At 38.5% G+C, this 72089-nt stretch overlaps 1 protein-coding gene and 1 non-coding gene across 2 annotated transcripts; one reads left to right on the top strand and one right to left on the bottom strand.

Annotated features, from left to right (window-relative positions):
• Nucleotides 1-29327: 29327 nt before the first annotated feature.
• LOC128126088 (uncharacterized) lies at nt 29328-30657 on the bottom strand. The gene is made up of 2 exons (XM_052763822.1): nt 29763-30657; nt 29328-29455 (listed from the first exon to the last, which is right to left on the bottom strand). The coding sequence occupies exons 1-2, from the start codon at nt 30655-30657 to the stop codon at nt 29328-29330; spliced, it is 1023 nt and encodes a 340-aa protein (XP_052619782.1).
• Nucleotides 30658-31541: 884 nt separating this feature from the next.
• Nucleotides 31542-31648, top strand: LOC111879731 (small nucleolar RNA R71). Its single transcript, XR_002846225.1, has one exon. It is a non-coding gene; the product is annotated as a small nucleolar RNA R71 (small nucleolar RNA).
• Nucleotides 31649-72089: the final 40441 nt, after the last annotated feature.

Genomic DNA, 72089 nt, shown 5'->3' on the forward strand with positions numbered 1-72089 from the left:
TACTCTTACATTTGACAAGTGTTTTAAACCTTCTTTAAGACATGTCACTCAAATGAAAATCTTGGAGTATGACTCTAAGACTTGTATTGGAATGAAGTATGACTCATCTTCTTGATTTAACCACTTCAACAATTCAAGATCCCTCTTCTTAGTCATAAGAATGCACTAAGATTTCCTTAGAGAACTAATTGTGCTATGGTTTCTTAATCATTAAGATGATCACAAAACAGATACTAAAGTACTCTCCCATCTTTTCAGATTTGAGAAACTTTTATCCTTCTGCCTAACTTGATTCTTCTTATTCGCTCTGCCTTACATTGGAACCTTTTCCAATGTCTCAGAGTTACACTTAAGCATGTAAGTATAATCATATTTACTGACCTTTAGTAAACTATGACGAATAATCTTATCGATCTTTTGTGGTGGACTTAATCAGTGCACAAGACTGTGTACTCGATCCTTTAGTCCTTCACTTGACTCACACATCCATGTGAACAAGTAATTAGTCATAATTTTCCAAAACTTGAAAGTTCTCATTCATCATGCTATACAACTTGCATGATTCCAAGTTCCGGTCCAATTGAAACTTGGGTGATGAGAATCTTTCCTTATTTGGTAAATTTAGACATTACCACAAATGAAAGAATCAATTTCATATTTCCACTCTTGCTATTAATGGAATCATATAAGCAACAATTTTTCCTCAAATGCCATTGTAAGGATATTTTAAAATAAATAAAATCAAAAATTTTCCTTTTATTTTAAAACTTTACGGAAAAACTTATCCTTACAATCCATATGAAAACTTGTTGTTATCTATTCCTAAGCAATATCTCATAACTCCTAAGAAGTTGCTCAAGAATCCGATCTTCAAACTATGCGATAGAAATCCATCTACGCGATCAGATTCAGCATATTCTTTCTTTAAGTTTCTTCACCTTTCTTTGATTCTTAAACATCACCATGTGACCCAGTCACATCATGTATCAAGAATCTCAGAATAGAAACTTAGCAGAGTTAGATAGTGGACTTTACCTGAAGTAGAGTCAAACTTATTGACTTTAACATCCTTAGGTAAATTTGGCAGCTTCGTAACCAATGCCCCTTCCTTTGGCAATATAAACATATGGGCCCTTTGATAATGGTACACGGGACTATCACAGACTTAGCTTTTCTCTTTACCATTTGGTCAACCGAGTTGACTATGGCCGATCCCTTTCCATTGGGAAGAGAATGCTTTACTGGATATCCAATGTCATCATTGTCAATGTCCATAAAGTTTTAGGAAGTTGATCTTAGCAAATAGATAAGATCATTAAGGGTCTTGTCATTGTCTGTTTCATAGGTGTTCTAAAAGAACTCACTATGTGACTTAGAAAGTAGTTGAACCACCAACTTTCTCAAGACTTTGACACCCAACTCTCCCGGCTTGTCAATATGTGACTACATCTCCAAGATGTGACCACACCTAGACCTTGCCTTGCCAATAGGGCTTGAGTGACCTTAAACTTTTCAAGAACTTGTGGGTTGGGGAGAATAATTGGAGGAGGTGAAAGAAGTATGATTTCCAAAGGACATCTACTTCATTTAGGAAACCTTGTTTCAAGAGATTTGGGAAGATCATAGGTGTCTATTACAGACATCTTTTGGGAGATATTCAAGATAGTTGATTTAAAGTCCTTAATATGACACCCAATATGAAATATTAAGGCTAGGACCCAACAAACTATTTTATAACTTAGAAGAGGTATGCCGTAATCCAAGCTATAAAATATTTGAAGGTAGGTGAATGACGATTCACCAATTTCCACCAAGATAAACGAAATGTATTATTAGGTTTTAATTGGTTTTGAAACTCCTAGATCTTTGAGATTCATTGAACTTTTCAAAGGCATGTTTCAATCTGGAGTGTGCCCTTCAGGTTTTGTGACTGGGATGCCGAGGATCACAAAACAAGGTGTGAAGTAACCATGCAAATCACTTGGTACCCTTAATAGATTACCCCTCAATCGATGTGCCGGTTAACCACACACGCTCCATCGATACTATGATAAATATTAAGTCACCCTTTACCTACCTTGTTAAGTCCAAGTTAGTGTGCCGGTTAACCACACACGCTCCACTAACGACTTAGACAAAGTGTAAAGTGTAATTTCATGGGTTAGCACCTTATTCACATTTTTCCTAAGTAACTAAGATTGGGTATTATTAAGAGTTTAGTTACTTAGTATTATCATTAATACTTTTAATGAAGGGAGAATTCTAGTCCTGTCAAACCCGTTCGGCTAACGACCCTCCACCAGTCAAGCAAGCGGTGGGTGAGAGTGGACACCCATTAAGTTGCCATTTTATAGGCAACAACCTTATACCCACCTTATAGACCGGCTTCGTGAATGAGGCGTACTAGCGGTAAGACTGACTTTACTCTTATACATATATATATTATTAACTTATAATATTATAAAGTATAAGGGTTGAATTTTAACTTTTAAAATTCTAAGGGCTAACTTGGAATTAAAGTATTCATAAGTGAAAACTTTACAAATTCCAAAACTTGAGGGCAAGTTTTGAAACTATTCAAAACTAATTAATTCCATAACTTATGTGTTTAAAGTAGTTTTTAATCCAAAAACTCTTCAAGTTCCATAACTTGAGGACAAGTTCTGGAAGACTTTAAACTAATAAAAGAATTAACTTTTCTTTATTTTATAACTTATGGAATTAATTAAGGTTACACCTTTTTTTATTTTATTTTATTTTATTAAATGAAGAGACTCTTGGTCCTCCATAACTTGAGGACAAGTTATGGAGTCATAAAACCATTTAATTAGAACTAGACTCTTCATTTTTGTAACCTTTGCCAATTTTTATGAGTTTTATGATTCTTAAATGTGACTTTTCATATAACTTGAGGACAAGTTACAAAAACACATTTTAGAATCAATTCTTAGATTAATTTGGATTAAAACCAACTATCACATAATTTTATTCATTAATCTAAATTTACTCATAAAACAAGGTAACACAAAAAACTTTTGGTGATCCATAACTTATTCTTAAGTTATGGAATCCTTTAAAACATTAACACCAAATTTTGTAACTCCAAAAAACTTTGAATCAATTTTTTTTAAAACCTTTTCATATCCATAACTTATGGAGGTTTCAAAAAATAAAACTCTTTAGATCAAACTTTTAAAACTAATAAAATAATCATATTATTTTATGTTTTATTAAATTTTGACCTAATTCAACTCATGAAGCAAATTATTCAAATTTTACAAATAATTAGTTTTTCACAAGAACAAGTAATTATCTTAAAATTTGACGAACTTCATGCTTTTTTTTCTTTTTTTTTTTTCCACTTTGAAAATAAAATATTTGCATCAATATAACAGAAAACAACCCGTGGCTCTGATACCACTGTTGGGTTTTGAGCATTCTAACACTTCCTAAGTGTACATGCAACCCTAAATACCTTGGATCTATGTTTTCTCTATTATACATGCAAATAAGAACTTCCAAGGTATTATCCTAATCTAACATACAAAACAATAACTATAGCAAGATAGAATACATACCTCTTTGGTGTAGAATGTCTTCATGAAGCTTGAGTGCCTAGTGCCCCAAGTGTGACACCTCAAATGGAATCACAATCATCAAAACACTTAGAATAACTTGAGAGAATTCTACACTCTTCAAAATCGGCTAGCCCTTTCTTCACTATCTCTAGTGGCCGATTTTTCCTCAATAATAAGATGCTTATATAGTTACACAATTAGGGTAAACTCTTAATTGTCATGGCTTTCCATTTCCTTGGATCCATGGGTACAAATACACCATGGAGCATCCATGGACCATCCTATGGGTTTTATCCCAACTTGATTATCCATGGAGCATTAGCCCACTATACAAGTATGGATGATTTACACAATCAACCCATATATTTAATTAGTCTTCTTTTGATCACTTAATTAATCCTAGATTAATTCTTGATCAATACTAATTAAATAATCTTATTATTCTTATTATTAATATACTAGAACTTATAATATATTAATAACCATAAGTGTCTTATTCCTCTCATTATAGTCTATCCAAGTGCATGATGGTATGCAACCCAAATGGACCATGCCGGGTCGGGTCAAGTCTTACCAAATATAGTTATGGACTTAGACATTAATCCAACAGTAAGACCCAAGTCTTGGCCGTGAACTCCCGTTCTCCTTCCAAAAATGGATGCTAAGGCCTTAAATCAATCCCTTATAATTCTAATGAATGTCTAGGACCAATTTGGGGGTTTAAAACCTTCATTTGGTTAAGTTTGGGGGAGTTTACGGTCCTAGCTTATGCTTGGGCCGTAAACTCCATTTTGTCCCTCAAAATGTATTGTTAAATGGTCCTAAGCACTTCCTAAAATCATAACTAAATTCTAGCATGCCTTAGATGACTTTTTGGGGCATTTTAACATGGAAATTGGGTGTTTACGGCCTAAGCATAAGCTTGGGCCGTAAACCCTCTTTTAGGCTCTAAAAATTTAGGTTTTGATGTCCAAACTCATCCAGGTATATCCCTTAGTTAGTATACAAGCTTAAAGGAAGGAAAAATGGGACTTTGGTCATGATTTGGGGTGTTTACGGCCTAAGGGGCTTCTTAGGCCGTAAACTCCTTACTTTCCCCTAATTCATATGATTCTTGTGTTCTAAATACAATCGAGTCTAGAGAGAGAAAGTAGTGAGAGAGTGTATGAATGGGGTGGTAAAAGTGTGCAAAGTGATGTTCACTTCCTTTATATATGCCTCGGGTATTGCACCCGGTACACGACTACCCGATGCTAAAGTTTAACGGGGTTAAAACTTTTTTTACCCGGGTGAAGTGGTTCAAAAGTAATAGAACTATATTTTGTTAAACGGGATTAACATTTAACTAGTTATATTTACTTATCCCAATTAGTAATGACATGGAATATAAATAAATGGATATTTATTTATTGACGACTCCAAATATTACAGAACTTTTCATAAAGCGACGAATTCCGTTAGTGAAAACGGGATTACGTAACAGAAATAAATTTGGGTTGTCACATCATCCCCCCGTTAGGGGAATTTCGTCCCGAAATTCAGAATTCAAACAGATAAGTATTACAATACTACTAAGCGAAGAGATGGGTATATATGAGTTTCATTTGATCCTCGCGCTCCCAAGTGAATTCTGGTCCCCGCTTGGCGTTCCACCGAACCTTCACAATTGGGATGCGGCTTTGTTTCGTACATTTTACTTCCCGATCCATAATTTCCGCAGGCTCTTCCACGAAGTTGAGACTCTCATTGACCTCGATCTCGTCAAGCGGAATGACTAGAGTCTCGTCGGACAGGCATTTCTTCAAGTTTGAGATGTGGAAGATAGGATGTATGTTGCTTAGCTCGTGGGGTAAGTTGAGTTTGTAGGCTACAGGGCCGATTCTAGCGAGAATCTCAAAAGGCCCTAGGTACCTTGGGTTCAGCTTTCCACGCTTTCCGAAGCGTATCGTGCCTTTCCAGGGCGAGACCTTCAAAAGGACTCGGTCTCCCAGCTGGAATTCCAAGGGTTTTCTACGTTTGTCAGCGTAGCTTTTCTGTCGATCCCTAGCGGCTTTTAATCGTTCACGAATATGTACAATCTTCTCGGTCATTTCTCGAATGATCTCCGGACCAGTGGGAGCGTTGTCAGGAACTCGTCCTTTAGCTAACTGAGTGTCACCCACCTCAGCCCAGCACAGAGGGGATCTGCACTTCCGGCCGTAGAGTGCTTCGAATGGAGCTGCCTTGATGCTCGTATGATAACTATTGTTGTAGGAAAACTCCACAAGAGGTAAGTGTGTATCCCACGATTTACCGAAGTCGATCACACAATATATATATATATATATATATATATATATATATATATATATATATATATATATATATATATATATATCAGTGTTATAAAAATCCCAATTCGGTTCACGATTAATCTTCGATTAGTCTCTAGGCGCTGCCTGACCGACTAAATGATGCCTAACGCTTAATCCATGCCTACATAATGAATGAAGCAATAGAAAACGATGCAATTTTACACTTTAAAAAAGTTCTATCTCAATAGAAACTATTATTTGAGAAATGATTAGTGTTCTATTAATCATATTAACCTAGTTTATTATGATATTAGTGGTATTTAAGGACTTTGATATGATAATAGTCATATTTAAATTTTCAAAAATCAACAAATTAGCAATTTATGGTCTCCGATTAATCCATTGATTAATCCCCGCCTAGCCGATTACTCTATTAACCCAGTTGACCGACTAGCTAACGTCAAACGTTTTTTAAAACCATGATATATATATATATATATATATATATATATATATAGAGAGAGAGAGAGAGAGAGAGAGATAGAGAGAGAGAGAGAGAGATGGGAGGAGGAGCTACAACCCACACAAGTCATACAGTGCGGAGTAATTACATTTTCAGTCTTAACATTCTCAAGTGTTTCCTTTTTCAACACTACAATTCAAAGCAAATCAAGTTTTGTTTGATTAGAAATGACTTCACTAATAGATTGGTTTTTTTCTAAATAGTAGATCACACTTTTTTTTTATCACTTTTGGTGATAATTTTGAATATTACCCAAATGTTTCCACAATGCTTTTTTTCCCTCCAAGTGTCAAAGCCTTTGGTTGCAAATGCATCTCTTCCACATTGTTCCCTTACCATGTCTCCAAAGAAGTAGCAACACAACAATATATCTTCTTGTTTTTAATGATATAATCTAACCATCGAAATTCATCAAACCATTCCACAAAAAAAATGACTTAGCTTCTTACCAAATAACTTTGATTCAAATTATGACCCTTTGGTTGACAAGGTCCTTTAATTAAATATGCGCTCCTTATCTTATCCTTTGATTAGATTGATAAAATGTAATTTTTGGCCTATCCCCCAGGTCTGAACGAAGATCATTCAAATCAAAAGTTTGTGGCACTTGTGGTCTTTGAGTAGGTTCATTAACTTGTGGTATGTAAGACCCAGTTCTGGTATGAATTCATGATATACATCGTTAGAGTTTAATATAGACATTGGGAATTTTTCCGTCCCATGGCGTGGTGGGTAGGTTACCACGATGTTGTATTGCCACGTGTATGCAACGCGATGCTTATTTAATTGTTGTGGTGTGACACTGCAAGGGGCATAAAACCCTAAGTTTCGGGCCTTGAGCCCTATTTAAAGGATGTGATGGCTAGGGTTTCCTTAACCCTCACCATCCATCATCCTCAAAGCCCATGCACCAAACCTTAACCTCCCTCATGGCGTTTTAAGTTCATATTTACTTATTTTATGCACCTTGAATATAACATCTTGTTCTTCCATGTATTTACCCTTTATCCCTTTAGTAATTGATTATCATGCAAAGTGGCTTTCTATGGCATTTTTGTAATTTTGGGTGGAACTTGTGTACGCTAGGCGTACACCTTGGTACGTTGGGCGTACGTTGAGCATATGCTGGTATGTATGGTGAATGCAGTTTGGACGAAACCCTAATATTTAGAGTTTATGCACTATATAAGCACCACTATAGCCCCAAAACCCTTCCTCTTATCAACCTCCATCCTAAAAATCGACCCTCCTTGAAAACCCCCATATATTTTGAGCATTTTGAGATTTTAAGTGAGTTGTTGGCTTTCTTGGCTGTGAAGGAAGATCATCAAGGAAGTGGATTTGATCTCACAAATTTGGATCCAACATCTCTCTTCATTGTGCACCATTTGGAGGTATAAAGCTCCAAACTTGGACCATTGTTTGGTCTTATTGTGTTGCGTCATTGGGCTCGTTCCTTAGCCCAGTTTTGTTATCTGGTTTGGGTCTGTCCAACCATGATTATTTTATTAGGGTTTAGTATTTAAGGTGCATGCATGCATCCTTAGTAGATATCGCTTCAATTATTATTCTGATAATTGTACTACAAACCCTAGCTTCGCCTCTACAGTGGAAGTTCTTCATCGAGCTCTGCTGAGGCGTGACTACTTTGAATCATTAAGCATTACTTGATTCTATATCATATTTATTGTGTTTGTTTAGTTTTTCTATTTAACCTGTTGAAGATCTAATCGATCTAAAAGCTTTTCAACTCAACAATTGGTATCAGAGCAGGAGACTGTGTAATTCATACACATCTCTTCTGTTGAAGAAGATCTTAGGGTTGTTCCGCTTTGATTGATATTGTTAGAACCGTCATTTGCTGTTGACGTTGTTCTTTAATTTTTCAATCTTACCCTAATGTTATTTACAATGCTGATCTTAAGCAGGTTTTTGAACAAAAATCGTCATGTCAATGGATGATTCTCAGTCAAACCCAATCAATATCTCCAATAGTATAGGATCGATGACAAGGATTCCAATGTTGTACACTCAAGATTATGAGGTCTGGACGCATCCCTTTGAAGACTACATGATTGGTTCAGAAGACAATGGATACTTGATCTGGTAGGCGATAACAATTGGTCCATTCGCTCATTCAAGCACTTCAAGAATTGTCAAAACTCAAAAGGAGTACTATCAACTCATTAATGATGTGAAAGACATACCCAAAGATGAGAAAGAGAAGTTTCAGTGCAACATCAAAGCCTTAAGGATGATTAGGTTTTCATTACAAGCAGACACGTTTCGATTGGCGAGTTCATGAACAACAGTGAAGGAGATATGGGACAGGTTGAAGGAACTATATTCCACAAATGAAGATCTTGAGCATTCCATCAAAACTTTATTGCTCTCAGAATCTGGTGACTTCAAGCAGAAGCCTGAAGAGAAACTTATTCAAGCTTTCGATTGCTTTAATCATCTCCTTAGTAAGATGATAAAGCATGGGACAGAAAGGAAATTCATTGAACAAAGGTCACATTTATGAATGGCCTTAGAACCGAATGGATGGTTGTGGTGTCCACAGTGAAGGCACACGAACAATTCAATGATTACTCCCTTGCAAAGCTAGTGGGAATATTAAAGTCACATGAGAGTGCAGTGTCTAAAGAAACGAACGTGGTTTCTAGCATGGGGTCATTAGCTCTAATCTCCAAAGGAAAGAATGTTGCTAAAGAAGAAGAAGATTTAGATCTTTCAGAGTATGATCTAACAAGTGAAGATTTTGCTTTGACGGTGTTTAATCCCAAGAAGTTCATCAAAAGAAGATTCCCAACCAGCAATAACCAAAACTGGCAGGGTAGCTACAGTGCTGAGAAGGTAAAGGAGGAACCGAAGAGTGTTACTCTGTTTGAAGAACCAAAGAAGGAAACAAAACTTGGTGGTGAATTAGGCTTTAACTGTCACTATTGTGGAGGCAAAAATCACTTTTCCAAAGATTTCATGTTGAGAAACAAGTCTGAAAAGAATGACGACGATGATGAGGAAGCGAACCTCTTACGTCGATTGGAGGAAATCAAGAAAAAGAAAGTTAGATCTCATAACACAATGAATGCTTTAATTGTGCAGGGAAATACTATTGATGATGAATTTGGCGGTGTTGAAGTTTGGTCGACTGATTCTGAAGATGAAGAAGTGAGGAAGCCCACTCATGGCAGGGCTTTGTTGGTGAAAGAAGAATACATTGTTGGAAAGTGTCTGATGGTGACTTCTGAGGTGTCACAAATGAGAGGTTATACCACTGATGGCGGACGAGACGAAACGAAAGAGCGAGAAGACAAGTGTTTTGCAGCGAAACCTATCAGTGTGCAGATCAATGAGTGTGATGAGTTGATCAAGAAGGAACAATCTATTCTTGTTTCTTTAAATATCCCCATCACAAACTATGAAAAAGAACTAATTGGATTAAAATCTAAATTTTCTAGTTTAAGTGATAGTTTAACTCAAACACGCGTCAAAAACTCTAACCTAACTGATCAAATCAGCAGGTTATCATCGAAGAGTGAGGAGAGGCGTATGTGGATAGAGAAAAAGGAGAAGGAGTTGATTAGGTCTAGGGATGAGACAATTTATTTGCAAAGAGATAATTTAAAGCTTTTGAAACAACGGAATGTTTTTGGTTTGATTGCTAAATGATTATATTCCAACATTACTCAATTGCATCGTAATTGTGATATAGGAAAGAAGATACATCGTATGATTTTACCCATTCTTGAGTTCAAGGAGGATGAAATTGATGTTGATGCATATAACTGTGAAAACGTTATTTCTCCTGATGACATCTCTCCCTCTTACAAAATTGGTATTGACAAAATAGAGTCCTTCATAAAGTCAAAAGACCATAAGGACATGCTCAAAAATTTGTTGGATGAGAATGACAAATTAAAAATCAAAACCAAAACTGTACAAAATTTTGACTCTTTGAATGCCAAGTTGAATTCAGAAAACAAAATTGATATTGAAGACACTTCGGAATTCAATGAGGATGATTATATGAGTGTGATATCTGTAGAAGATGAGGTGAATTGTTCTGAATTTGTCATAAGCGAACCCGAAACCAATAAAAATCTTATTTCTGAAAACTCTGTTGAGTTCGCTCGCTCATCAAAAGACAAGACTAAAGTTCTCAAAGCAAAAGCTATTGTATATCAAAAGGTTCAAACAACTCCAAATCAAGTTTACTGTGACAACTCGAAATTTCTAGCTTACATACTTCATTTTTATTAAAGTTAGCCTTGTTTTGCTATTTTATAATGAAGTTTTGGGGTCTAAAAGAGTGCTTAAAGCTTAGTATAATTGAGATATGTGTCGGAGGATGGGTTAGATAGGGTGTAGCATTGGAAAAACAGGCCAAACACACCAAACCAGGTGTGTACGGCCGCACACTAGAGTGTGCGGCCAGCCAGCCGCACACAGGCCAACCACACACACCTCCAGCCGCACTCACCCTCCTATATATACTATCCTTGGTCATTTTGATCATTTCTTACACTTCTACAAACCAAGGACCCAAAAATCCTCTCAAGTATCATCCGGAAAGGTAACATCTTTCACCAACAACACCAAGAACACCATGTTTTCTGGTAGCACATGCCTTCTAGCAGCACACCTGGCCGCACACATGGCCGCACACACGTGCTGGCAGCACACCTAGCCGCACACACACATATAGTGTGTATTTTTGCCATACACTCTCTTGTATAGCCTTATAACCCTTGATACAATCATATATGGTTGTAACACTTCAATATAAGTGGTTACTAGTCCCTAAGGAGGTCCCAGTTCATTATTTAGTTGTTCATAACACTAATTATATTCATATATGTGCCAATATATGCTAAACAGGATTCGCGTGTGTACTCAAGTCACCACTTGGCACTTAGCAATTGATCCAACATTGTCATCAGAACCACTCACTACAGGTGAGTTCATACCCCTAAATTAACCTTTGAAATGTTTTTAAATGCTCTTATGGGGGGGGGGGGGGGAATACATGTTGAACAATTATAGTTATTATATCAATCACATGTGATTAATGACTACCAAGCAAATGGTTTTGTTACTTTCCAAACTATTTATCAAACTGTTTTACCTCAAACTGTCTTACAAACTCCTTTAATTGTCAAATACTTTTACTTAAACTATTTTAAACTTATATTCTGTGTATCTGTATAAATATAGTTATATAAGTAGGATTGAAAGGACTTAGGACTGTTAGTCTACCCTGCTTCCTGTTCTTGTTTGATTATGGTCTTACGGTATCAAGGTTAGTTGTCCGAAGGTCGTTTGAATCCTAGTTATATATTATGTATATGTATATAGATATAAAAGGTTATTTCTTTCATTCAATTCCATGCCCTTGGGTAGCAAGGGTATACAAACATGTTCATACTTAACTAGTAAGCTACCATAGGGGTAGTTTAGGAAGATGCTATTAGTAGAACAATGAAACATACAATGAGTCAGTTCATACATGACTCAATACATACTATGATGAGAATCAAACATGAAACAGAGTGATGAGAAACAAATAATAAACACTATGATGAGAAACAAACATACAGGCTAGACAGAGAAAGAATACACAATACAGCTAGCACACAAATCACATTTCATATACATTAATCACATTTATGTGAGCCTTTAAGCAGGGCATGGCACTACCTGCCATGACTGTTTTTGTATCAAAATCTCCTTCATTAGAGAGCGTATTGAGTTTGTGTATAGATCTATATTGGATTGACTATCCCACACCTTGCTGCTCGCTACAGTGGGACTTGCAAGTCTACGGGTGCCAAACGTCATTTTTACGACATCTTACATTGTCGTTTTCAGCTAAGTTGGTAGCAAGATACAGGCCGCTCACATGTTACCTTAAAATTTACATTTGGTTTTAGGTAGTTAGTACAGCATTAGTTATTAATTACTACATTACAGTACTATAACATTTTCCCTTTACTATTTACTTTGTGATAATCACACAATAAACAATAATGCAAAAACTATATTTTTGGTTAATGATAGTCGGATTTGGGAAAATACACACTTTTACAAGAGACACACACACAAATACTAGATGCCTTGGTCGAAGGCTACTTTTAGTAGAAAACATAGGGTTTTCTAGGAGAGTTCAATCAAATACAAAACTTTTACAAACATACACAATACATCTTACAAAACACCTTGCCAATGCTTTCATACAAACACAGACACTAATATACTTATGATCTCACCAGCTCTAAAGCTGATACTCACTTTCAAAATAACTTGTATTCTCAGGTTGCCAGTAGACAGGTACAAGTGCCAAGATTTTGAGAAGAAGGAGCTAGTTCAAGACTCCTCTTTTATTGTGATTTATATAATTTTTGGTGTCTATATAACTTGACAGAACACACTTGTATGAAATTATACTATTAATGCAATGGATGATGTTGTTGCTTGTTTACTACTTTGCATTGTTGTGATACTGTATATGACGTCCTCCACCCCAGAATGTTTCCGCCGTTCATCGGTTTTGGGGGTGTGACAGATTGGTATCTGAGCATTGTTTATAGTGAATCGAGTGTATCAAAATTTTCACCATAAAAATAAAATATGAAACAACACTAATAAAAAGAACCTTTCTTGTTGATGTTTCTCTTACAATTCCCTGTTATGTAAAAGGCTCACAAGGACCCAAGAAACTTTGGGTTCCTAAATCTGCTTAATTTCTGTAGGTTATGCGTGACGAGCAGTTTGATGATGAATGGTACATAGATAGTGGTTGCTCGCGTCACATGACAAGAAGAAAGGAGGAGCTGAGGGAATTTCGGTCCCTTCAAGATGGTGGATGTGTCAAGTATTGGTAATAATTCTTTTGGCACAATCAAAGGGTATGACATGATTACCAATGGTGATTTCTCAATACGAAAAGTGGCGTACATTGAAGGTGTACAACACAACTTCATCAGTGTTTCTCAACTAGTGGTTGGTACTGGGTAAAGGTTTCGTTCGATGACGATGGCTTAGAGATTATCGAAAAGAAGACGAACAATATTTTGCTGAAATCGAAGCGAAAAGGAGAGATGTACCCTTTAAATCTCAATCCCATACGAGGAAAACCAGCAGTTTGCTTGCTAACAAAGGCTCATTCGGACGAAAGCTGGCTTTGGCACTGAAGATTCTTCCATCTCAATTTTAAGGACATCAACAAACTGGTGCTTGGGGATCACGTTCGAGGTCTTCCTGTTTTGATGTTCATTTAAGAACACATTGTGCCACATGTGAAATGGGAAAGCAAAGTCGGCAGAGTCATCCCTCTCGAATCAACACAAAAGTTATTGAACCACTCGAATTACTGCACATTGATTTATGTGGTCCTTCTTCAATCAAAAGCATCGGCGGTAACAAGTACATACTTGTCATTGTAGATGACTTCTCTCGGTTTACTTGGGTGTTCTTTTTAAACCAGAAATCAGTGGCCACTCCCAAACTTAAACTCCTTATCAAACAAATAGAAGTTCAACTATGAAAGGTAGTTCGCAACATAAGAAGCGACAACGGGTTGGAGTTCAAGAATAAAGACTTTGAAGATTTTATTCCAGAGAAGGGAACAACTCACAACTTCTCGGCTTGATATACTCCACAACAGAATGGGATTGTCGAACGGCGAAACCGATCTCTATGTGAAGCCGCCCGGACCTCTATACTTCTGGGCTGACGCCATTGTTGCTGCATGTTTTACCCAAAACATATCTTATCTCAACAAATGTTTCTCAATCACTCCCTATGAGATCTTAAAAAACCAAAATCCCAATGTAAAGTTTTTCCACATGTTCGGTTCAAGATGCTTTATCTTTAATTCAAAGGACCACCAAAACAAGTTTGATGTCAAAACAAACGAAGGAATCTTTCTGGGTTATTCCTTAACCTCCAAAGTGTATAGAGTTCTCAACAAGCGTTCAAAGAAAATAGAGGAGACCCATTATGTTACCTTCAATGATAACTACGTTAAGAAACTAAAGACAACCAAAGGCTCTATGGAGGAAATATTTCCTATTTCTGGTCAAGTTATGGTACCCATTTCAAATCTCTTTGAGCAGTACGTGCTATTATTCAATGAACCAGAAAATGCCATTCACTCTGAATCTGAAGCTGCAGACAACAAGGTAGGTCACCTGAAGAAGATAATAGATGACGCTGCAAAGAAAATGACAGATGAACAACCACAAGCAACCGAACATTCTAACTCAAGCGAACCTCCCAGAGACAGTTCTTATGTTCAGGGGGAGGGTTCGTCTCCTCCAAATAACCAAGATTCATCATTCCAGGGGGAGAGTCTGTCATCATCAACACCAACCGAAAGCCAAGTCTAGGGAAAGTATTTTGAGCCTGAAGCGTAGGAAGTATCATCGTTCGAGGGGGAGAATGCAAATTCAATCGATGATGATATTCAATCAGAACTCGAATAAGAAGTGGATGCTGAACTGGATCCCTCTTATGATCCTAATTACCCACCACTCACCAAATGGACCAAAGATCATCCTCAAACACAAATTATTGGTAAACCATTAGAAAAATTTCTCACACGCTCCTCAATTGAAAGCGAAACAATCTGCACTATTCTCTAAAGTGGAATTTTTCATGTTTAATTCGTTCGTCTCCAAGGTTGAACCGAAGACGATCAACACTACACTCGACCATTCTGATTGAGTACAGGCCATGCAAGAAGAACTCAATGAGTTCGAGCGAAACAAGGTGTGGAGACTGATTCCAACTCCAAAGGATGCTTTTGTCGTTGGATTTAAGTGGGTTTTCAGGAACAAGATGGACAAGGAAGGAAACGTAATTCGCAACAAGGAAAGATTGGTTGTGAAAGGTTATTGTCAAGAAGAAGGCATTGATTATGAAGAGACCTTCGCTCCCTTAGCTAGGCTGGAGTCAGTTCGTATTTTTCTTGCCTATGTTGCACACAAGAACTTTGAAGTATACCAAATGGATGTGAAGTGTGCCTTCTTAAATGGAGAACTAGAAAAGACAGTGTATGTAGAGCAACCATAGGGTTTCGTGAACGAGAAGTATCCATGTCACTGCTACATTCTGGACAAGGCAGTCTATGGTCTCAAGCAAGCACCAAGGGCATGGTATGAAACTCTGACTAGATTTCTTAAAATGTCCAAGTTTAAACAAGGTTCGGTTGACCCAACCTTCTTTCGAAAGAAAGAGGGTGACCACCTTATGATAGTTCAAATTTACGTCGATGACATCATCTTCGGCTCCACAAATCCTAGCCTAACAGTTGAATTTAGGAAGTTGATGGAGACTAAATTTGAAATGAGCTTAATGGGTCCGATTAACTTTTTCCTTGGCTTGAATATGAGACAGGGTCCTGAAGCTATTTTTATCAATCAAGAGGCTTACATGAAGACCTTGCTGGCCAAGTTTGGAATGTTGGGAGATTCAAAAGTGAAGGTTCCTATGGCATTTGGCACAAAGTTAACACCTTCTATGGAAAAACTGGCTGTTGACATGACCCTCTATTGTCAAATGATAGGGTCGCTAATGTATCTAATAACAAGTCGATCGAACATAATGTTTTCTGTTTGCTATTGTGCTAGGTTTCAAGCTAATTCATGTGAACCACACCTACTAGCTGTGAAGAATATCTTTCGGTACCAGAAGTGAACTTCTTCACTCGGTGTATGGTACCCAGCCAAGTCAGGGTTCTTTGTCCAAGCATTCTCAGATGCTAATCTTGGAGGATGTGGACTAGACCGAAAAAGTACCACAGGAGGATGCCAATTTTTGGGTAACATACTTGTTAGCTAGCAGTCAAAGAAACAAACCTGTGTCTCACTCTCAACTGCCGAAGCAGAATACATAGCTCCAGTATCATGCACATCTCAAGTCATATGGATACAAAGTCAACTTCGAGACTATGGCCTGGACATGAAGAAAATACCACTATATTGTGACTCAGGGAGCTCAATTAGGATTTGTCATAACCCAGTTCAACACTCAAATACGAAACACATAGCACTAAGGTATCACTTCATCAAAGATCATGTAGAAGACGGTAATGTGGAAATTCATTTTGTTAGGACCACTGATCAATTGGTAGATATCTTTACTAAAACCTTGCCTGAAACTAGTTTTAATAAAGTCCTACAAGGCTTAGGAATGATGGAAACTGAATCTGTACCAAATTCACTTTCGCCTCAATAAAAGTTGGAAGCGAAATAGAGCGAACGCTCAGTCCATTTCGGGTTCGGTTCTTTTAGGAACCGAAATTAACCGAACGGTTGGTCCATTTCGGGTTCGGTCTTATTGGACTCGGTTCACTTCTCTATTTTCAAGTGACGGTTTTATTTTTATAGTATGTATATATTCTTTTCTTATAATTTATTTTATGCTTTTCCTTTGTTTTCATAAAATCCAATTTTTTTTTGTTTTTATTTCTTTTTCAGAAAAACTTTTAAAATCCAAAAATATTTTTCATTTCTGTTTTTATTTCTTTTCAGAAAACGCAAACCATAACTCCAAAATATTTTTCCTTTATTTTAAATTATTCAGTTTTTATCTTATCAATATTTAAGGAACATTCTAAATGATGGAGTTGGGACAGGTATAATTCTTTATCTTTATATTAGCTAAGTGTCCCTAGAAGCATGTTGTTGTATGTTGACCCAAGCCTCTAAAGATTTTGAGTGAAGCCTTAATGACTTGATTTACACCAATCATGTCTTCCCAATTAGGTTGACAAATTCACTCTCATCGTGAGCTACCTAACTCTACTCTAACATGAGTTAAGAGTTTTTCTGCTTGGTCCTATTTTATAGCAGAGGTACATTCATTCTTTAACTCACTTAATCTTATTCTCCATTAATCATTCATTTCATAATTGTAACCCTTGAGACTCTCGGCACTACCACTGAGGTTTATGGTTACACAACTTATGTGTTTATGATCTTTTTCGTGTCACTACGTATTGAGTGAAACCCAAAATTCAATACCTATAATGCATTGACGGTGAACAAATAAATGTTCTAGCTTTCACCTTGAATTAATGAAACCACTTTTGTGGATGTATCCTGAAATCTCCTTTTATTTTTGAGAGATCCTTATGAAAATGTCTTTCACCAAGATTTTTCTTCCCAAAGGATCCATATTTTTTTTTGAGATTTCCAATTAATAAATATCAACAAGTCATTGAACAAGTTACTAACCTACTTGTTTAACAGGCCACACCGGTCTCACAAGTACTTCATTCTATTTTGGTCTTATGTCAAGTATCAGAGTCTATAATTGAAGCGAAAGCCACCCTTAATATCCTTATATATAAAAGATGCCTTTCAATACTTCTCAACAAGTACTTGATCGTAATTCAACGGGAATCCACACAAGCACTTTGAAGTCTCCCTTGACTTTGAAGGAAGAGATTCATGCCTGGGATCCACTGCTTTATGTCTTAAATGACATCACCAAATCCCACAAATAGTTTTATTTATTTCTTTATCATTGACATTGTCTTACACGAAAATCTTGTATTTTCCAAAAAGTCTTGGTTGGTTACTCACAAGCTATTCATAAAAATATAGCTTCAGTTCCTAATGATATAATGCAGTTATTTTCAAACAAAGGGATGCGTAAATATAACAACTTTGGTACTTATGGCGATAAAGATTCCATTAAAGGTTCAAATGGTGAGTCAGTAGGAAGTCTAAACGATTGGAGATTTGGAAAGAAGATATGTAAGGAATTAAAGGCACGTGCTTCTGAACCGTTACCCACTCTTGTGTCATCTGCTGCTTTGTCGGGGTTGCTAGTTGTCAAATCACGCCTTATTCGGCGATGTTTCCCAAATTGGTGGAATCATTACTCTGGATTTCTCTCTCCATAAAATTGTATATAAGGGTTTTGCTAAATGGGATTTTACTCTTTACACTTCTTCAACTCTCTCAAGAAAAAAGATGATCACTGTTCATCTTCTTCTTCTTGAAGCTCCTCCAATGGCAGAATCTTCCTCTGTTGAAGAAACCACTGGATGCTCCACTCTTCTCGCAATCATGGCCAACTAGAACCTGTTGATCGATCTTTCACCGTTCCTCTACGATACCTACATGTATCAAGTGGTGGAATGTCTAAAATATTCCCCACTCGTCAAGGCTCTCTCAACGGTGTAAGTCGTACCAATGGCATGCCTCTCCCAACTTTATTCCACTGCTACGTACGACAAAGGTGCAGAGAATATTTACTTCGACATTCTTAACCAAAAAGCTTCGATCTCCAAGAGTCGATTTTGCTCGTTGTTAGGGCTTCCTTATGACAAATCCATGGGAAACACTGATTCCATCTCCACCGGTCAGCTTTTCTCTATGTTCTACAACATGGGGTACATTGAAACTCTAACTACTGTGACCAAGTTCAAAAAATCATGCCTTCCTCCTCAATGGAATGACCTCTTCACCCTTCTTTTCAAAGGGCTTTCTGAACGCAGTGCTGGATTTGATGGTGCTAGCAAGTCTTTCATGACTCTGCTTTATGGATTGTACACTGGTATCAATCTCGATTATGGTATGGTTCTATGGCTTCAACTTGTCCAAATTTTGTCATCTGCTTCTCGCCACACAGAGGTTTCTTGTGCCTGCTTTTGGACCCTTATCACTCAATGGATTATGGAGCGTTATCATGTTCCTATCATGGCAAACTCACTTCTCTCCTCTATTTCTACCTTTCATACCACTAACATCATTGTCACTCATCCGTTGAAGTTTCACTTTCTTGGCTCAATTCCTAAGGCATTGTATGCTTGTGTGTCCCATGCGAGCAAGATTATTCAGGATTACAAGAAGCTCCCCTCTTCTGGTCCAAGGGAACTTTCTCCTAAAATGATTAAATCTCTTGAGGAAGCAGACAAACCTGCTAAGCGAGGCAAGAAGAAAGAAGAGAAAAAGGGGGATAAAGGAGGTCTCGTATCAAAGGTTCAGACTCCAAGGAAGCGAAAGTCTGAGAAGGCAGCACCTTCCCATCCCAAGCAGAAGAAGACCAAGAAACCTGCTCGAAAGCTTAATCTTCAATCATCAAGCGACTCAAACTCCGCATACATTCCTACTGGTCATAAACAACCCATTCCTAGTGAATCTGAGAGCGAAAGCTCAGATGATAAAGGTTCGGATCTTGGCTCTTGGTGATACCATTCCTGTCATCACATCACAACCTTCCTCTACCACCCATTCCTACACCAATTTCTCTGAAGCTACAACTACAACCACCACTGGAGTTCAAGCCAACGTATCTGATACAGGGGTTTGTTCTTCACCACCCGAAACCCCTGTTACCACCAAACCTCTATCACCTACCCAATCAACAGAAACCAATACCGTTCTTGGGGGTGAGGACTTGGAGTTTGATTCTACTTACTTCAGTCCTTATTGTGTCCAAAGCGATGATGGTGAAGACGCTCCTCTTACCAAGTGACAGCTCAAGGTTGTCACTGATAGGCTTGATCAATTACTTTCTTCTTCTACTGTTGGTACTTATTCAGAAGCTGCTCTCAAAGCTTTGTTTTCTTCCCTAGTCAACGAACATTATTCCTCAATCTCCAATACTGCAAAGGCTATTGAAGCCTCTACCTCCCAATGCCAGAAGGCTTCGCTTGTTGTTGAAGCCTCAACAAAAGACTACAAGGATGCGATCGCAAAAGTCGAAAAACTAATATCAGAGGCTCAAATATTTTTGGATTCTTTGCAAGCAGCTGCTTAGAAAAACACACAAACAGTGAACGCATTTGTTGACACTCTCACACGTTCACTGGAGGCAGAGATGACACAACTTGAAGTTGCTCAAAAAGCTATTGAAGCTGCTAACGTAGAGCTTCATACTAAAGTTGATACTCGCTTAACTCAGCTTGAGGCTGAGCATTCAATCGAAAAAAAATAACGGATGAGCTGGACAAGCGAACTTCCCAGCTCAAAATTCAGAATTTAAAGCTCCGGACCGCAACTAAAGAGCTTGAAGATTTAAAGTCTGAATGAGAGGTGATTCAAAGCTTTGTGGGTGATGTCCATTCAATCTTGTTGCATCTCGTGGACGCCCATGACTCCATTTTGACTATCTCCATTCGACGTCACTTAGCTGAGAAGCTACGTCCTGCTTTGGATATTTTAAGTAGGATTGAGGGTTTTCCAGAGACTGGTGTTCTTCCGAAACAAGGGAGAGAAAAGATTCCTCAAGGCAAGGCTGACAAGGCTCAACCTCAACCCCCTCCTGAACTAAAATCTATTGTTGGACCAAAGGATAATGTAGCTTCGGTCGGTAAGAGGGAAAAGAAAAAGAGAAAGATTGGTGAAGACGATGAAGATGAAGATGAAGATGATGATATTGAAGACATCATGAAAGGGAGTCCTTCTAAACCTAATCATAAATTCAAGACTTTTGATCAATAGATTCGGGAGAAGATAAATCTTTTGGAGAAAGAGATGAAAGAAAAGGAATTCTTAGAGAAAAAGAGGTCCATGGTTCCAGAATGGACCATTGAATCGCTCCAGAGGGAAGTCATTGATGAACCGAGTACTCACTGGCTTGAACCAGTTATATCGTTCGATCTTGAGAACTCAAAGGATGCTCAACTTGATATGACAATCAATCAAAAGACACTTATCTTTCGTTGATTTGCCTCAACGGCTGTCCTTCCCTCTCCAGACCCGAAGGTAGATCGAGATTTATTGGAGTTTTATCTAGAGTTTGCTCAGCCACAATACTTGACATGGAGCATAAAGAAGATTACAACGGTCAAGGTATTGAACCCTCTTCGGCTGGGAAATTTGTTAATGTTAAAGTTCAAAGTCGCCCGAGGCTCGGATAGCTCGGTCCATACTATTTCCCTGGCTGATCTACCGAACTTGAACCCGCACGACTGGATACTCCTCAACAATATTTTTTATCCAATCCTCAGTAGTATCAGCCGATCATTGACCATGTCAAGCAAAGGCTTGTTTGTTACATTCATGAAGTTGCAAAGATAGATCAAGAAATCGCATCTGGCATTCACAAGCAAACTACTATGAAACCAATTGGAAGAACTGGCAATGTGAATGCAATGATCAAGGGCAAGATCGATCCTAAGTTTCATACTAGATGTTCATTAGGGGTGAAGGTCAAAAGTGCCTGTTTGCTCTTATTGACAAGCACCTGTTCTCTACTGCTTGCTTGGAACACATTTTGGAGATCATACATAGATGTAATCAGAACAGTGAAGCTGATAAGAAGTTGTTCACGGATATGCTATGTTGGTACATTCAGTTTTGGCAGACACTTCTTGCGATTATCCCTTGGCTGTTCAAGGTTGTGAAGCTGATCAACGTCACTCAACCGAAGTAGTCTCTCGCCTTATTTGACGCAAAGGGGAAGATTGGTGGGTCTTATTGTGTTGCGTCACTGGGCTCTGTCCTTAGCCCAATTTTGTTATCCAGTTTGGGCCTATCCAACCGTGATTATTTTATTAGGGTTTAGTATTTAAGGTGCATGCATGCATCCTTAGTAGATATCGCTTCAATTATTATTCTGATAATTGTACTACAAACCCTAGCTCGCCTCTACGGTGGAAGTTCTTCATCGAGCTCTGCTGAGGCGTGACTACTTTTAATCATTAAGCATTATTTGATTCTATATCGTGTTTATTGTGTTTTTTTGCTTTTGTTGTTTAACCCATTGAAGATCTAACCGATCTAAGAGTTTTTCAACTCAATACTCATGTTTTTCTAGATCTTGGTTAAGCTTAGAATTTCTTCTATTTTATCCCAAAACCTGGGTCTTTGTGAGTATGAGGTACTCCAAAGCCTTTAATCTATCATTTTAGACATATAGGGTATTTTAAGTCATAAAAAATGAGGTTGATGGTGTTGGCTAAAAAGGAGGGAGAGAGGAGAGCCTTGAAGCTTGGATCTTGGTTTGGCCCAATGCAAGACTTATGGTCTAGAAAAGTATGGGTGTAACGACCTAAAAACTAAGAATAATAATTTCTATATATAAATTAATAAACCATATGTTAGATTAGATTTCCATGCTCGTAACTATTATTGGTATGTACCCGACTCGAGAGTAGCATGGTCCATTTGGGTAGCATAACACCAGAACAATTTGTTAGGATGGAATCTTGAGAAAAGGTTATATATGATTTATTAATATATTATAAGTTCTAATATATTAATATGAAATCATATGTTTTAATTAGTATTGATCACGAATTAATTTGGAATTAATTTAGTGATCAAAAGAGACTAATTAAATCTATGAGTACTAATTATGGTAATTAGTTATATTTATATGTGTTGGGCTTATGATCCATGTTGGACTAAGTTTATGTATGGACACATAAAGAGTTTGGCCACATGAACAATGGATCATAAAACACATGGGTATGGATTTGGTTTATATCCATGACTCTTGGAATCCTACATATAAATGCATACTCCATTGCCTAAAAAATGCCACTTGTGATACTTCTAGTTCTTGGAGTTCATGAGGGTGTTTTTTTGGTGCATGGAAATTTTCTCTCAAGGGTCACCTTTATCCTAGGTGAGTTGTGATTCCATTTGAGGGGCAACACTTAGGGCACTAAGTTCTTAATGGCCAAAGTCTTCCTAGCAACATCAACAACATCAAGAGGTATGTCTAAAACTTGTCTTATTATACCTATGCTATATGTATGCTAGTTTTAGGCTTAAAGCTTTGGAAACCATATGCATGTATAATTAGAGAAAACATAGATCCAAAGCTTTTAGGGTTGTATGTGAACCATAGAATGGTGTAGTATACAAAACCCATCAGTGGTATCAGAGCCATGGGTTTTTTTCAAATTATACTTGATGCTACTTGCTGAAAAAAGCTGAAAAAATCGATTTTTCTGTTGTCTGGACAGGGGACTCGATGAGTCCATGTTTAAACTCATCCAACTCGTCGAGTTGGTTCTTGCACTCTGCGAGTTGGAGCCCCGGACAACATATATTCAAGTTTTTTGGCCTGTTATGGATTAGGATCATTACCACAACATGTTTTTGTTCATAAAATTTGATTTTGATGCTATGGTAATGATCATCTTCATCCAAATAAAGGATAATTGTCAAAGTTTCAAGATTTGTATTAGTTTATGTGATTAGCTAATTTCTTGAAAATTATTGATGTGAATTATCTTTACTTATGAGTTTGATCTAGATCATTGAAAAAATATTTGGTTTTTGTGTTAATAGGAATAATTGATCTTAATGGTTTTTATGACTCTATAACTTGTCCTCAAGTTATGGAAAGTGATGAGTTTTTCTTTTAAAAGTTCATTAAGTTCATAGGTTAAGGAAAATATAAAAGGTCTTCCTTTTAAATGTCATCATAAAATCGTTTTTATGTCTTCCATAACTTGTCCTCAAGTTATGGAACTTGAAAAGTTTTCCATAAAAACCATATTAACTCATAAGTTATGGAAACCAAAAGTTTTTCAATTGTTCAAAACTTTCCCTCAAGTTTTGGAATTTGTAAAGTTCCCCCCCCCCCCCCCCAATGAATACTTTAATTCCAAGTTAAACCCTTAGAATTTTAATAGTTTAAAATTCAACCCTTATACTATTATAATATTATATGTTTAATATATATATATATATATATATATATATATATATATATATATATATATATATGTATGTATAAGTGTAAGTCAGTCTTACCGTTAGTACGCCTCATTCACGAAGCCGGTCTATAAGGTGGTATAAGGTTAATGCCTATAAAATGGCAGTTTAATGGGTGTCCACTCTCACCCACCGCTTCCTCGACTGATTGAGGGTCGTTAGCCGAACGGATAGGACAGGACATTAATTCTCCCTTCATTAAAAGTATAATGATAAATATAAAGTAACTAAACTTTATTAAATTCCCAATCTTAGTTGCTTTAGGAAAATATGAATTTGATGCTAACCCACAAAATCACACTTTGCACCTTGTTAAGTCGTTAGTGAATAGTGTGTGGTTAATCGACACACTAATCTGGGACTGAAAATGTGTGGAAAAGGGTAGCTTGATGTTAATCATAGATCAATAGAGTGTGTGCGGTTAACCGGCACATTGATTACGTGGTTGTAACATTAAGTGTACCAAGTTAATTTGCATGGTTATTCACTCCTTGTTTGTGATCCTCGACATCCCAGTCACAAACTTGAAGGGCACAATCGAGACTTAAACATGCCATTGAATTGTTCAATGAATCTCAAAAGATCTAGGAGTTTCAATTCATTTAAAACCTAATGTTAAATTTCGTTTTTCATGGTGGAAATTGGTAAACCGTCATTTACCTAGCATCAAATATTTTGTAGCTTGGATTACGACATCCCTCTTCCAAGTTATAAAATATTGTGTTGGGTCCTATCCTTAATATTTCATATTGGGTGTTATATTAAGGACTTAAATCAACTAAACTTGAATTTCTCCCTCATAGATGTCTAGTTATGACAATTATGGTCTTCCTTATCCTTTTGGATAAAGCTTTCCTAATGAAGATGATATCCCAAATGGCAATCAAGGTGAAAGATTAATCCCTTTGTTGTGCATCAATGGGACTGGAAATCATACTTTACTTCCTCCACCTCCTCCAATTATTCTCCCTAACCCACAAGTTCTTGAAAAGTTCAAGGTCACTCAATCCCTATTGGCAAGCAGGGTCTATATGTACTCACATCTTGGAGATGAAGTCTCATATTGACAAGATGGGAGAGTTGGGTATCGAAGTCTCAATGAAGTTGACTGTTGACTGGGTTCTTCAATCACATTCCAAGTCATATAGTGAGTTCATTAAGGACTACTATGTGACAAACCACGACATGACCCTTATGATCTTACCTATTTGCTTGTTGTTGCTGAATCAACGATGATTTGGAGCACTGGTAAAGTGAATTTGATTAGAAGATCTACTTCCCAAACTTTCATGGACATTGACAATGGATACATTGGAAGTCCAGAAAAGTCTTCTCTTCCCAATGGAAATGGATCGGCCATAGTCAACCTGGTTGACCAAATGGCAAATAGAAATGCTAAGTCTGAGATAGTCCCATGTACCATTACCAAAGAGTCCATATGTTTCTATTTCTAAAGGAAGGGGCATTGGTTTTGAAGCTGCCTTATTTACCTGAAAGTTCACTAGGATGGTAAAAGTCAAAAAATTTGACTATGCTTCAGGTAAAGTCCACTATCTAACTGTATTAAGTTCCTATTTGGAGATTCTTATTACATGATGTGACTAGGTTGCATTTTCATGTTTTTTAGAATTGAAAAAGGAGAGGAAGCTGAGAAGAAGAGTATGTTGAATCTGATCACGAAGATGGATTTCGATCGCATAATTCGAAGATCGGAATTTTGAGCTGCTGCTTAAGAGTTAGGATAGATTGCTTAGGAATTGATAACAACATTGTTTTCATATGTGTTTCCATTGTAAGGATAAGTTTTTCCTCAATTTTAAAATAAAAGGAAAATTTTGATTTTATTTATTTTAAGTATCCTTACAATGGCATTTGTGAAAAATTGTTGTTTATATGATTCCACTGATAGCAATATTGGAAAATGGATTTGATTCTTTCGTTTGTGGTAGTGTCATAATTTACCAAATAAGGAAAGATTCTCATCACCAAAGTTTCAGTTGGATAGGAACTTGGAATCTTGCAACTTGTATCATATGATGAATGAGAATTTTCATCTTTGGGCAATTAAGACTAATTCCTTGTTCACATGTATATGTGAGTCAAGTGAAGGACTAGGAGATCGGGTACACTTGGTTGTGCATTGATCAGGTCCACAAAATAGAACGATAAGGTTGTTCGTCATGATTTCCTAAAGTTTAGTAAAGATGGTTGTGCTTACAATTTTAAGTCTAATTCTGAAACATTGGAAAAGTTTCAATGCATGGCAGGAGGAATGAGAAGAATCAAATTAGGCAGAAAGATAAAAGTTTATCCAATATGAAAAGATGGGTGAGTACTTCAGTATCATGTGTTATGATTATCTTAATGATTAGGAAAAACCATATCACAATTTATCCTCTAAGGACATCTTAGTGCAATTGTTCGACTAAGAAGAGGAATCGTGAATTGTTGAAATGGTTAAATCAAAAGATGAATCATACTTCGTTCCAAAATTGAGTCTTAGAGTAACACTCCAAGATCGAGCCTTGAGTGACATAACGTTAAGAAGGTTTAAAATACTTATGAAATATAGAGTAAAATGTTTTCTACTCTTGTGCATTTGAAATTGGTGAGTTGTGATGTTTTGGATAAAATAAAGACAACTAAGGCCAATTATGTGAAGTGTTTGTCTTGATAAGAATTCGCACTAACTCTTGAATATTTGCTTTATCAAGGAATGGTTCTTGAAAAGAGAATCTTATATGTCAAGAGGTCAGTGGGAGTCTTAAAGATCTTGAAAAGTTTCAAGAACTAATCAAGGGTATTGTTTATCACTAGCACACGACCTGAGGTTTGTATCCTATCGTGTTGACATATTCTTATTTTTTTGCCCATTCCAGTTAAAGTTGGCTATACATGTGAGTTCTATGAGGTCTCAGTTGTTTTCATAACTACTTGGAAGCAATGGTAGGCCCTTGTGCTGCCAGGTGACAAGAAGTTAAGATTGAACAAGTTCAGTCCATATGAGTTTGGATTTGTCACTTACCTCTTCTGATGGTTATGTTTTTGACAAATTCACATAGATTGGAACACATACACCATATAATCTAAGTGTCAAAGGTTTCTCTTCGATTCATGAAAATGATGGTGAGTAAACGCTTTCACTAAGTATATTTTAAATAGTTAGCAATTGTGATATTTGCATTCTCAAATTCGATTATGATTATGACATCCCTCTTCATAATTCGGATTGTGAGAAGGGGTAAAAGTTCTAAACATTATGATTACGACATCCCTCTTCATAATTGTTTAGACACACATGTGAGCTATCTAAGGAAAGGTGTATGATTTTGATAAAGTATTATCAAAGAATCTCATGTCAGAAATCTGTGCCTCGGTCACTAATAAAGGCTTTCGGGACTCCAAATCGTGAGAATAGTTTCTTTAAAAACCGTAGTACCACCCGTCCGTCATTTGTTGGTAATGCTTGTGCTTCCGCCCACTTAGATACGTAATCCACCGCCACTAGTATGTACTTGTTTCCTTTAGACATGGAAAATGGTCCCATGAAGTCAATTCCCCACACATCGAACACCTCGCATACTTGGATACTATGTTGTGGCATTTCATTTCAAGATGAAATGTTTCCCACCCTTTGACAAGCATCACATTCTTTAACAAATTGGGTTGTATCTTTAAAATTTGTTGGCCAATAAAACCCAATGTCAAAGATCTTCTTCGCCGTGTAGTGTGCTCCATGATGTCCACCCGTGGGCCCGCTATGACAATGCTCTAGTATTTTCCGGATTTCCTTCCCGAATACGCATCTTCTTATGATTCCATCCGCACAACTTTGGAAGAGGTATGGCTCATCCCAAAAGTAATATTTTATTTCAGCAAAAAATTTCTTCTTTTGTTGGCTGCTAAAGTCTTTCGGGATGTATTTTGTAGCTAAATAATTAGCTATGTCCGCGAACCATGGCTCTTCTCCCATTGTCACCATGATGTACTCGTCCGGGAAGTCGTCTCCAACTTTATCTTCTTGCAATTGCGGGTTCTCAATCCTTGACAAGTGGTCGGCTGCCACATTCTCCATTCCCTTCTTGTCTCGTATCTCTATGTCAAATTCTTGAAGAAGTAGCACCCATCGTATTAGTCTTGGCTTGGCATCCTGTTTGGAAAACAAATACTTGATAGCCAAGTGGTCAGTAAAAACAGTAGTTTTAGATAAAACCAAATAAGGACGGAATTTGTCAAAGGCATACACCACAGCTAGTAATTCTTTTTCAGTGGTGGTGTAATTTTCTTGGGCTGGGTTTAGAGTCTTGCTAGCATAATATATGGGTTGAAAGTGCTTATCATCCCTTTGACCAAGGACAGCTCCTAATGCATAGTCACTAGCATCACACATAATCTCAAAAGGTAAGTTCCAATTTGGTGCAATGATGATCGGGGCATTAGTTAGTTTTTCCTTTAAAAATTCAAATGCCTCTAAGCACTCTTTAGTGAAATTAAATGGTGCATCTTTTAGTAGTAGTTGTGTTATAGGTCTAGTTATTTTGGAAAAATCTTTTATGAAACGCCGGTAAAAACCTGCGTGTCCTAGAAAACTCCTAATGCCCTTCACATTGGTTGGTGGGGTAATTTGGCAATAGTGTCTATCTTTGCCCTATCCACTTCAATTCCCATTTTGGAAATCTTGTGGCCCAACACTATACCCTCCTTGACCATAAAATGACATTTCTCCCAATTGAGCACCAAGTCGGTTTTTTCACACCTAGCAAGCATTAAGTCAAGATTAGTGAGACAATCATGGAAAGATGATCCAAAAACGGAAAAATCGTCCATAAAAACTTCCATGAATTTTTCCACCATATCGTGCAATATAGCTGTCATGCACCTTTGAAAAGTCGCGGGTGCATTGCATAACCCAAAAGGCATGCGTCTATAAGCAAAAGTCCCACTTGGGCAAGTGAATGTGGTCTTTTCTTGGTCCATTGGGTCTATGGGTATTTGAAAATACCCCGAAAATCCATCTAGAAAACAATAATAGCTATGGCCCGATAATCTTTCTAGAATTTGATCAATAAAAGGTAAGGGAAAATGGTCTTTACGAGTGGCATCGTTTAGCTTTCGATAATCGATGCACACTCCCCAACCGGTTACCGTTCGTGTCGGAATTGGCTCGTTCTTTTCATTGGTTATGACCGTCATCCCTCCTTTCTTGGGCACCACTTGGACCGGACTCACCCATGGACTGTCAGAAATGGAATATATAATTCCCGCATCTAAGAGCTTGACCACTTCCTTCTTGACTACTTCTTGCATATTCGGGTTCAGTCTTCTTTGGTGCTGTACAACCGGCTTTGCTCCTTCTTCCATGTTGATCTTGTGGGAGCAATAGGATGGACTTATTCCCTTTATGTCAGTGATGCTCCATGCTATGGCACATTTCCGCTTCTTCAATACTTGCACGAGTTCTTCTTTTTCAGAATTGGTCAGGTCAGAGGCTATAATTACTGGCTTTTGGTTGCCTTCTTCGAGAAAAGCATACTCTAAATGATCTGGTAAAGTTTTAAGCTCCGTTTTTTGGCTCTGACTGTTGGACTCGCCGAGTGCAAGTAGGGTACTCGGCGAGTTTGTGGATGTATACACGACTTCTGCCTTTTCTTCAGAGGTACTCGGCGAGTAGAACTGTTTGTGCTCTTTACCAATTCTTCGTAGTCGGCTTCTTCCAGCAGTCTTTCAATTTCCATCAAGTCTTTTTCTGGATCAAATTCTTCATCCTCAGCTATGAACTTGATGGAATCTTTAGTTATGCCTTCCTCCAGCAATTCATCTAACATATCGATTGAGAATGTTGTGTCGTCACTGTGCCTTGAATACTTCATGGCTTGGTCCACTCCGAATGTGACTGAGTCTTCTCCTACCCGCAAGGTGAGCTTTGAGTTCCTCATGTCTACTATAGCACTTGCCGTGTTGAGGAAAGGTCTTCCAAGGATAATTGGCACTTGTGGATCCGCCTCCATGTCTAGAATAATAAAATCAGCGGGAAAGACGAATTTGTCCACCATAACTAGTATGTCTTCGCATATGCCTCTTGGGAAGGTGACTGTTTTGTTGGCCAAGTGTATTGCCATGCGAATTGGCCTTGGTTCCGGGAGATCCAGCTTCTTAAAGAATGAATATGGCATTAGATTCACACTTGCTCCCGAATCGGCTAAGGCATGAATGATGGTCAAGTTGCCAAATTGGCAAGGTAAAGTCAAGCTCCCCGGGTCACCTTTCTTCTTTGGTAGCTTATTTAGCATAGCAGCTGAGCAGTTTTCATTGAGTACTACCTTCTTCACTTCTTCCATCTTCTTTCTATTGGTGAGAAGTTCCTTGAGGAATGTTGCATACTTGGGCATTTGCATGACGGCTTCAATGAAGGGTATATTGATTTGAAGAGTCTTGATGTGATCTAGAAACTTCTGATACTCTTCTTCCTGCTTCTCCTTCTTAGCTCGGGTTGGGTATGGCAAGGGAGGCTGGTAAAGTTTTTCAGGAATCTGTGCAGTGGGATTTTGTGATGTACTCGCCGAGTCCATACGTGGTACTCGGCGAGTAGGACTGTCAGAGCGTGTTTCTTGGTTTTCTGCTTGCTTTTCTGCCTCCTCCTTCTGTGATTTCTTGGATGGCTCAGTCTGAATAGGTGCCAGGGGGTGATTATCTTCCCACTTCTTGTTGTGACAATGTTTATTTGCGCGCCTCGTGGGTTATTTTCAGTTTTGCTAGGAAGTTCGCCCGGTGACCTTTGGTTGATTTGTTGAGCAAGTTGCCCAAGCTGTGTCTCTATATTGTGAATAGATGCTTGCTGGTTCCTTAGCATGGTCCTTGTTTCTTGAATTGCAGCATCATGGTCACTATGACTTTTTCTGAAGCAGCTACAAATTTTGTGAGCATTTCTTCCAAGCTTGGCTTCCTTTCTTGCACCGGTTCCTCCTTTTGGTAGAACCCTCTCCCTTTTTGCCTAAACCTTTCCTCCTTGGCTTTCTTGTACTCTTCATAAGGGAGCCAATCTTTCTTTTGTTTGCGCCAGTCTTCATCATATCGGTCTCCACTTGAGTAACACACTTGCGCCTTCTTGTTGCCATTTTCATCTAAATCACAGTCTCTAGTAAGGTGAGGCCCATTGCAGTTTTCACAACCCACCCGAATAGCATGTATTGTTTGATCCATCTTATCCATCCTCCTATCCATTGTTTTTAGCATAGCCATGACTGCGGATAAGTCTTCAGTAGTTGCATAAGCGGCTCCCCTAGTGACATCATGCCTAGGGTTGTGGTATTCTCTAGAGTGTTTAGAGAATTTTTCAATCAATTCTTTAATCACCGGGGGTGGCTTCTTTGTGAGCGGGCCTTACGAGTCTAGTAGCTGCCTGGTTGTGACATTGAATCCATCATAGAAGATGGAAACTTCTTGCTGGCTGTTTAGGTCATGGTGTGGGCAGTTTCTTAGTAAGCTCATGTACCTCTCCCATGCTTCATATAGCGATTCTCCAGCTTGTTGTTCAAAGTTAGCAATGGCCTTCTTCAACTTGGCTATCTTGGAAGGTGGGCAAAAGTGATCAATGAATTCTTCTTTCATCTTGGACCAAGTGGTGACTGATCCGGGGGGAAGTGACTTGAGCCAGTCTTTTGCAGCACCTTTGAATGTCGCCAGAAGCATACGAAGTAGTTGAGTCTCGCGGGGCACATTTGGAACATTGAAGTAATCAGCTACATCATTGACTTCATCCAAATGTTTGTAGGCATCTTCATGGTCTTTTCCATAAAAAGGTATTTCCTTAAGTAAAGATAGGATATGACCCTTTAGCTCGAAGGTAGCAGTTGCAGGAATTGCGGGTTGCACAAGTCCCGGGCCAGTGTCGTCTCGCATCCTCTTCTTCCATTCTCCCATGGGGATTTCATCAATGTTAGCCATTATGACAACTAACTCTTCCTCGGACTCGGTTTCGTGCTCGTATGTCAGGTCCTCTTCTTCCTCGGTCTCATACTCGATATCCTCCTTAGCCGGTTCGTCGATTACTAAGGAAGCGCTGGATGCTCCTGGTTTGCTGCTCTTCTTTTTCCCAATAACAGTCTTCAAATTGGACAAGGGTGACTTCTTTGGTGTACTTGAACTCTCCACGTCCTTTCCCTTGTTTCTTTTCAATGCGGTTTCGGGATCTTCAAATGGGGGTACCAGTGGGGTGTTTGATCCTCTGGTCATGAAAGTCCTGAATTAAACAGAATAAAAGCGTAAAAAGAACAAAAAAAATCGTACTAAAAATAATCAAAAATTTACTGCTGATTACGCTTGTACTCGCCGAGTAGATGCGACTGCACTCGGCGAGTAACAGTGTGTTTTTGAAAAATTATAACTAAATATTAAAAACTAAAATAGTTGCTAAGACCTAATTACTGACTACTAAACTGTAATAAAGTAACTTTATGCAAGTAAACTTACACAAAGGATCGAAAAAATTAGGTATTAGATTAATTATTTAGTACCGTTCCCCGGCAACGGCGCCAAAAACTTGATGTGTGTAAAATGCACTTGTTTTATTCCCTACTTTTGTTAATATATTTAGCACACAAAGGCAGTGAACCTGTCTTTTAGTGGTATAGTTTAGTAAGTAAGGTGTCGAACTCAGGGAACGGAAAATTAAACTAACAACTAATTTTAACTAAAACAACTAATGAAAGTAAAAGGTTTTTCTTCTAGTTTTGCAAGTCTAGAAACTTAGGCAACACTTAATTAACTAAATGACTAAAACAAACAACTAATTCACCAAATTTGATAAAGATGTTTCTATTTAGGTTCAACCAATTCACTCCTATGGTTATTTGTGTTTATGATAGATTAATTGTTATTGGCTACCAATTAAAGTGGTTAGGTTAATGTTCATTACTCCTGGCCCTTAAACAATTAATTAATTTAAGCGGTGATCAAATGTTTAAACTAATTAATTCCCTAGATTAATTATTTTGATTAAATAAGATTTGTAGTGGTGAATTAATTTAGTAAATCAATTAACCTCTTGTTGATGGTTTCTCAAACAAGCTCACACATTAATCTAATTATTGTCTTATTAATCTTAGTTTCATAATCATTATTCCTAAGCATATGAATTGGTGTTCACATAGACATATGAGGTTAACAACTAAGAGATGTTCATGCAGCTTAATTGTCTTCCAATTAACAGAAAATAATCATGATTCATGCATAAGGGTCTTTAACAAACTTAATTTAATAGATCACCAATAAACAATTAATCAAACTAAGAATTAAACCATAGGAGTTCCTTGGTATTCCCCAAACATAAACAAAAACGAAATTAGTTCATAGTTGCAGTAAAATCACACATAAAAACAATTTCAACTAGATTAGACATCATCAAATCCTAAAGCTTAAGTGGAATGATTAACCTAGTTGCTTCAATTCTTCAAAAGGTTGGAGATTAGAATTCCTCAGCGTTTTCCAGTGCTCTCAATCGCAGAAGGATCTTCCAAAATCGCCAAAAGTGTGTTCCCCTCGGATAAAGGTTCGATTTTTATAGATATCTCAAAATAGGGGGTACTCAGCGAGTATATATGTCCTACTCGCCGAGTAGGTGTATAGTTATCCGTCTTGGATCAGGAATCGTAGCTATCTTCTGGAACATTCACGTGTACTCGCCGAGTAAAGCCGTCTACTCGCCGAGTAAATGATCTTTTATCCCTTATTTTCATTCTTTGGTCTTCAAATGCTTTCCTGTGCTCCCTTTTACTTCCAAGCATGTCTTCTGGACTAAAAACAAAATTCAAAACATTTTAAGTACCTTTTGTCCACATTGTTCACATAATAAATTAAAAATGATAAAAAAATATGTGCTAAATAATTAACTAATTATGCTCATATCAATGACTAAGCCCATAACTATTATTAGTATGTACTCGACTCGAGCGTAGCATGGTCCATTTGGGTTGCATAACACCAGGACAATTTGTTAGGATGGACTCTTGAGAAAAGGTTATATATGACTTATTAATATAGTATAAGTTCTAATATATTAATATGAAATCATATGTTTCAATTAGTATTGATCAAGAATTAATTTGGAATTAATTTAGTGATAAAAAAAGACTAATCAAATCTATGGGGACTAATTATGTTAATTAGTTATATTTATACGTGTTGGGCTTATGATCCATGTTGGACTAAGTTTATGTATGGATACATAAACAGTTGGGCCACATGAACCATGGATCATAAAACACATGGGTATGGATTTGTGTTACACCCGTGACTCTTGGAATCCAACATATAAATGTTGGGTTTTGAGCATTCTAACACTCCTAAGTGTACATGCAACCCTAAATACCTTGGATCTATGTTTTCTCTATTATACATGCAAATAAGAACTTCCAAGGTATTATCCTAATCTAGCATACAAAACAATGGCTATAGCAAGATAGAATACATACCTCTTTGGAGAAGAAAGTCTTCATGAAGCTAGAGTGCCTAGTGCCCCAAGTGTGACACCTCAAATGGAATCACAATCATCAAAACACATGGAATGACTTGAGAGAAAACCCACACTTCATGAAATCGGCTAGCCCTTCTAGTACACCCACTAGTGCCGATTTTGGTGAATAATATGATGCTTATATAGTGTTACAATTAGGGCAAACCCTAATTGTCATGACTTTCCATTTCCTTGGATCCATGGGTACAAATACACCATGGAGCATCCATGGACCATCCTATGGGTTTTAGCCCAACTTGATTATCCATGGAGCATTAGCCCACTATACAAGTATGGATGATTTACACAATCAACCCATATATTTAATTAGTCTTCTTTTGAACACTTAATTAATCCTAGATTAATTCTTGATCAATACTAATTAAATAATCTTATCATTCTTATTATTAATATACTAGAACTTATAATATATTAATAACCATAAGTGTCTTATTTCTCTCATCCAAGTGCATGATGGTATGCAACCCAAATGGACCATGCCGGGTCGGGTCAAGTCTTACCAATTATAGTTATGGACTTAGACATTAATCCAACAGTCTCCCACTTGGATAAGTCTAAAACTATTATTGCGTATGACTTCAGGAACCAACCGGCAATCGTAGCTCTCAAAAGCTTCTGTCGAACTCTGACCTTGTCGATGAACTCGTCCATTAGATAAGGGATCATATATTCCTCCATTCTAGATATCATATGGACTGAGACATGGATTATAATCATTCTCTCTGTCCATTTGTTGTTTCCCGATTTCCGATTTATGACAACTGACTAATTGAACAAATCAAATCAGTCCTGGCCCGGCCGAGCACTTCCATTTGTCATCATCAAATCATCGAGGGGCCCACAGATATCGCTTTTATCCCGAAGGTAAAAGGAACGGATAAACTTCGACTCATATGGCTTGTTCTACTACTTGTTGAATCATACACAAAGGCACGTTTTATAGCACAGAGTTACCAAATGCGGTTTCGTGCAATCAATGTACTATCAACTCATAGTAACAACTCATATCTCTAGGTTTAAAGAATATAAGATATTATCGTCTCATGATCACTCGTGATAAAATCCATGAAGTGATTCCAATGAGCGCGGGTTGAATCCAATACTCAGAACTTATGAGCACTCATGATTGCTGTAGCCTTGTCCAACACCTTAGACCTCTACAACCCATCATGACAGTCTTAATTCATATCTACTTCCAACATATGACCGACTGTGGATAGTTTGAATAACTTAGTCATTCCGAAAGAATAACCCAGTTTATTCGGGAAGTCAAAACATGCAAAGTGAAACACAATAATAATAGAATCCAATATGGTATCAACCCTTTGAACATAAATAAAACACCTTTTATTTATCACCATATGATTACACATTATTCATTGTATACTGTTTCAGCTATCAACTTTATTCTTGAATTTAAAACAATAGTTGTCCCATGCTCCAAGCATGTACACTATGTTTTCTTAAACACTAGTCATGCCACACACCAAGTATGCATACTATGTTTGTCTATGATCTTTACTTTGTGAACTAGATCAATTGAACATAACTTCAATGATTCTCTTTTCACACTCCCAAATCCTTACTGCAAATGCAAGAATTCCAAATTCATGCCATTTACTGAAATCTGTTAGATTCTAAACTTATATGCATTGATCCTCTTGTAATGATTATGCACAAAGTCAGAAAGACTTGCCAAAAATCATTACAGAGTATTCCAAAGGAGATCAACTCCTTGGAAACATCCTTCTTGCATTAAGTTTCCTAATCTTAAACAGATTGAAAATTCTAACTTTGAAACATTTCCAGATTCCATTTTGACTATCACTTCTGAACAAGAGTTGCCTCCTTACAGACTATGTCAATATGGTCCTTCCAGAATTATCATTATACTTCCAATTGTCCTTGAGCAACCAATCTTTGGTAAACCTTAGATTGTCCTCGACAATTGTTTAATCCTTTTAGTCATATCCAGTTCTAAACCTTTTCCCTTCTTAATGCCCCAGGCATTTGGAAAATTTTAGAACGGATGATTATAGCACATGTAATCGATCCTATATTAATCGATCCTATATCCGAAGCATATGGGACACGATTCATGATGTCTCACATAAAGACTAAACCAGTCTTTTGCTATAATATTTCCATTTCAATTTGCCAAGTTCTCATAATTCAGATTATGAAAAGGGATGCCGTAATCATAATCGAATTTTAGAACGCAAATAATGGACCCGTATACAGAATTTCCTTATGTTGAGCCATTCCAACATGAAATTCATATATATCCTTGACTAAATGATTAAAACCTCACGATCTAAGCTTATAGATTTGAGATGAAGTATAATTTCCTCTCCCTTAATTATAGCAAAACAACTCTTTCCCAATTGAAACTTTTGTTTTCTATAATTAACATTGCTAACTTGCAATACTTATCATAATTATCATGCTCCCACTAACATGATGATTATTAGCATAACACTTATGCTCCCACTAGCTTTGACATGTACTCAGAAATCAGCTGGACTTCTAGAAATCAATACTTCATTGACTTTCTTACCAAAGTTCAGATTTCTGATGCTAGATTGTTTTGATAAAACTTTATCAAAATCATACACCTTCCCTTAGATAGCACACTTGTGTGTCTAAACAATTATGAAGAGGTATGCCGTAATCATAATGGTTAGACCTTTTTGCCACTTCTCACAAGTCCAGGTTAGTGTGCCGGTTAACCACACGCGCTCCACTAACGACTTTGAGAATGCAAATATCACAATTGCTATCTAGATAAAATCTACTTAGTGAAAGTGTTTCCTCACCATCATTTTCATGAATCGGAGAGAAACCTTATGACTCTTAGATTTATATGGTGTATGAGTTCCTACCCATATGAATTTGTCAAACCATAATCACAAGACAAAGATAATGACAAATCCAAAACCATATGGATTGAACTCAATCTTAACTTCTTGCCACCTGGCAGCTCAAGGGCCTGCCATTGCTTCCAAGTTGTTGTGCAACAAATTGAGAACTCTAAGAACTCATATGCAAAACCAACTTTAACTGGAATGGGCACAGACTATGTCAACACGATAGGTTATAAACCTCAAGTCGTGTGCTAGTGAAGAACTTCAGGTTTTACTCTTGATTATTTCTTGAGACTTTCAAGACCTTTAAGACTCCCACTGTCCTCTTGACCTATAAGACTCCCTTGTCAAATATCCAAGAGATAGTGCGGATTCTAATCAAGACAAACACTTCACACAATTGGCCTAAGTTGGTCTTTGTTTTATCCAAAACATCACAACTTACCAATTTCAAATGTACAAGAGTAGAAAAACTTTTACTCTTACATTTGACAAGTGTTTTAAACCTTCTTTTGAGACATGTCACTCAAGTTACAATCTTGGAGTATGACTCTAAGACTTGTATTGGAACGAAGTATGACTCATCTTCTTGATTTAACCATTTCAACAATTCAAGATCCCTCTTCTTAGTCATAAGAATGCACTAAGATTTCCTTAGAGAATTAATTGTGATATGGTTTCTTAATCATTAAGATGATCACAAAACTGATACTAAAGTACTCTCCCATCTTTTCAGATTTGAGAAACTTTTATCCTTCTGCCTAATTTGATTCTTCTTATCGATCTTTTGTGGTGGACTTAATCAGTGCACAAGAATGTGTACTCGATCCCTTAGTCCTTTACTTGACTCACACTTCCATGTGAACAAGTAATTAGTCTTAATTTTTCCAAAACTTGAAAGTTCTCATTCATCATGCTATACAACTTGCATGATTCCAAGTTCCGGTCTACTTGAAACTTGAGTGATGAGAATCTTTCCTTATTTGGTAAATTTAGACATTACCGCAAATGAAAGAATCAATTTCATGTTTCCACTCTTGCTGTTAATGGAATCTTATAAGCAACAATTTTCTTTCCAAATGCCATTGTAAGGATATTTTAAAATAAATAAAATAAAAAATTTTCTTTTTATTTTAAAACTTTGCGGAAAAACTTATCCTTACAATCCATATGAAAACTTGTTGTTATCTATTCCTAAGCAATATCTCATAACTCCTGAGAAGTAGCTCATGAATCCGATTTTTCAAGCTACGCGATAGAAATCCATCTACGCGATCAGATTCAGCATATTCTTTCTTTAAGTTTCTTCACTTTTCTTTGATTCTTAAACATCACCATGTGACCCAGTCACATCATGTATCAAGAATCTCAGAATAGAAACTTAACAGAGTTAGATAGTGGATTTTACCTGAAGTAGAGTCAAACTTATTGACTTTAACATCCTTAGGTAAATTTGGCAGCTTCGCAACCAATGCCCTTTCTTTGGCAATACAAACATATGGACCCTTTGATAATGGTACACAGGACTATCACAGACTTAGCTTTTCTCTTTACCATTTGGTCAACCGAGTTGACTATGGCCAATCCCTTTCCATTGGGAAGAGAATGCTTTACTGGATAACCAATGTCATCATTATCAATGTCCATAAAGTTTTAGGAAGTTGATCTTAGCAAATAGATAAGATCATTAAGGGTCTTGTCATAGTCTGTTTCATAGGTGTCCCAAAGGAACTCACTATGTGACTTAGAAAGTGATTGAACCACCAACTTTCTCAAGACTTTGACACCCAACTCTCCCGGCTTGTCAATATGTGACTACATCTCCAAGATGTGTTCACACCTAGACCTTGCCTTGCCAATAGGGCTTGAGTGACCTTAAACTTTTCAAGAACTTGTGGGTTAGGGAGAATAATTGGAGGAGGAGAAAGAAGTATGATATCCATCGGACATCATCTTCATTAGGAAACCTTGTTTCAAGAGATTTGGGAAGATCATAAGTGTCTAAACCAGACATCTTTTGGGAGATATTCAAGATAGTTGATCTTAAGTCCTTAATATGACACCCAATATGAAATATTAAGGCTAGGACCCAACAAACTATTTTATAACTTAGAAGAGGTATGCCGTAATCCAAGCTATAAAATATTTGAAGGTAGGTGAATGACGATTCACCAATTTCCACCAAGATAAACGAAATGTATTATTAGGTTTTAATTGGTTTTGAAACTCCTAGATCTTTGAGATTCATTGAACTGTTCAATGGCATGTTTCAATCTCGAGTGTGCCCTTCAGGTTTTGTGACTGGGATGCCGAGGATCACAAAACAAGGTGTGAAGTAACCATGCAAATCACTTGGTACCCTTAATAAATTACCCCTCAATCGATGTGCCGGTTAACCACACACGCTCCATCGATATTATGATAAATATTAAGTCACCCTTTACCTACCTTGTTAAGTCCAAGTTAGTGTGCCGGTTAACCACACACGCTCCACTAACGACTTAGACAAAGTGTAAAGTGTAATTTCATGGATTAGCACCTTATTCACATTTTTCCTAAGTAACTAAGATTGGGTATTATTAAGAGTTTAGTTACTTAGTATTTTTCATTAATACTTTTAATGAAGGGAGAATTCTAGTCCTGTCAAACCCGTTCGGCTAACGACCCTCCACCAGTCAAGCAAGCGGTGGGTGAGAGTGGACACCCATTAAGTTGCCATTTTATAGGCAACAACCTTATACCCACCTTATAGACCGGCTTCGTGAATGAGGCGTACTAGCGGTAAGACTGACTTTACTCTTATACATATATATATTATTAACTTATAATATTATAAAGTATAAGGGTTGAATTTTAACTTTTAAAATTCTAAGGGCTAACTTGGAATTAAAGTATTCATACTTGAAAACTTTTCAAATTCCAAAACTTGAGGGCAAGTTTTGAAACTATTCAAAACTAATTAATTCCATAACTTATGTGTTTAAAGTAGTTTTAATCCAAAAACTCTTCAAGTTCCATAACTTGAGGACAAGTTATGGAAGACTTTAAACTAATAAAAGAACTAACTTTTTCTTTATTTTATAACTTATGGATTTAATTATGGTTACATATTTTTCTTTAATGAAGTGACTCTTGAACTTTCATAACTTGGGGACAAGTTATGGAGTCATAAAAAATTTATTCAATGACACAAGACTCTTCATTTTGTAACCATTGCCAACTTTTATGAATTTTATGAGTCTTTAATGTGACTCTTCATGTAACTTGAGGACAAGTTACACAAACACATTTTATACTCAACTCTTAGATTAAAATGGATTGAAAACAACTATTTCACTCAACATTTCTATTAATCTAAGCAATTCATAAGAACAAGATAATTCAAATCAAACTTTTTCATGTAATTAGTCTAAACCTTAAACTAATACAAAACATGAATCTATTGACAATTATCTTTGAAAATGGATTAGCATGAACATTACCACATCAAAAACAAGTTTATAAGATCAAAACAACATAGGGTAATGTTCCTAGTCCATTTCTAGCCAAAAAACTCGAAAATATGCTGTCTGGGGGTCCAACTCGTCGAGTGCATGAACAAACTCGGCGAGTTGGATCGAATTCATCACTTTTTAGGCATGGACTCGCCGAGTCTCCTGATGGACTCGCCGAGTCTGATGGCCAGACAGCACCAGATTCGTTTTTTCAGCTTCTATTGCAGGTATAACAAGAAAACAAGCCTAGGCTCTGATACCACTGTTGGGTTTTGAGCATTCTAACACTCCTAAGTGTACATGCAACCCTAAATACCTTGGATCTATGTTTTCTCTATTATACATGCAAATAAGAACTTCCAAGGTATTATCCTAATCTAGCATACAAAACAATGGCTATAGCAAGATAGAATACATACCTCTTTGGAGAAGAAAGTCTTCATGAAGCTAGAGTGCCTAGTGCCCCAAGTGTGACACCTCAAATGGAATCACAATCATCAAAACACATGGAATGACTTGAGAGAAAACCCACACTTCATGAAATCGGCTAGCCCTTCTAGTACACCCACTAGTGCCGATTTTGGTGAATAATATGATGCTTATATAGTGTTACAATTAGGGCAAACCCTAATTGTCATGACTTTCCATTTCCTTGGATCCATGGGTACAAATACACCATGGAGCATCCATGGACCATCCTATGGGTTTTAGCCCAACTTGATTATCCATGGAGCATTAGCCCACTATACAAGTATGGATGATTTACACAATCAACCCATATATTTAATTAGTCTTCTTTTGATCACTTAATTAATCCTAGATTAATTCTTGATCAATACTAATTAAATAATCTTATCATTCTTATTATTAATATACTAGAACTTATAATATATTAATAACCATAAGTGTCTTATTTCTCTCATCCAAGTGCATGATGGTATGCAACCCAAATGGACCATGCCGGGTCGGGTCAAGTCTTACCAATTAAAGTTATGGACTTAGACATTAATCCAGCAATAAATACATACTCCATAGCCTCAAAAACGCCACTTGTGATACTTCTAGTTCTTGGAGTTCATGGGGGTGTTTTTTAGGTGCATGGAAATTCTCTCTCAAGGGACACCTTCGTCCTAGGTGAGTTTTGATTCCATTTGAGGTGCAACACTTGGGGCCCTAAGTTCTTCATGGCCAAAGTCTTCCTAGCAACATCAACAACATCAAGGGGTATATTATAAATATGTTATTTTTATGCTAGTTTTAGGCTTAAAGATTTGGAAATCATATGCATGTATAATTAGAGAAAACATAGATCCAAAGCTTTTAGGTTGTATGTGCACCATAGGATGTTGTAGTATACAAAACCCATCACCATTATCCAAAACAACATCATAGAAACCATGGTTAATCAAAGTGAATCAATAAACATCCAAGTACATTAGAGTCATATAAAACGCAAAACAATGTGGTGTGTGCACTTCAATCATCCCAAGCCCTTCCCCTTCGAACCAAAGGTACTTGAAACATAAACTGAAAACTGTAAGCACAATGCTTAAAGAGTTCCCCAAAATACCACATATCATACATAATGAGCCTTTCCCGTCATCAGTCCCGGCCAGACATCGAGCCTTGCTCGGAATAGATATGTCAGTCATCAGGCCCCGCCTGGTATACATACAACATATAAACATATGCATAAAAATCACAAAGATAAATAATATAATCATCAGGCCCTGCCCGGTAAACATATAAACACATAACACATGCATGAGTCACGCAGACAACTAGCATCCTAAACATAATAAACCATGGGCCGAAATTGGTGCCTTTGAGCCGCTAAACACAGTGAGGAAACTCACCTCTAGTTGTTGAATGTCTCAGATAAAAGCTTGGACTGCTAATCCGTAAAATCCCCACGCTAACATTATCAAATAATACCAAATTAATAGTTGGTCCACAACCAATAATTGGAATCCTAGTCTGATATCCAACACTCGGGGTAAAAGTCCATTTTACACTTTCCTCACTTGGCCCAAAATCTGAGGCCTAATCTAATAGCCCCAAAATTCCTAATATGGCCTAAATTCTTAAATGGGCCTAAACTTATCATGGGCCTAAATCCTTAAATGGGCCTAAACTTATCATGGGCCTAAATCCAAGAAGGACCAAAGTCTAGAAATGGCCCAAAGTCAGAACACTAATGGCCTAATAAGGCCCAAAACCCATAAAATCCAATATATGGCCCAAACCGTGATAGTCAACCGAATTCAACGGCGGGTGAGTATGCCCTACATACTCAGGCTTATGCCCTGCATACTCACTAAGTGTGCAAGACTGGGGATGGGCAGCGTACACATACATACGTGCCCATTAAGAGATTTTCCCATTAAGTTCTTCATACTTGCAACTAAAAGCCCAAACTTCAGATCCAAGTCTTCTTAAACTTCTTAATCCAGAAAGTCATGAACTTGGAGCCTTTGCATGGCTCAAAAGGACCCAAACCTCACTTTTAACATTCTACTTTCACAATAATGACCTAAACATATGCATGGTAGATCTACAACCATCAAGATGCTAACTTTATGGACTAATGACCTCAAAAACATCAAGAGAAGCAACCTCTAACTTCTGGAGTGTAAGGAATCCACTAGATCTCATCATATGACCAAAATGGGACCAAAACTTCATGAAGACTAGATCTAAGCAAACAAGTAGCAAGTTCAAATATTTATACCTCAATGAAGCTGAAAACGATGAGAGAAAAATAGATCTACAAATCTCTTTTGGACAAAGCTCCTTCTTCCAAGATCTTCTTCTTCAAATCCCACTAACACACACTAGAAACACACACAAGAAGGTCAAATCTCTTCAAGAAGGGCTAAGGTTTCGAAAAGTGACTCAAAGGGATTTGGAGGCTGAGAAATGAGAGGTTCAAGGTTCATAATGTTGTTTAAATAGGTTCAAAACCCTAAAATTTAGGGTTTGTCCCCTACATGTGTATGTCGTGCGTTCTCTAAGCTTTCTGAAATTGGCAAAACTGCCCCTAGAGACCAAAACTACCAAACATTTACATACCACGTTTCAAAAATGAAATTACCTTGAATCGAGTGTTACAATTCACCCCACTTGAATCAGAATTCATCTTCGAAGTCCGCTTCCAAAAATAATTCTAGCTAATGCTCCCTCATCTCGTCCTCGGGCTCCCATTTCCATTATGAGCCCTTGTGGTGTTGTCACTGCACCTTCACCAACTCAACAACCTTTTTCCTCAAGGTTTTTGTCTTCCGGTCAAGGATTGCCACCGGTCTCTCGAAATAATTCAGGCAATCATCCACCTAAATATCCTCTAATGGAACCACTACAGAATCATCAACCAAACATTTATGCACCCTAGATACGTGAAACATGCTATGGATCTGACTAAGCTCCTTAGGAAGGTCCAAGTGATAAGCAACCCGGCCCAACCACACAAAACCCTGAAAGGATCAATGTACCTGGGTGCCAACTTTCCCCTCTTCCTGAATCGGATGACACCTTTCCAAGGCGACACCTTCAGGAGGACCGTATCCCCAACCTGAAACTCTTTGTCTAATCGGCGTTTGTCAGCATAACTCTATTGAGTTATGAGCATTACATCAATCCTATGGTGCACATGCAACCCTAATGCCTTGGATCTAGGTCTTTCTCAAGTTATCATACAATATTATTTATCCAAAGCATGAACCTGATGGGTTTTGGTCCTAAGAACATCCTATGTGCTCATACAAACCCTAATGCTTGGATCTAGGTTTCTCTATTGTACATGCAAGTTATCCAAGACTATAAACCCTAATTTTGGCATACAAGTAATCATATTAACATCAGAATGCGTTTAAGATATTACCTTGATTGTTATGTAGCAATAACAATCCAATTCCTCCTTGTATTGACTTTAGAAAGCTTAGAGTCACAAATGTCACTCCTCTAATGGTTCACAAACACCATAAGCAAGAGGATGAAGAGGAGAGAGGATGAAGGCTGCCCAAAAACGTGTGAAACCCTAGAAGAAGTCTTAGCCACGTTTTTAGGTCATAAGGGATCTATATATAGGAGGCTATTAGGGTTGTCTTAACAAGGAAACCCTAATTTGGATGCTTAAGCCCTAAGCAACCCATGGATCCCTTTCCTTAAGGCCTTGGACGATTTCTTCTTGGGTTTCCCCATAGAATTCGTCCACCCCTTAATACAAGGCAATCCATGGCCCAAATTACAATTATCTTATAATTACAATTCCAGTCCCTTAAGTTTAATTAATCTCTTTTAGTCACAAAACTAATTACCAATTAATTATTGACTAATATTAATTAAACAATATGATTTCTCCTTTAATATATTATTCCCATAATATATTAATAAATCATATTTAATCCTTTCTCTCCATAATTCATCCTATCAAGTTGCTTTGGTGAAGGCAACCCAAAAGGACCATGCACCATCGGGTCAAGTACATACCAAAATAGTTATGGACTTAGACACTAATCCAACATAACCCTATTCTAGCATGCTATATTTCGAAATTTATATCTAATACAAAGTTAGAATATTACCTTTCAATTACTACTTGCGTGATCTTTGCCTTTCAAGAGCTTAGTACCAAAAATGTGATACCTTTAATAGATCACAAACACCAAAAGCAAGTTGGAAGAATATGAGAGAGAGGCTAGGGATCACAAAATTGGTTGGTTGTCCTTCTTAGGATTCAGTGGCTGAAATTAGGAGTCCCATAGGGTCTTTATATAGCTGAGTTGTTAGGGTTTCAGTCAAAACCCTAATATGATTGCTTAGGCCTTAAACAGTCCAGTAGATCCTTCCAGAAGGCCCCATCTGGACGAATTCTTCTATGGGCTTCTATAGAATTCGTCCACCTCCTTCTTTTAGGAGTCCATAGCCGATCTTGCAGTTATCTTATAATTACAATATAAGTCCCCTTTAATTTAATTAATCTATTTTGATCAATAAATTAATTCCAAATTAATTCTTAATCAATATTAATTAAATAATATGATTTCTCCATTAATATATTGTTCATATAATATATTAATAAATCAAAATTAACCTTTTTTCTCATAACTCATCCAGTCAAGTTGTTATGGTGAACGCAACCCAAAAGGACCATGCTACTATCGGGTCAAGTACATACCAATTATAGTTATCGGCTTAGACACCTAATCCAACAAACTCTTCTACCGACTCTGTGATGTCAGAAGTCTACTCCGAACCTGCTAAATCAACACGGTAGTCTTAAGTACCACTTCGATACTCCCCATGAATCGTTAACCAACCTCACCCCAGCATATCGGGGTCCTACATTTCCTCCCATAGAGAATCTCAAAAGGAGGTTGATCGATGTTGGAGTGATCAATGTTGTTATACGAAAACTCCGCCAAAGGGAGATACGCATCCCAACTCCTACCAAAATCCAATACAGATGCTCACAGCATATCCTCCAAGGTCTGGATAGTCCGCTCACTCTGTGCATCATTTTGTGGGTGGAAAGTCGTGCTGAAGTGTAGATGAGTACTCAACTCCTCGTGAAACCTCTTCCAAAACCTGGAAGTAAAATGAACATCCCTATCTGAAACTACTGAAACCCGAACACCATGACGTGCCACAAACTCCCTGATGTATATGTCGGCCAACTTCTTCGTAGAGATACTTTCTTGAATCAGACTAAAATATGCACTCTTCGTCAATCGATGCACGATGAACCAAATTGAATCCACTCTGCACGCTGTCCAAGGCAACTTCGTGATGAAATCCATTGTAATGTCTTCCGATTTCCAAACGGGAATGTCTAACGGGTGCATCTTGTCGTGAGGCCGCTGATGTTTGGCCTTGACTTTCTTGCAAGTCAACCACCTCTCTACATACCAAGCTACATCCTGCTTCATACATGGCCACCAATAATCAGGACAAAGATCTTTATGCATTTTTGTTTATCCGAGATGGATAGAGAACCTTGATTTTTGCATCTCCTCCATCAGTACCTGGCATGCACCTCCACATTAAGGAACCTACACCCTACGATGGAGAGTCAACAACCCCCTTCAATCATAATAGAAGGGAGCCACATGACCCACTATGCAATCACTCTTCTGATGCTCTTCCTTCATAGCCTCAACCTGAGCCTCTCGAATCTGCTCCAAGAGTGGAGTAATCACTGTCATCCTCAAACAAATATCCATGAACGGATTCGCGACCACCTTGCGGTTGAGTACATCGGCCACCACATTGGTCTTCTCTGGATGGTAAAGCATCTCACAATCATAATCCTTCACCACATTCACCCACTGGCATTGCCTCATGTTCATATTTGGCTGATCCATCAAATACCTCAGGCTGTAGCATTTGGACCTTGTAAGTGCCTTTTAACCCTTTCTTAATAGAATAATTGCATTATTGGTCCTCTGGCTAGTACGCAGGCCATACTTCTGAGTATGCTTAGTGTACTAGCTGGATCATGATCGCGGGCATCGACCACGTATGCTAGGCGTACGTGGAGTTACGTTGGGTGTACACTGGCTTAGAACAAACCCTAATTTTAAGGATTATTTTTCCATATTTAAGCTTCTTTAACCCATCTCCTAACCATTTCAGACCGGCCTCCACATCTTGAAAACCCTAACCTCTCCCTTAGCCTTTGTTTTGTTGTTCTTGAGCTCTTATGAAGCAGTTTGGTATGTTTTAGTGTATTGTGAAGTGGTAAAAGAACATTGAAGACTCATTCTTTGGAGAAGAGCTTAGAGATCCATATTTAGCTTCATCATTTCGTGACTTTTGAAGTATAAAGTCCATAACTTTTCAGCTCCTTGTATAGATCTTCTTTTGCGCTTGTTTATGGCTAGTTTGATCCCTTTTGGTTTGTCCTTGTGAGATAAGGCCATTTCAGAAGCTTAACCTTTTAGATCTGGACATTTTAGGGGTCCTTTAAGCATAAAAATGCAAACGCTATGGTTTATATGGACTCATACATGTGTTAAGAACCTTTGTTAAGCTCTTTTGAGCTCTAGAGTCCCATTAAGCCATGCATGCACGTAAAGTTGCCAACTTTACGTGATAAATCATCTTTTGAGACAAGATATGAGAGTATCGAGTAGGGACTGAATGGATTAAGTACTTATTGATGTGGGGTAACCAACTGGGGAGTACGTCGGGTGTACAAGCTGGTATGATGCGCATACTATCCTAGAGCGTGTACGGTAAGCGTACGTGTTGAGTACGCCCCGCGTACTCAGCAGGCGGGCTTTGGATTTGAGCTTCTATGTTTCGGGCTGTGTGCGGACCTTAGGAGTTTAGGGCTTTGTTGGGTCATCATATTTTCAGTTTGGACTCTTTTGGAGGGAGGCCCACGAAGGGATTTGGGCCCAATTTGGAAGATTGGGCCATAATTGGGCTTGGGTGACTATTTTCGGAACCGGGCCTTTTTGAGTAGTTGGTTTGGGCTTTGGCATTGGGCCAAGTTATAGTAGAGGGTTAAACGGTCTTTTACCCTAGTTTGGACTCTTAGTGTAAGTCGGGATCTATTTATTAATTTGATGTTATTTTATGATGATAGCGCGGGAATTTTCGGACCAGCAGCTAGAGATTTATTTGTTAGATTCAATAGTATAAGGTGAGTCTTCCTCGCCATGGTTAGCGGGTCGAAGGCACCAATGCTGACCCATTGTTTATTATGTTATGGTGCTAGATGTATGTCTCACTCTTGCATGTGTATGTTTTTAATCTGTATGTTATTTTTTGTTATAATTGTATGTTTTTTGGTTGGGCGGGGCTTGTTGTGAGAGTTAGGGCGAGGCCCGTTATGCAATTTATGGAGAGGCCCATTATACTCAGTGGGCAGGGCCCGTTATGCGAGTTAAGGTGGGGCCCATTACACTCATCGGGCGGGGCCCAATATATTTTTGTATGTGTTATTTGGGGGCAAACTCACTAAGCTTCGTGCTTATGGTTATTATTTTATGTTTCAGGTACTTTTGGTGCAAAAGGGAAGATCTGGGGGTGATTGCAGTGCACACACGAGGCTTCAGTTGCCTCGAAGCATAAGCAATAACGAGACCCCTTTGCATCAGAACTGTATCCAAAGCTGTGATCGACGCATCATAATTAACTACAAAATCCTCAACACCCTCCGGCAGGGTCAGAATTGGCGCCTCATACAATCTATGTCTCAAGGTATCACAAGTTGTCTGCTGCTCAGGCCCCTAGCGAAAAGTGACAAACTTCTTTATCAATCGGGCCAGAGGAATCGCGATCTTGGAGAAATCCTTAATGAATCTCCGGTAGTAACCTGCCAACCCAAGGAAACTCCGAATCTCATATGGAGACCTTGAAACCTCCCACCTCATCACGACCTCAACGTTGGCCGGATCAACCAGAATACCATTCTGGTTGACAAGATGCCCCAGAAACTGCACCACGCGCAACCTAAACTCATACTTAGAGAACTCCGCATACACTCTCTCCCTCCTCAGAGTCTCCAATACCTCCCTCAAATTCTCCTCATGCAGCTCCTGGGTCTTGGAATAGACTAGGATGTCATCAATGAATACAATCACAGAACGATCCAACATCATCTTGCATATGCGGTTAATAAGGTCCATGAACGCAGCTAGAGCATTGGTAAGCTAAAAGGGCATCACCAAACTCGTAATGACCATAACGAGTTCGGAAGGCCGTCTTTTGCACATCGTCCTCTCGAACCCTCATCTGATGATAAGCCGAACGTAGATCATTTTTTAAAAAACCAAGATGTACCATGAAGTTGGTCACACAATTCATCAATCCTCAGGAGTAGATAACAGTTCTTCATCGTTAGTTTAATCAGCTCTCGATAGTCATTACACATCCGATATGATCCATCCTTCTTCCTTACAAATAAGATCGACGCTCCCCACAGTTAACTAATCAGTCTTATGAACTCCTTGTCTAACAAATTCTGTAACTGTGAAGACAACTTCTGGATCTCTAGAGGAGCTAACTGATACAGTGCTTGGGCAATCATAGTCACACCAAGAACCAAGTCAATCTAAAACTCCACTTTCCTCTCCAGAGGCACTCCAAGAAACTACTCAGGAAACACATCCGAGTACTCTCGTATAATACGCACATCATCTACAATCGCCTTACCCTTCCCTCGGGTATCCATAACATAGGCAACATATCTGGAATAACCTTCTTGAAGATAATGTATGGCACTGCTGAACATAGTCTCGACCCATGCTGATCACTCTCTCCCTGAACCACTAACTCTCCCCCGCATGGGGTCTGAATACATACCATCTGATTCTCGCAATCAATCACTGTCCCATTGGGGGTCAACCAGTACATCCCTACAATAACCTTGTTCACACGCAAAGGAATAGGAAACAAATCAATTGGATACTGCTCGCTGAACATGTCCAGAACACAACCACGATAAACCCTCGATACCCGAACAGATCGATCATCCACAATCTCAACCACTAATGGACAATCCAGCTCCCCCGGAGGACCAACAAACCTCTTGCTAAGCGTAAGAGATACAAAAGATCAGGTATCCCCCAAATCAAAATATACCAAGGCAGAGATACCATTCACAAGGAACGATCCTATAACAAAACACAAAAAAAATAAGCATAAAATCAACATAAATAAAGAGATGGGGAGAAAATACATACCCGTCACCACATCAGGTGTTGCATGAGCCTGCTCGGTTGTTAGCTGAAAATCCCTACTCCTCACAAAAGGCGAATCCGCCTTACCCCGGCGACCATCAATAATCTGCAAAGTCGCCGGAGCGGGTGCTACCACTGGTCCCGTTGCTGTCAAACTCAGGCAATTGGCCATCAATAATCCATCGTGCGTCTTTTCGCACTTTCCACAACGGCTCCGACCCTTTTGGCCTCTCGATCTCGTATCAAATAACTTGGGCCTTTTGCTCGAACTCCATAAACCATGAAATTGATATTGCTTCCTCTTCCTCTCCATCTCCAAATCAATATCTCTCCCTCTGGCTCTCGCAATCATATCCTCCAGTGTCCTACAACTGTATCGGCTCACAAACTGTAAAATATCACTCCTCAACATCTCATGGTATCTCACCTTCTTCATCTCATCATCCACCATATACTGCGGAACCAACAAGGCCCTCTCACTAAACATCACGGTGATCTCAGCCACCATCTCAGTGGTCTGGCGAAGGTCCAGAAACTCCCTCACCAACTGTTGCACCTCAATCACTAGCGCAAACTCAACTCAAAATACCATCATAAAGTCATCCCATGACATCGAATCAACCGTATCGTCCCCTATGGCATGTCCAACCTCCTCCCACCAATCTCAAGCTCTATCCTTCAGAAGACTGGAAGCAAGTCTGACCTTTGCCACATCAAGACAACTATTGGTGTGGAAGGCATTAGCGGCATTCGCTAACGAACATTTGCTTGTGACCGGGTCCTTCTCCTTAAAGTACTCTGGAGCCCCACATGCTCAAAACTCCCTGAAAGTCAACATATGAGCTCCCATAAATGCCACTATCTCAGAACGAAAAGCGCTCAAGTGCTCATCCAAAATCTCCAAAATGCCCTCCTTGACCGTACCAATGATCACAGGAGTCTGCTCATGTATGTTGCAGGTGACCTCAGACGAAATGAACTCCCGCATCTGCCCATCCAACTGTCCGGCTCTAGAGCCTGAACCAGAGCCACTATAAGAACCTCCTTGTGTGACCACCATACTGAAAATAGACCACACCAAACATCAGAACACACATAAATAGACATTGAGCAGTCCCGTACTCTACAAGCTTCCTGGTATCATCACAGCTTTCCTTGACTAGAGTATGGATCCTCTACTTCCATTAGTATGGGCCCATAATACCTTCCACATCTATCTATAATTTCCTTAAGGAACACCCCGAATCCTCCAAGTCACTCCCTTATCCATACATACAACCCTAAACAAGACAAGGCTCCCAACCCTAAATCTCTTCATAGGCTTTCAAGGGCAATCATCACACCACTCTTCGCCATCAGCTGCAGAAGGAACTCCCTCTAACCACCTCTAACTAGCTCACGAATACAATTACATATCACTAACACCAAATAATTCTTCGAATGAAAGGTTTCACACTACAATGGTTGGACTCAAACAAAAGCTACAACATAGATTTAAAACCTAACCTTCTAAAGTTATTTAGTCTCATTAATATGTAACTTAGCATATTCACTTCCTAGTTAGCTGAAGTTAATGAGAACTTCTAAAAAGCACAAAACAAGAACCATTCGAGCATTGAGTAATCAGAATAAAGCATAACCTAAACACGCCATCCTATCACTAATTGATCAGTACCAGCATGTAATTCTACAAGCTCACACACCAGGCATATAAAGGTATCTCTCCTAGATCCTTAGCCCGAATCTAGCATGCGATTCATAGATTCACAGATCAAGCATATCATAAAACATGTATGGGTATTTTGGGAAAACTTACATGAACTCGGTCGATTTCATGCACCACATCCATTTTATTTTATTAGAAACCCTTTTATACAACATTTTCTTTTTGAAAATTCTACCAAATCCTCAGTTGGAGTTCAGACACACCCGAGAGTGTGCCCGAATCCCTCAAACTAAGTCTCTGATACCAACTTGCAACGACCCAAAAATTAAGACTAAAAATTTATATTTTTAAAATAACAAAACCATTATCCAAAACAACATAAAATAAAAATCCAAGTACATCAGAGTGATATAAAATGCAGAACAATGTGGTGTGTGCACCGCAATCATCCCAGGCTCTTCCCCTTCGAACTAGAAGTACCTGAAACATAAAATGAAAACCGTAAGCTCAAAGCTTACTGAGTTACCCAAAATAACACATATCAAACATATAATAGGCCCCGTCCTTCATCAGGCCCCACTCGGAACAGATTTATCAATCATCAGGCCCTGCCCGGTATACATACAACATATAAACAAATGCATAAAAATCATAAAGATAAATAGTATACAATATAATCATCAGTCCCCGCCCGGTAGACATATGAATACATATTACACGCATGAGTCACGCAGACAAGTAGCATCCTAAACATAATAAATCATGGACCAGCATTGGTGCCTTCGACCCACTAAGCACAGTGAGGAAACTCACCTCTAGCTACTGAATATCTCAAATAAAATCTCAGACTGCTGATTCGGAAAATCCCCGCGTTAACATCATCAAATAATATCGAGGCCTAATCCAATAGCCCCAAAAAGCCTAATATTGCCCAAATTCCTAAATAAACCCAAAACCCATCATGGGCCTAAATCCAAGAAGGCCTAAAGTCTAGCAGTGGCCTAAAGTCAGAAGACAATATGCGGCTCAAACCGTGAAAGTCAACTGAAGTCAACGGCAGCTGAGTATGCCTTACGTACTCACTAAGCATGCAAGATCGGGGACCGGGCAGCATACATGCAGCGTACACATACATACGCCCTGTGTACGTGCCCATAAAGTGCTTCATATTTGCAACAAAAAGCCCAAACTTCAGATCCAAGTATTATTAAACATCTTAATCCATAAAGTCATGAACATGGAGTCTTTGCATGGTTCAAAAGTACCCAACCCTCATTTTTACCATTCTACTTTCACCATAATGACCTAAACACCTGCATGGTTTATCCATAACCATCATGATGATAACTTTATGGACTAAGGACCTCAGAAACATCAAGAGAAGCAACCCCTCACTTCTGGAGTGGAAGGAATCCATAAGATCTCATCATATGACCAAAACTTCATGAAGACTAGATCTAAGCAAACAAGGAGCAAGTTCAAAGCTTTATACCTCAACAAAACTAGAAATGATGATAGAAATCTTGATTTACAAATCTCATTTGGACAAAGCTGGCTTCCAAGCTCTTCTTCTTCAAATCCCACCAACACACACTAGAAATACACACAAGAAGGTTGAATCTCTTCAATAAGGGCTAAGGTTTCGAAAAGTGACTCAAAGGGTTTTGGAGGTTGAGAAATGAGAGGTTCAAGGTTCATATTGTTGTTTAAATAGGGTCCAAACCCTAAAATTTAGGGTTTGTCCCATGTATGCATACGCCCGCATACGAGGAGTATGCCCAGAGTTCTCTAACTTTTCTAGAATTGGCAAAACTGCCCCCTATGGACCAAAACTGCAAAACATTTACATATAAAGGGTAAAAATTAAGAGTGCCTTGAATCGAGTGTTACAATGGGGCAAGCTAGGTTCTTAGTATTGGGCTCCTTGTAGCCATGCAAATGAATAAAGTTTGCAACTTTATGGCCTTAGAGGTCTTAATAAGCTCAGATCTAAAGTTTGGACGTAAGGTCTTAAAGCATTGAGACCTTAATGGGATTTTTGGCTTTAGAGTGTGTACGTTGGGCGTAAAACCCCGTACACTGCGCGTACGGTAGCTCGACCCCGATTCCCTTCCGCATTGTAGGCGTATGGCCCAGTTCCAGCAATTAGGCCATGGATCATTAGTGTTGTGCTTTTTAGAATTTGGGCTGAATGAGAAGGACAAATGACTTTTTTTCCCCTATTTAGGATATGGGATTGGTTGGACCATCTATTATAGAATAAAAGCCTGATTATTAATTAGGGTTAATTTCTTTGGGATATCATTAGTGTGAGGTGCAGTATTAGCAACAGCTTGAGTGTGTGGCACGGTTATATTCTTTGGAGGTGAGTCTTCTCACTATATCCATGGGTCGTACGCACCAATGGTGAACCATTATTGTATTACTTAGGATGATAGCCATTATGTGGTATATATGTGATTGTATGTTGGGTTCAAATACACCCAAGGGTGGGGCCCATAATCATATATTCGGGTTGAAATAGACCCCAGGACGGGGCCCACAACTGTATGTTTGGGTTGAAATACACCCTAGCGTAGGGCCTATATGTGTTAATCGGCTTAAAATACACCTAGGGAAGGCCCTATTACGGGGCCCATATGTGATATCGGGTTGGATTATACCCCGGGGTTAAGCCTAATTGTGTAATTGGTATGTGGTACTTTGGGGAACTCACTAAGCTTTGTGCTTATACTTTATGTTTATGGTTTTAGGTACTTCTGGTTCAAAATGCAAGGGCCCAACGTGATGACACAACATCCTCCCCTCATAATTTCCGAATTTAAAACAATTGTACTCTGATGTTTTGAATATTATGACGTGGTGTTGATTTTGAACAATTAATGAATGATTTGATGGACTTTTATATGAAAAAATTTATTACCTTTTTTCGGGATGTTACAAGTTGCTATCAGAGCCTTGGTTTGAGGGATTCGGGCACACTTCCGGGTGTGTCAGAACTCAAACTGAGGAAGTGATAATTTTTCTTAATAAAAATGAAGCTGAACTTCTAAAAATATTTTTATTAAGAAGAAGGGGTGTGATGTGTGCAATCAGTTGAGCTTAAGTAAGTGGTTCCCAAATTATCCATACCTATGTATTATGAGTAGTATGTTTGTTATGAGAATTGCATGCAAGGTTAGGGCTAAGAATACCTTCAGGAATCATATGATATAATTGCTTGATTTTCATAATGCCTTCTAGCCTAGTGGAACTTGATGCTATTTATTACATGGAATTGATATCAGCTCAATTAATTGCTAAGTGTATGCTTTCAAAGTTGTATACAATTAGGATTGTATAGGCCTATAATGATCGATTTGGCCTCATTTCATGTTCCTTGTTTGGTTGTTGACTTAGGGTATAGTCATCATTTGACAGTCTATGTGATTCTATGTTGTGTATAACTTGCATGCATAAGGTAACCATCAGTGTTGTTGAGGTTCTTGGGATTGCAAATGGTGGGAGTTGAGACTTCCTAGGAGAGTCTAAGATATGTATGTTGTATAGCATAGGTTTGGTTTGTGGTTTTAGTGCGATGATTTATAAGAATAATGACTGGCCTGATGGGTTTTGTATACTACAACATCCTATAGTGCACATACAATCCTAAATACCTTGGATCTATGTTTTCACTAATTATACATGCAATGATCTTTCCATGGTATTAAGCTTATAACTAGCATGCAATTGATATATACCATAAAAGATACTAGTTAGGGTAACATACCTTTTTTGTAGCTTGAAGTCTTAATGTATTTGGTCTTAAGAGCTTAACCCCAATAGTGTGGAAGCCTCAAATGAAGTCACAACACATCATGAACAAAGGTGGAACTTGAGAGAGAATTACATGCACCCAAAACCCACCATGTTTCTCTAAGAACTAGAAGTACACGTTTTTGGTCATGAAGCAACCTATTTATATGGTGGATTCCAAGGGTCATGGGTATAACCCAAATCCATACCCATAGGTTTATGATCCATGGTTCATGTGGCCCAACTCTGTATGTATCCATGTATAAACTTGGTCCAACATGGATCATAATCCCAACACATATAAATATAACTAATTACCATAATTAGTCCCCATAGATATAATTAGACTCTTTTGATCACAAAATTAATTCCAAATTAATTCTTGATCAATACTAATTAAAACATATGATTCCATATTAATATATTATAACTTATAATATTTTAACAAATCATATATAACCTTCTCTCAAGAATCCATCCTAACAAATTGCCCTGATGATATGCAACCCAAATGAACCATGCTACTCTCGGGTCAAGTACATACCAATAATAGTTATTGGCTTAGACATCTAATCCAACATGACCTTGAGGAAGTTATAGGTAGGTGTGAAAAGTAGTATTGGACCCATACTACTAGAAGCACATGACTTGTACCTGAGACAAGAGAAGCCCTAGTAACTCTAAGGAGGCTTATGTAGGGGAATCCCCTCGAGTCTTAGGTTGATTGTTTATATGTTGTGTTTCAGTTTGGAGGATGATGATGATTACTCGAGGAGGTTCTAGATCTAGTTCTGGTTCTGGCGCAGAACCGGTTGATGAGCGTCTGTGCAAGTTCATTTCGGCTGAGGTTACTCATGGTATCTTGGATGCTACTCCTGTGTTGTTCGATACCATCAAGGAGGGGATTTTGAAGTTAATGAATGAGAGACACAAGACCTTTCGAGCTGAGATTGTTGTGGGCCAGATAGGAGCTCGAGCTCCCTCATTCCGGGAGTTCAAGGCATGTGTAGCTCCTGAGTTCTTTGGGGCTAAGGACCCTATCGCTAGCCGACAATGGATCACTGACATGGAGAATGCTCAATAGACGAGTTCTTTTCCTGAAGGGGCAAATGTGGGATTTGCATCATACCTATTTAGGGACCAATCACGAGACTAGTGGGAGGATGTTAGTCGAGCGGTAAGGGTAGCGACAGTGGCAGTAATGACCTGGGAGAATTTTGTTTAGAGGTTCTAGTGGGAGTTTGTACCAGCTATCGAGGTGCAGCAGCTGGCGAAGGAGTTCCAAGACCTTTGCCAGACTATTGAAACTATGGCGTAGATCACCGCCAAATTTACAGAGAGGACTTTGTTTGTCCCGCAGTATGCTGTGGGTGAGGAGATGAGGAAGATGAGATACCATGGCATGTTGAGAGAGGATATTAGGGAGTTCGTGAGCTTTTTGGGGTTCAAGACCCTAAATGATATGATTGAAAAGGCCTGTGAGTGGGAGATTGAGTTAGAGCTTAGGTCGAAGCGGAATCCGAAGCAGACATAGACAGCGGTGGGCGAGGCTAAGAGGCCCAAGACTTCCGATTCAAGTGTCAGTGGCCCGCATGGCCGCAGCCACTACAGTAAGTGTGGCAAGCCGCATCACGGAGCGTGTCGAGTGTCGGTTTCAATATGTTTTGGTTGTGGTTAGTCAAGCCACATGAGAAGGGACTTCCCCAGGAATGATCTGATTTGCTTTCATTGCAATCATATCGGCCATAAAAAGGCTAATTGTCCGAGATTGTTAGGGGAGCCGTGGCGGCGCCTGCACCAGCCACATTGAGGATTAATGATGGCCGCCAGGGCAAGGCAGAAGCTCCTGTGGTGAAGAGCAGGGCATTCTAGCTTACCACCAATGAGGCCCGTGCCGCGCCGGATGTGGTTTCTGGTATGTGAATTATCTCTATCTTTTATTGCTTTCTTTGTTTATGCTTATGATTATTTTGATCTAGTATAGGGACCTTTTTGGTCAATGGTATGACCACTCGTGTCATGTTTGATTCGGGTGCTACCCGATCCTTTGTATCTTTTACACTTAGAAAAAACTTGCGATTCTCCAGGTACTTTGGATTTCCTACAAAAAAAGGTTGAGATTGTGGATAACTGTACTGTGAGTGCTTCAAGGATTCCTCGTGGGTGTGTCCTGAATCTGTTTAGTAAGAGATACTCTATTGATTTGTGTAAGTCCCCAAATATACTTGTGTATCAATCAGATCCAACTGATGGTGCGGAATCCCAATCAATTGGATGATGCCAGATCAAATAGAAGAGAAGGAGAAGAAGAATAACTTGAATCTATGATGTATTCAATGAATATAATGATGCTCCATACACATAGTTCACACACTAGCTCTTCTCTCTTGTTTCTCTCTCCAAAACACCTTAAATACACACACTTAAGCTCCTTGTCCTCTCATGCACTCCTCACCCACCTAACATCTATTTTATATGAATATGGAGAACATGGTCTGTAAATGGGTTTACGACTGTAAACCTGTTTACGGTCGTAAACACAACCGTAAACACGTATACGACCGTAAACACCAAGTTGTTTACGGTCCAAGACACAAAAATACATTTTCCTAGAAAAGTAAAGTATAAATCATAATTTTGACCAAACAATTTGGTGCAGATTCCCTTGAGAGGATCAAAATTTATCATCAGGATGGATTGGTTGGGCCTCAATGGGGCCAAGATTGATTGCGAGCGGCATTTGGTGAGAGTTAGAACCCCAAGTAAAGGAGAACTGGTTATTCTTGGCGACAGAGCTTCATATGGACCAATTCTCTATTCAGCTGTGAGAGCTAGGAGATATTTGCAGCATGGTTGTTCTGGGTTCATAGCTAATCTTGCAAACACTAGAGTTGAGGTTATGACGGAGTTGAGGGGGTGCCCATTGTTCGGGATTTCCCTGATGTGTATCCTGAGGAATTACCAGGAGTGCCTCCCGAGAGACAGTTTAAGTTTCGGATTGATCTGGTTCCTGGTGCGATTCCGATATCCAAGGCGCCTTATCCCCTATCCCCAAAAGAGATGCAGGAGTTGTCTATGTAGCTTTAGGAACTGCTAGACAAGGGTTTTCTTCATATGAGAAGCTCTCTATGGGGAGCACCGATTCTGTTTGTGACGAAGAATGACAGTTCACATAGAATGTGCATTGATTACCAAGAGTTGAATAAGCTAACCATGAAGAACCGTTACCCACTTCCAAGGTTTGATAATTTGTTTGATCAGATTCAGATTGCATCTTGGTTTTCCAAGATTGGTTTACGATCGGGGTACCATCAAATGAGGTTAAAGGATGCTGATGTACAAAAGACATCCTTCAGGACTCGTTGTGACCATTACGAGTTCGTGGTGATGTTATTGGGCTCACTAATGCACCAGCAGTGTTCATGGATCTCATGAATTGAGTTTGCAGGTCAATGTTGGATCGGTATGTGATTGTATTTATTGATGTATTTTGGTCTACTCCAAGACTAAGGAGCAGCACGAGGAACATTTACGAAAGGTGTTAGAGACCCTGAGGAGGGAGATGCTTTATGCCAAATTCATTAAATGTGATTTTGGTTGCGCGAGGTGCAGTTCCTGGGGCACATCGTCAACCAGAAGGGTATCTTGGCTGACCCGACCAAGATCGAGGCCATGATGAGATAGGATGTTCCAAGGACCGCATCTGAGATTCAGAGTGTATTAGGCCTCGAATGATATTATCGGGTATTTATTCAGGATTTCTCCAAAATTGTAGTGCCTTTGACTCATTTGACAAAGAAGAATGTGACTTTTTGGTGGGGGCATTATCAACAGTTAGCTTTTGAGACACTGAGGCAGAGATTGTGTGAGTCCCTGATTCTCGTGCTTCCTGAGGGTTTGGATGATTTTGTGGCTTATTGTGAGGCCTCTATTTTGGGTTTGGGTGTTGTTCTTATGCAGATGGGTCATATGATTGCTTACGCTTTGAGGCAGCTGAAGTCACAGAAAGTGAACTACCATATGCATGATTTGGAGTTGGGGATGTGATTTTTTCCCTCAAGATCTTGAGACACTATATGTATGGGGTTCGGGGTACTATCTACACTGATCACAAGAGTTTGAGGTACTTGATGGACCAGGCGAATCTGAATATGCGGCAGCGAAGATGGTTGGATGTGTTAAAGGATTATGATTGCAATATCTTATACCACCCTAAGAAGGTCAATGTGGTGACCGATGCTTTGATTCGCAATGCCGTAAGTTCTTCTATCAGGGATATTTGCTTGAGGATGATTATCACTTAGCCTTTGTTGTATTTGATAAAGAAGGCTCGGGTGGAGGGATTGAAAATGGAGAATTGGAAGGCTGAGCGGATCAAGGGACAGATTCCCTTATTTGTCAGAGATAGTCAGGGGTTGTTGACTCAATGTGGTATAGTTTGGGCTTCGACATCACGTAGGGTGAGACAAACAGTTCTAGAGGAAGATCATAAGTCAAAGTTATCTATCCATCTGGGGGCCACGAAGATGTATAAGGATCTGAGGTTGAGCTATTGGTAGCCCTGTATGAAGAGGGAGATAGTTTGGTTTGTTGAGCAGTTCTTGAATTACAAGAAAGTCAAGGCCGAGCATCAGAGACCCCACGAAAAGATGCAACCCTTACCCATCCCTATGTGGAAGTGGGAAGAGATTACCGAGAGAATATCCGCTGAGAAGTTAGCTAACATCTACGTTTGGGAAGGGGTAGTTCGGCACGGGGTGCCAATTTTGGTGGTTTCAGACTGGGATGTTTGTTTCACATCCAGGTTTTTGAGGAAGTTTCATGAGGAGTTAGGTATTCAATTGCATTTTAGTACATCATACCATCCCCAGACTGACGGCCAAAGCGAGCGGACGATTTTGACACTAGAAGATATTCTCTAGCTTATGTGATACACTTTGGAGGGAGTTGGGATACTTATCTTCCACTGGCTGAGTGCTCCCATAACAACAATTATCATGCCAATATTGACTAAACACCATTTGAGATGTTGTATGGGAGAAGGTGCAGGACCCCGATTTGTTGGGAAAGGTCGGGCATCAAGTCATGGGGAGTCCTGAGGCTGTAATCAAGACCACTGAGTTGATTCAGCGGGTGTGTGACAGATTACGAGTCGTGCAAAGCTGGCAAAAGAGTTATGCAGATTGGTGACGTTCATAACTCGAGTTCCAGGTTGGAGACTTGGTGCTTCTCAATGTATCACCTTCGAAAGGTGTCATCCGATTTCGGAAGTAGGGGAAGTTGGGCCCCATATTCATTGGATCTTTTAGGATTATGGCCCGGGTGGACAAGGTTACATACCGGTTGGATTTTCCTGATGAGCTCATCCAGATCCGTAAAACCTTCCATGTGTCTCAGCCTTGGAAGTGTGTGGCTGACGAGTCAACAATTGTTACTCTAGATAATATTCAGGTTGATGTTCGCCTGAATTATATGGAGAGATCGATGACAATTTGTATCGGAAGATAGAGACTATGTGTAACAAAGAAGTGCCTATGGTCAAGGTCCAGTGGCAGCATAAAAAAGGTTATGAAGAGACATGGGAACCAGAGGCGAAGATGTGAGAGCACTACCCTGATTTATTTGCGACATTGGACTTCGAGGACGAAGTCTAGTTCAAGTGGGGGAGAGTTGTAATATCTTGTTCTTTCAGGTATTTACCCTTTATCCCTTTAGTAATTGATTATTGTGAAAAGTGGCTCTTTATGGCATTTTTGCAATTTTAGGTGCAGCATGGGTACGTTGGGCGTACCAGGCCCTGTGCATGTATGCTAAGCATACGATGGTACGTAGGGCGTACACGGTTTGGACCAAACCATAATATTTAGGGTTTTTGCACAATATAACCACCATTTTAGCCCCAAAACCCTTCCTCTTATCTGCCTCCATCCCCATAATCGACCTTCCTTGCAGACCCTAATCTATTTTGAGCATTTTGAGCTTTTGAGTGAGTTGTGGGCTTTCTTTCTTGTAAAGGAAGATCATCAAGGAAGTGGCTTTTCTCTCAAGACTTTGGATCCAACATTTTCTCTTCATTGTGCACCATTTAGAGGTATAAAGCTCCAAACTTGGCTCATGTTTTTCTAGATATTGGTTAAGCTTAGAATTTCTTATCTTTTGTCCCAAAACCTAATTCTTTATGAGTATGAGGAACTCCAAAGCCTTTACGTTGTCCTTTTAGACATTTTAGGGCATTTTAAGTCATAAAAATGCAATCTTGGATCTTGTTTCCCCCCCCCCCCCCCCATGCAAGATTTATGGTGTAAAAAAGGATGGGGCAAGTTAGGCTCTTAGTTTTCGGCTCCTTTTCGTCATGCAAAGGCATAAAGTTCGAAACCTTAGGGCCTTAAAGGTCTTAATAAGCTCAGATCTGAAGTTTGGACTTAAGGTCTTAAAGCAGTGAGACCTTAATGGGAGTTTTGGCTTTAGGGTACATACGTTGGGCGTAAAACCAAATATGTCGCGCATACTGCACCTTGACCCCAATTCCATTTCGCATCGACTGCGTACATGGGGCGTACAAGTTGGTACGCTGGGTTTACGGCCCAATTCCAGAAATTTGGCCATCCTTTTGGGCCTTGGATCATTAGTGTTAGGCTTTTCAGAATTTGGGCCGAATAGGAAGGACAAATGACCTTTTTGCCCCTATTTTGGATATGGGATTGGTTGGAACATCTATTATGGAATAAAAGCCAAATCATTAGTTAGAGTTATTCTCTTTGGGATTTCTTTAGTGTAAGTTGGCGTATTAGCAACAGCTCGAGGGTATGGCTGTTGGATTAGGTGTCTAAGCCCATAACTATAATTGGTATGTACTTGAATCGATAGCAGCACAGTCCTTTTGGGTTGCCCTCAAACCTAGCAACCGGACAAGGAAATTATGAAATGAGAGATATTAATTTATTAATAGATTAATAAATTAATATAAATGAATTTATTAATATGTTAAAACATTAATATATTAATAAGAAATCATTTTGTTTAATTAATTGTTAGCCAGAAATTAATTAGAATTAATTTTGGGGTTAAAAGAATTAATTATAGAGTACAGGGACTAGTTTGCAATTATCTAATAGTTGAGTGGAAGGCTCTAGAAACCCCTTGGATAAGGGTGGACGAAATCTTTAGGGGAAACCCTAATAATTTCGTCCATAGGGGCTTGGATAAGGCCCTTGGGTTTTCTTAGGCCCTAAGCAAAGGATAACTAGGGTTTCCCCTAAACCCTAGATCCCTCAGCTATATAAGGAGCCTCCTGGTTCATATTTTGGTCACTCTCTCTTTTGAAGAAACCCTAAGGGCCGAAATTTTGCATACTCCCTCTCCCCTCTCTCCTGTATTTCCTTCTTGCTAGTTTGGGTGTGATTCCATTAGAGGCATTACACTTGTGGTGCTAAGCTTCCAAGAAGATCAAGATCAAGATTAAGGGAATTATCAATTGTTTACTATAACAATTGAAAGGTATGTAATTACTAAAGCCTAGTTTGTTAATTTCAAAATTAGCCTCTCTCCTCTAGGGTTCTTGTTTTGCAATTCAAAGTTGTATGTTCAATAGTTAAAACATAGATCCAAAGTAGGTTGCATGTGAACTTAGGAATTGTTTTCTAGTTTATTTGTTTTACCTAAAACCCATCAGTGGTATCAGAGCCTTTGTTTGTTTTAAATTGAATTGTTATAATTGTTGAATTGCAAATTAGGGTTTATAGCTATTAAACCCTAAAGACCATTTTTTCGATTTTTTGGGTTGTGGATCAAAGGGTTTTTCAAAAAAAAACCCTAGCCTCCAAAGAACCCTAATCGAAATTAGGGTTAGGTTTTGAAAAACCCTAGCCTCCTCCCTTGTAAATTTCGAAATTACTAGATATTTTAGGGTTTCTTGCTTTGGATAATTGTTACTTGATTAGATTAATTGGATAATTATCCTTTACCCTAAATTTTCGAAATCTAGAGAGATAAGGATTAGGATTAAATTAATTGATTAATTTGATTGGATAATCCTTATAAGATTTAATAAATTAATTAAAAGTTAATTAATAGATAAATATTAAATCTAATTAATTGGTTTATTTAAATTTAAAATTTAATAGTTTAAATTTCGAAATTTATATAAACCCTTGGAGTTTTAAAATGTTTTAAAACACACCTTATATATATATATATATATATATATATATATATATATATTATAATTAAAAGTTAAATATTATATATGTATAAGAATATGGTCAGTCAAATCGCTAGTATGCCTCATTCACGAAGCTAATCTATAAGGGGGTATAAGGAAACTGCCTATAAAATGGTAGTTGAATGGGTGTCCACTCTCACTCACCGCTTCTTTGATTAGTGGAGGGTCGTTAGCAGAACGGATTTGATAGGACAACTACCTCTCATTAAAAGTATAATGCTATTAAAGAAATTACTAGAACATTATTTTTTTAAAAAAAATCCCAACTCTAGTTACTTTAGGAAAAATGTGAAAAGTATGCTAATCCATGAAATTGCACATTATGCTTTATTGGTCGTTAGTGGAGCGTGTGTGGTTTACCGGCACACTAAAAGGCACTAATAAAGAGTAGTAATGGGTATCTTATAACTATCATTTTGATGGAGCGTGTGTGGTTTACCGGCACATCAATAGTCAATGGTAAAGACAATAAGGTTACCAAGCACATTTGCATGGTTATTCACATCTAGTTTGTGATCCTCAGTATCCCAGTCACAAATAGTAGAGCATAATCCAAGATTAAAACATGCCATTAAATAGTTTTAATGTATCTCAAAAGAATTGGGAATTTCACTTCGTTTATTTTGTCTAATGGTGGAATTGGTGAATCGTCATTCACCTACCTTTATGAGATTTGAACTTGGATCTCGGCATCCCATTTCTAAGTTGTAAATCGTCATAGTTGGGTCCTAACCTTGATATGATATCTTTGGGTTATTATATTGAGGTGTCTTGAAATCTAACTAAAACTATCTTTCTTTTCAGATGTCTACTCCTGGAAACACTTCTGCTTCATCATCCTCCAGCCACAACTTCTCACTACTAAACATCTGCTCCAAAGTCGTTATGGATGGATCCAACTATAACGATTGGATGCGTAACATCAATATGGCGCTTAGATTCGAGGACAAATAGTATGTCCTTCAAAAGGAGCTCAAAGAACTTGATGAGTCCAAAGCCACTCCCGAAGAGTATGCTGCCTACAAGAAACACTATGATGATGCTACCAAAGTGGCATGCATCATGGTTGCAACCATGTCCCCAGAATTGCAGAGGTACTATGAGGACTACTGGCCTTTTGAGATGAACAAGGACCTTATGGAAAAGTACCATAAGCGAGCTCGTCAAGAAAAGTTTGAGGTAGTCAAGTCACTCATGGCTTGCAAGATGAAAGAAGGGGAATCGGTTGTATCTCATGTGCAAAGAATGCAACGCTACATAGAGCGTTTGGTCAAGCTCAACATTCAATTCGATGAGGAATTGGCCATAGACATGGTCTTGAACTCATTGCCTGATTGTTATGGTCAGTTTATTTTAACTTACCAGTTGAATAACACTGAGCAGACATTGGCCCAATTGCACAACTTGTTGCAGACAGCTGAGGCAGGGATGAAGGGTAAAAGTATACCTTCCACACCTGCAAGTGCCCATGTCTTGGCCATTGGACAGGGAAAGGGGAAGAAGAGGAAAGGTCCCCCCCTAGCAAAACTGGAAGAGCAAGGCTCAAGCGGTGTCATCTGGTAATGGCCCGAAGGCTAAGCCCAATGGTTCCACTCCCCATGTTTCTGATCCAAAAGAGGCCATTTGCTTTTACTTCAATCAAAAGGGGCATTGGAAGAGATCTTGCCCACAATATCTGCAAGATATCAAGGATGGCAAAGTGAAGCCATCCTCGACAGGTATTTACACTATTTCTGCTAATAACTCATTATCTTCTCGTTCATGGGTCCTTGATCCAGGATTTGGTTTTCATATCTGTTCTGATTTGCAGGGGCTAAGGGAAAGTGAGGAGATAGAGCATGGGAGAATAAACTTGATCATGGGGAACAGAAAGTCTTCACCAGTTACCAAGATCGGAGTTTATCAACTTTTGCTCAGTAATGATGTTAGATTAGATTTAATTAATTGTTGCTATTCGTCTGAGATGACGAGAAACATTATTTCATTTCATGCATTGTTCAGACAAGGTTTTAAATATTCTTTTAATGATTTGAATGGTTCAATTTCTGTTTATAAGAATGGTGTTTTTGTGTTTGAAGCTTTACCTTGTGATGGTGTGTATGAAACAGTGACTTGTGTTGATAGCTTAGGAAATAGTGTACTTAATATTGACTTGTCTAATAGTGTAGACATGGCATGTTTGTGGCATTGTCGTCTTGGACACATTAACAAGAAACACATAGCCCAACTCCAAAAGGATGGAGTGTTGGAATCATTTGACCTGAAATCAGATGATATGTGTGAATCTTGTCTTTTGGGAAAAATGACAAAATCACCATTCATAGGGACTTGTGAAAGAGGTGAAGGCCTGTTGGATCTCATACACACAGATGTGTGTGGGCCCTTCAGATCAACCACAAGGGATGCTAATGGATTCTATGTGACTTTCACTGACGATTATAGCAGATATGGTTACATCTACTTGATCAAACATAAGTCAGAAACCTTTAAAAAATTCAAAGAGTTTAAGCATGAAGTCGAAAATCAATTGGGCAGAAAGATAAAGATACTTAGATCTGATAGAGGCGGGGAGTATCTTAGTACCGAGTTCAACGACTATCTGAAAGAATGTGGGATAGTCTCATAATTGACTCCCCCTAGGACACCACAGTTAAATGGTGTAGCTGAGAGGCGTAATCGAACATTGTTAGACATGGTTCGTTCTATGATGAGTCGTGCCTCACTTCCTATTCACTTCTGGGGGTATGCCTTAGAGACAGCCGCCCACATCCTCAATCTTGTCCCTACAAAGAAGGTTGCCAAAACACCTCACGAAATGTGGACAGGGAAAGTTCCTTCGTTGGCACATATTAAAGTCTGGGGTTGTGAAGCTTTCGTAAGACGAGAGACTCACGACAAGCTAGCAGCTAGAAGTGAGAAATGTGTTTTCATTGGTTACCCAAAGCAGTCTTTTGGATATTTGTTCTACAGACCTAGTGAAAACATGGTGTTTGTAGCTCGAAGAGGAGTCTTTTTAGAAAGAGAGCTCATATTCAAAGAGGACAGTGGGAGTACCATTGACCTTGAAGAGATTCAAGAGTCAACCAATGAAGGAACCTTAGATGACACTAGCACTCAACAAGAGGAAACAATTCCTATTGAACCGGTTGATAAATCATTACCTCTTCGAAGATCCAATAGGGTGAGTGTGCCACCTGAGTTGTATGGTTTTCATATTACTTCAGATGGTGACACATTCATAAGTGACAGAATACTGGTAAACTTTGATGAAAGAGTCACTTATAAGGAAGCAATGGCAGGCCCAGAGGCTTCCAAGTGGAAAGAGGCAATGGACAGCGAGATTAAGTCCATGTATGACAACCAAGTTTGGAATTTGGTTGATAGTGCACCAGGTCGGAAGACAGTTGGATGCAAATGGATCTTCAAGAAGAAGACAAACATGGATGGGAATGTGCATACGTTCAAGGCTCGACTGGATGCAAAAGGTTTCACTCAACCCCCAGGGGTTGACTATGATGAGACTTTTTCGCCGGTGGCTAAGATTAAATCTATTAGGATATTGCTCGCCATAGCTGCCTTTCATGACTATGAAATCTAGCAGATGGATGTCAAGACTGCCTTCCTTAACGGGAAGTTGGCTGAGGATGTTTACATGAGTCAGCCAGAGGGTTTTGTTGATGCAAAGCTTCCCAATAGAGTATGCAAGCTTGAGAAATCCATTTATGGATTGAAACAAGCATCTCGCAGCTGGAATCTTTGCTTCCATGAGAAAGTCAAAGAGTTTGGTTTCTCTAGAAGTGAAGATGAGTTTTGTGTGTATATCAAGGCTAGTAGGAGTATAGTAACTTTTCTGGTGTTATATGTCGATGACATATTACTCATTGGTAACGGCGTTCCAACCTTGAATGAAGTTAAGTCTTGGCTTGGAAAGTGTTTTGCCATGAAAGACCTAGGAGAAGCCGCCTATATTCTTGGGATAAGAATATTGAGAGATAGAAAGAAGAGACTAATTGGACTTAGTCAGAGCACATACTTGGATAAGGTACTAAAGAGGTTTAGTATGGAAAATTCCAAGAAGGGAGAGCTACCTATCCAGAGCAATACCAAATTGAGTAAGACACAATGCCCAAGTACAGATGAGGAAATAGATGACATGAGTCGTGTACCATATGCTTCCGCTGTCGGATCGATCATGTACGCTATGACATGTATTCGCCCTGATGTGGCATTTGCTTTGAGCATGGTCAGTCGCTATCAGAGAAACCCAGGTAGAGCTCATTGGATAGCCGTGAAGAATATACTCAAGTATTTGCGAAGAACGAAGGATTGGGTCGTTGTACTTGGTGGCAATGATACTTTGAGAGTAGATGGTTACAGTGATGCCATCTTTCAGACGGATCGAGATAACTTCCGTTCTCAGTCAGGCTAGGTATTCTTATTAAATGGAGGAGCAGTTACTTGGAAGAGTTCCAAGCAAGATATGGTGGCTGATTCTACTTGTGAATCAGAGTACATAGCAGCAAGTGAAGAGTCGAAAGAAGAAGCTTGGTTGAGGAACTTCATCGGGGATCTCGGAGTTGTTCCAACCATCCAGGGGCCTATGGAACTGTTCTGCGATAATGAAGGAGCGGTTGCCTTGACAAAGGAACCGAGAGATCATGGTAAAACCAGACATATCGACAGAAAGTACCATTGCATCAGACATAGAGTAGAAGAAGGCCATCTTATAGTGAAGAGGGTGTCATCTGAAGATAACCAGCAGATCCCCTCACAAAGGGTCAGAGTAGGGCTAAGCATATTCAGCATGCTCGGAGCATAGGACTGAAAGATGATATTAGTTTTAGTAGTTAGATTAGTTTTCTGAAACTTGTAACAAAGTAAATGTAATTGACTTTTGGTGATTAAATAATAAAGTATTATTTATAAGTTTGGGTTCTACCTTTTGTCAATTGTTTATTATTGTGGTTTATTTTTACATGTTTTACTTCCCGAATAATAAGATTATTCAAACTCCACAATCGCTCGTACTTTTGGAAGTAAGTAGTGAATCAAGACTGTCATGAACTGGGTTGTAGATTGTCTAAGGATAGACATGGCAATAGATTTGTTGTAACGTTCATGAGTACTCAGAAATTGAGAATTGAGTATTGGATAAACCCTCGCTTAGCGTATTACTTCATGGAATTCATCACGAGTAATACTGAGACGATAATATCTTATAATCTTAAAACGAAGATATATGAGTTGTAATTTACAAGTCGGCCATGCATTGGTGATACGAAAACGCATCAGTAACTTGGTGTTATAAAACGTATTGTCATGTATAATTTGATGAGTAAAAGATACAAGCATATGAGTCAACATTTATTTGTTCCTTTTGCCCTAACCGGAAAAGCGATATATGTGGGCCCCTCGATGATTTGGTGTTGACTTATGTGCTGGGCCTAGCTAGGACTAAATTGATGTGTTCAATTAGAAGTCCTACATCATCACAAATCAAGAATCAGGAAACATAGATTCTGGACAAAGAGGTTGATTGCATTCCATGTCTTTTGTCTAGGGATATCTAGCAGAACGAAGGATTATATGATCACTTATCTTACGACACGTAACTGACTGGATCAGAGTTCGGCAGCAGCTTTTTGGAAGCTACAATTTGTTGGTCAAATTTAGAAGGCATACTAGCAATTATAGTTACAGACTTATCCAAGTGGGAGACTATTGGATTAGGTGTCTAAGCCCATAACTATAATTGGTATGTACTTGAATTGATAGCAGCACAGTCCTTTTGGGTTGCCCTCAAACCTAGCAATCGGACAAGGAAATTATGAAAGGAGAGATATTAATTTATTAATAGATTAATAAATTAATATAAATGAATTTATTAATATGTTAAAAGATTAATATATTAATAAGAAATCATTTTGTTTAATTAATTGTTAGCCAGAAATTAATTAGAATTAATTTTGGGGTTAAAAGAATTAATTATAGAGTGCAGGGACTAGTTTGCAATTATCTAATAGTTGAGTGGAAGGCTCTAGAACCCCCTTGGATAAGGGTGGACGAAATCTTTAGGGGAAACCCTAATAATTTCGTCCATAAGGGCTTGGATAAGGCCCTTGGGTTTGCTTAGGCCCTAAGCAAAAGATAACTAGGGTTTCCCCTAAACCCTAGATCCCTCAGCTATATAAGGAGCCTCCTGGTTCATATTTTGGTCACTCTCTCTTTTGAAGAAACCCTAAGGGACGAAATTTTGCATCTCCCTCTCCCCTCTCTCCTCTATTTCCTTCTTGCTAGTTTGGGTGTGATTCCATTAGAGACATTACACTTGTGGTGCTAAGCTTCCAAGAAGATCAAGATCAAGATCAAGGGATTTATCAATTGTTTACTATAACAATTGAAAGGTATGTAATTACTAAACCTTAGTTTGTTAATTTCAAAATTAGCCTCTCTCCTCTAGGGTTCTTGTTTTGCAATTCAAAGTTGTATGTTCAATAGTTGAAACATAGATCCAAAGTAGGTTGCATGTGAACTTAGGAATTGTTTTCTAGTTTATTTGTTTTACCTAAAACCCATCAATGGCAGCATTATCTTCTTTAGAGGTGAGTCTTCTTACTGTATCCATGGGTTAAAGGTACTAATGTTGGCCCATTATTGTATTACTTAGGATAATAGTCGTTATGTGTTGTGTATGTGATTGTATGCTGGGTTGAAATACACCCTAGGGCACTATCGTATGTTCGGGTTGAAATAGACCCTAGGGCGGGGCCCACTATTGTATAATTAGGTTGAAATACACCCCAGGACGGGGCCTATGTGTGTCGATCGGCTTGAAATACACCCCAGGGTGAGGCCTTAGGGCGGGGCTCATATGTGTATTTCGGGTTGGATTGTACCCCAAGGTTAAGCCCAGTTGTATGATTAGTTTGTTGTACTTTGGGGAACTCACTAATCTTTATGCTTACAGTTTATGTTTATGGTTCCAGGTACTTCCGGTTTGAAAAGGAAGGGCACAACGTGATGACACAGCATCCTCCCCTCATGATTTCCGCAACTGAAATAATTGTACTCTGATGTTTTGAATATTATGACTTGGTGCTGATTTTGAACAATTAATGAATGATTTGATGGACTTTTTAATGAAATTTTTTTTACCGTTCTCAGGATGTTCCATTGAAGGAGTAGTGTGCACTTTTGGAAGCAAGGAAGCAAGAAACTAATTGGATTCTATTTTCTAGTCATTCTCTGGACTACTGTAAGTCTTCAAAAGAGTCGCGATGCGGTCAAGGACTAACCACAACGCGGTGGACGGGGAAGTCATGTGACTATTTTGTCCTGACTAGACCATGGAGCAGTCAAGGGTTTGTCATGTCGCGGTGAGCCATTGACCGTTAAGCATTGATTTTTGACCAATTTGACCTCTAATCAATTTTTAATTAAACTATGTCTTAGAACATTGATTGAGGGCAAAATGGTCTTTTGCCCTAAGATGAGGATTAGAAAGAGAAAGACTCATTTAAAAATGGAAATTAAGTATTATACCTTAATTAGTAAATTAGGGTTAGTTATTGTGTAGTGGATCGGAAGTATTAGTGTGCTTAGCTCGTTGTGTGGATTACCTTATCACACTTTTAGGTGAGTTCTCATGAACATACTTAGTATATTGACTATGTGTTAAATGTATGATAACTAGAGATAAACCTCTTGGAGGGAATCTAGTTAAATTAAAAGAATGTAAGAC

Source organism: Lactuca sativa, chromosome 5 (genome assembly GCF_002870075.4).
Source record: "Lactuca sativa cultivar Salinas chromosome 5, Lsat_Salinas_v11, whole genome shotgun sequence".
Classification (NCBI taxonomy): Eukaryota; Viridiplantae; Streptophyta; class Magnoliopsida; order Asterales; family Asteraceae; genus Lactuca; species Lactuca sativa.

Excerpts from the sequence above, each read along its gene's own strand:
- LOC128126088 (XM_052763822.1), bottom strand. The coding sequence starts at position 30,657 with ATGGACTCGGCGAGTACATCACAAAATCCCACTGCACAGATTCCTGAA. Across the intron at positions 29,456-29,762 it reads ATTGGTAAAGAGCACAAACA|ATCAACATGGAAGAAGGAGC; the intron begins GTTCTACTCGCC and ends TGCTCCCACAAG.